The sequence below is a fragment of the Canis aureus genome, chromosome 11 (genome assembly GCF_053574225.1).
Source record: "Canis aureus isolate CA01 chromosome 11, VMU_Caureus_v.1.0, whole genome shotgun sequence".
NCBI lineage: Eukaryota > Metazoa > Chordata > Mammalia > Carnivora > Canidae > Canis > Canis aureus.
Genome location: NC_135621.1, coordinates 1,290,861 through 1,362,949, shown reverse-complemented (window position 1 = coordinate 1,362,949; position 72,089 = coordinate 1,290,861).

Here is a 72,089-nt window from a genome sequence, read left to right as displayed (position 1 = left end):
CTGTTTCTTCAAAATAATTAATAAAATGGATCAAGCCCTAGCCAGCCTTATCAATGAGAAAAGAGAAATGACATAAATAAATAAAATCACAAATGAGAGAAGAGAGATCACAATCAACACCAGAAAAATAAGACAATGATAAGGGATTACTATGAAATTATACACTAACAAACTGGGAGACCTGGAATAAATGGACAAATCGCTAGAAATGTGCAAACGAGCAAATCTGAAATAGGAAGAAATAGAAAATATGAACAGACCCATGAGTAGCAAAGAAATTGAATCAGCAAGACACCTGGGTGTCTCACTGGTTGAGCATCTGCTTTAGTTCAGGTCATGATCCCGGGGTCCTGGGGGATCAAGTCCCACATCAGGCTTCCCGCATGGAGCCTCATTTTCCCTCTGCCTATACCTCTGCCTCTCTGTGTCTCTCATGAATACATGAATAAAGGTGCAGCCACTGTGGAAAACAGTTTGGAGGGTTTTTAACTCGAGAAGTTAAAAATAGAGGATCCCTGGGTGGCGCAGTGGTTTGGCACCTGCCTTTGGCCCAGGGCATGATCCTTGAGACCCGGGATCTAATACCACGTCGGGATCCCGGTGCATGGAGCCTGCTTCTCCCTCTGCCTGTGTCTCTGCCTCTCTCTCTGTGACTATCATAAAAAAATTTTAAAAAAAGAAGTTAAAAATAGAGCTACCCTACGATTCCAAAATTGCAAAGCGAGGTCTTTACCCCGAGGATACAAAAGTAGTTTAGTAGATTCAAAGAGGAACACACAGCCCAGTGTTGGTAGCAGCATTATCAACAACAGCGATCCTGTGTATAGAGCCCGGATGTCCATCGACAGAAGAATGGGCAGAGACGATGTGGTAAATATACACACTGCAACATCACTGGGTCATCAGAAGGGATGAAATGAAGCCATTTACAATGACGTGGGAGAATTGGAAGGGACTTATGCTAAATGAACTCAGAGAAAGACAGACCAAATACCATACAATTGCATTCACATGTGAATTTTAAGAAACCAAAGAAACTGGCAAAGGGGCGAAGGGGGGGATGAGAGATGCAAACCAAGAACACACTCTTAACACAGAGAATAAACTAATAAATACCAGAGGAAGGTGGAGGGGATGGGGAATCAGGGGATGGGGATAGTGGAGGTCAACTCTGACCAGTAGCAGGCGTTGTATTCAAGGGTTGAATCACTATGTGGTAAACCAGAAACTATATCATACTGTGTTTACAAACAGGAATTCAAGTAAAACTTTAAAATAATAATTGGTAGTATAGAGGAAACATGTGCTCACAAGAGATAAAATCAGAAAGGCAACTGAAAATCCAAACAAAGAGTCTTTATAGCCACAAATCCGCTCCTTAGCTGAGCTCAGGAGAATCCTGCCATGCCTATTCTCACCCCAGAAAAGCCTGGATTTTGATTCTCTGGGGAGGCTACTGACTTGGTGGAGTCAGGCTATCTTCGAAACCAAAACCTAAATAGAGTGCATAAAACTAAACTGCCAAAGATGCTAGGAGTCCCAGTGCAGGCACATGCCAAGACACAAACTCCAACCATACACAGACATAACCCTAACCCTACACTTAAGCCTAATGTTAACCTAACCCTTAAACAAGAAATATCACTAATCAAAAACCAAACACAAACCCCAAGACCGAAACACATTCACTGAACCTTCCTGCCAACCCTCACCCTAACTCCTAAACCTATTCTAAACCATTAACCCTGACCCTTACCTTAAATCTAACCCTAACCTCTAACCATAACCTTAACTTAATGTACTCAAATCATATGCCTAACCTTAACCTGTACCCTAACCCTAACTCTAAAGCTAAAACCCACCTCTGGGTCCAAGTCCCTGCTCCACTGTGTCGGGCATACATGGACACAAGCTCGAGCTTGTAAATAAACCCTCGTGTGTTTGCATCAGTGTCATCTTCTCGGTGGTTTCTCAGATTCGCAATCTTGGGCACAACAGTCTGAGATAAAAAACAAAACCAAAAGAAGCTCGGACGCAGGTAGAGTGAACGCAGGGTTCTGAGAGAAGCGGCGGAGACCCGGGGGCTTGGGAGCTCTTCTGTGGAGGCCCCAGCAGACTGGGGGGCAGGATGCTCAGCCCCAGAGCCAGAGGACCCAGAGACCCCACCCACATCCCGCCCATCAGGGCCGGGTCTCAGGGAGCAGCACAGCGCCACCCGCTGGAGGCCAGACGCGCTGACGACCACCCAGCCTCTGACCCCCACAAGTGCAACTCCCAGGCAGATGTGCACCTGACAATCAGCGCCAAGGCCCATCCCCAGACCCCACACATATGATTCCCTGCCACCAAGTTGTCAAAACAGAGAGGCTGCAGAGCTTCAGCTCTGCCTCGAAAGTAGAGTCTAGATTCCTTTGTAGTTTGTGCTCTTTTTTCATTTATTTTCTTTGATTCTATTTTATTAATTGCCTTATTTTAACTTTTATGTATGTACCTTATATATTTCTTATTTTTACTTTCATGGTACTTTAATTGTGTTTCATATTTTGGGATTTAGAATCTTTTAATGAGCAGGCCAAAATAATCTGATTTTTTTTTGGGGGGGGGAACAGTTGTTATTGTTTTTCTTGGTTTTTCTTTTTCTTTCTTCTTTCTTTTCTGGAAAAAATAATGAGATGGAGAAGTTCAACTCCATAAAATAACAGAGGTAGTACTCACAGCCAGCAAGTTCATCAATACACATATATGATGTCTAACTACAGTTCAGAACAATGATTATAAAGATAGCAGCTGGGCTGGAAATAGAGCACAGAAGAAAACTAGAGAATCCCTTCCTGTAGAAATAAAACAACTAAAATCTAGTCAGGCCAACGTTAAAAATGCTATAACTCTGATGCAGTCCCAAGTGGAAGCCTTAAAAACAAGAAACGTTACGGAGCATAGAGGCAGACATAGGGAACTCAGCCACTTATTAAAACAATAACATTCATATCATAGGAGACTCAGATGATGAAGAGAGAGAAAAGGTGGGCCTTGCTCAGCCATTAGAAACGACAAATACCCACCATTTGCTTCAACGTGGATGGAACTGGAAGGTATTATACTGAGTGACGTAAGTCAATCAGAGAAGGACAAACATTGTATGTTCTCATTCATTTGGTTAATATAGATAATAGTAAAGGGAATATAAGGGAAGGGAGAAGAAATGAGTGGGAAATATCAGAAAGGGAGACAGAACATAAACTCCTAACTCTGGGAAAAGAACTAGGGGTGATTGAAGGGGAAGTGGCCGGTGGGTTGGGGTGAATGGGTGATGGGCACTGAGGGGGGCACTTGACGGGATGAACAATGGGTGTTATTCTGTATGCTGGCAAATAGAACACTAAGAAAAAGTAAATTTATTATTAAAAAAAAGAAAGAAACAAAGTGTGGCACCTGGGTTGCTCAGTCATTTAAGCTTCTGTCTTAGGCTGGGATCATGATCCAGGTCCCAAGGCAGGCTCCCTGTTCAGCTGGGAACCTGCTTCTCCCTCTCCCTCTGTCCCGCTCCCTCATGCTTTTTCTCTCCTCTCTTTCTCATATAAATAAATAACATCTTTGATAAAAAAACAATCAAACAAACCTAGAGGGAAGAGAAATCTCCCATGTAGAAGAATTTCAAACAATTTGTGCAAACATTCCACCGTGAAGTTCATGAGCATAGATACCCACTCTTATGTGTGCAATACACATAGTAACTTCCTTCTACAAAATATATTATGAAAAACTTAAAATAATAATGATAATATAATAATAATAATAATAATAATAATAATAATAATAATAATAATAAAGAATCAGTTTACTACGGAGAAAGCTGACAAACCCTACTTCAGCAAGATGACCAGAACGATGCCAAGACTGATAAATCATGTTGATAGTATCTATCCTTTATATGATATAATGAAAATGGCAGTATATCTCTGTATATAAGCCACAAACACAGTTCAATCATGAGATAAACAACAGACATGTCCCAACTGAGGGAAATTTTACAAAATACTCTACTTCTCAAAGTGTTCCAGTTCAACAACAACAAGGAAAGGCTGAAAGACTGTCACAATCCAGAGGAGCCTAAGAAAACAGGAGGACAAATGGAATGTCATATGAGGGGTGGTGACTTAGCAAAAACTAAGGAAATCTGAATAAAGTATGGTCTTTGGTTATTGCGACTATTTTAATATTGATTCATTAGCTAATATTTGTACCGTACTGATATAAGATATCAATAATTGGAGAAATTGAGTGCAAGTGCATGAGAATTCTCTGTACTAGTTTCTCAATTTCCCTATAAATCTTTGTTTTTTTTCATAATAAATAAGATTTATTTTGAAAATTGACTAAAATGAATCAGGCTCCAAGTGTGAAGACATTTTAAGAATCGTTGAATTAACTTTTGCCTTATTCTTAAAAAGTTCCTTCGATGGGAACAAAGAATTTTATATCAGAAGGAAAGAAAAACATTTATGAACACGTATAATGCCTCCTCAACCTGAAAAGGAGGAACGCATAATAAATAGCAAAAATCAGATAAAAATAATTCTAGTATAATAGACACCATATTGCTAGTGCATTTAAAATTAGCAATGCATAACATTTATTTCCCTGACATTTGTCTTCCAAAGAGTTCACAGTGTTTCAGTGTCAGTTGAAACAGGGGAAGAATCTCAGGGAAGAATCCTTCACATAAAAATAGGACCATTGGTAATAATGTCTCTCAGTTCTTTCCAAATCCATAAATATGCATTTCCTGATGAGTGACTGAGCTGTGAAGAAAGAGAAGACATTCCCTCATCCCTCTGATTTACTTGTGTCAGAATATTTTAACCATAGTACTACGGATAGTAAATTATCCTTATTAACAGGAAATACATCTCAGATTGGAATCTGAGCAATCAGAAGTGCAGAGAAAAAACACTTTGACTCGCTCTTCATCATATAAAGAGAAAGGACAGCTTTTCTATGTACAAAGTCAGTTGTCAAGATAGCCTCAGGGAGTAAGAGTCTGCAGCATCGAATCCCGCTGCACAGCTGGGATGCCCAGGAGCCAGGTCCTCCTGATTCCAAATCCCTGGGCCTGTCCCCCAACACAGGCTGCCAGGCTGAGGTCATTTGCAATTGCTCTCTTAGGAGCTCCGGGGAAGGGTGAAGGAGCTAGATAGGATGGGAATGGATGCAAGGAGGCCGAGGAAATGAAGGCCTTTCCACTTTAAGTTCAGCATTCGAACACATCAAGCCATCCCAGGACCCTGTGAAGAAGAGCTGAAATTTACATTACTTCAGATACAGGAAAAAAACAAAAGTTTATAGCTTATTGCCCTGGAAAGCCCAACAATAGAATAAGAACTGAGCCCACGCCAAGGGCTGGAAGTGCCTATTAGAATGAGAACAGAGCTCAATGCCAATGAAAGCCCCATATCAAAATGTAAACAGAATTTGAGGAACTCTTCCAGCCCTTCTGGAGGTCCGTGAGACAAGCCCTTAAAACTAAGCTAAAACCCAACTCGGGGTCCAGGTCCCTGCTCTGCTGTGTTGGGTTCGGGTGTACTTGAACGCAAGCTCGAGTTTGGAAATCAACCCTCATGTGTTTGCATTGGTGTCAACTCCGTAGTGGTTTCTCAGATTCGCAATCTTGGGCACAACACCCCATGTCCCCTCCCACCTGGGCTGAACCCCTCTGCCGTCCCACCCAGGCTGACCCTCAGCCACCTCCCCGCCTACAACAGCTGGGGACAGGCCCTCACACAGTTCCACGGGCACGGTGGGCACTCCCACCATCCCCAGCCTCCCAGAGGAAGGAAGGAGGATTCTGCAGGACACACTCCCACGGTTGCTCTAGGGCTCCCTGCCCTGCACATCAGCTCGTGACAGGTCAGGGTCTGTATCCCTAATGCCTGCTCCTCCTCCCCGGTTTTCCCACAGGAAATGAAGGAGGAGGCCCTGGTTTCCTCCTAGGACAACACGCAGGTAGACCTGGACGTCAACAGGACATTCAACAGTCACATCATGTTTTGGTACTACTACAGGGTAGGGTGAGGCTGAGGGGCCAGGGTGGATCGGGCTCCGGGAGAGGACCAGGGGCTTCTGGGTCGGGAACACAAGGCTTCCGAGGCCGGGAAAAGAACAGCAGCCAGCAACACACAGCTGCACGGTAAGGTGCTGGGGATGAACCCCGTGCCCACTCCCCTGGGGGCTCAGGGATGAGGAGGCCACTAGGATGGGGCCTCCAGGGGTTGCCATGTGAGCTGAACCCCAAAGGTGTGAGGGACGGCCCTCTGAAAAGCAGGGAGCGGGGTTGCGGGCGGTGGGGGACAGTAAGGGGACCTGGGGGCTGGGTGTATGGCTGTGACTGGAGGAGGACACACATCGATCCGATGAGGGTCGGACGGGTCAGGGTGACACCTCCCCTCGGTGCTTTATATATTTCTAAATTCTATGCATTTCATTTGAGACAATTTGCAATTTGTAAACATACATAGTATGATGACCCGAGATATTGCCCCCAGTCCAGCCAGGGTCCTGCACTGACCACACGGGGCCCCAGGGGCAGGTGTCACAGCAAACCCCAGACTGGGGTCGCCTTAATTGGTAGACGTCTCCCAATGCATCTTAGAGAAAGGGTTTGCCGTGTGTCTGCCAGCCCCCCACCCCATCCCCCCATTTCCCAGAAACACATCATCCCCCTACATCATCATCCCCCATGGCATCGCCCCTACACCATCCCCCTCACACACACAAAGCCCCACACAATCCCCGCCCACACTATACCTCAACACTATCCCCCCTACACCGGCCCCCAACTCCACCACCATCATACCCATGCCTCACACCATCCACCCTCACACCATCAGCCCTGAGCAAGGACCCGGTGCAGCTGCCCCCTGTGGGACATGCTCAGCCTCCCCGGGGTTCTCTGGATACCCTGCTCCCATCAGAAGCCCGGGTGTCCCATAGAGTACCCAGGGGTTGCAGGGAGGAGGGAAGACAGGGATCCCCTGACAGGGTGTGCTCAGGTGAGTGGTGCAGAGGACCCACTGTGCCCTGCCTCCGCCCACTGTCCCTCCTGGAGTGCGGCACACCCTGCCCAGGACACCAGCCCCTAACCTAGAGGGACCTGGGCTGACTGGGCACCAGGCTCTGGGGAGCTGGGTTGATTTGAGCCCCAACCAGGCCCAACACAAAGACTAATGGGATCCAGCCCCCCATGGCCGTGGCCAGCCCTGGATTCTGGACCCGGACTGAGCGAGCCTTCTCACAGTTGAATGTGGCCTCCTGGGCACTGGACATGCCCCACAGATCCAGGTCGCTGACCTAAGGCAGACTGGGGGATCCTGGGACACCCCAGGGTGGGGAGAGCAGGGTTAGGCTGGTGGGCCCCACCCACACCCACACCAGGAGGCAGGCTCCTACAGGTGTTGGGGCCCCAGGGGTCCCGAAGCCGGGGTCCAGCTGTCCTACAGGGACCCAGCACAGGAGACCATGAGCTGCAGTTCCAGGTCAGCTCTGCTGTCCTCAGAACCGTCACTCAGGCTGAAACCTCAGGACACACGCCCCCAACCAGAGTCCACACATGCTCCCAGGTGGGGGACTCCAGCACTCGCCCCCCCACCCCGTGTGATTCTTGCTCTCCCCTAAAGACAAAAAGGTCTACTTCCCCAGGGGAAGGCACGCACCCTCTGCTCTGAGCCCATTTGCTGTACAAATTCAATAAAGTGTTGTGGTGGGAAAATGCACAGCCATCCCGTTTCTGTGTCTCCAGAACTCCGTGTATAGGGCGTGGAGAGACCCCCAGAGAGGATTAGGGGGCACCACCGAGGCCCCAACCAGCCCATGCAGGGGCGCCGCTAGGCACACACAGCTGACGTCCCCACGTGCCATCCAGTGGTGGCCGGACGCCAGGGTCAGGCCTCACAGACTTTACTGGGACTCAGCCTGTGCCTTGTCGGCCAGAATGGGCAGGACAGAGTGACAGCCAGGGAGCCTCAGGTCACCAGGGTCTGTGCAAAGTGACCTCAGAGGTCACCTCCCTCTGTCCAGGGGGCCGGGCCTGGCCGGGTTCCAGGGCACTTCCTCCCCTCCCCGCATCCCTGTGCCTGGGTGCCTTGGGCACAGAGGGCCTGCGGGGCGGTCAGCGTGGCCATGGAAGTGATATCAGGACAGCAGGCCCTTGTGTTGTGCCCAAGATTTCGAATCCGAGAAACCACCAAGGAGCCGACACCGATGAAACTCCCGAGGGTCTCTTTACAAGCTGGAGCTTGGGTCCAAGTGCACCAGACACATTGGAGCAGGGACTTGGACCCTGAGACTAAGGGACGAGGCAGCTTTATAGGGGCCAGTGGACCATGGGATATGCAGAAAGTTGCACAGTCATGTCGGTCCACATGTAGGTGGCCGATTGAATTACACCTTACCCTATAGTATCCACTTGAGCTGGTCTATTACTTTGGTCAGAATTGGTGCATGATTTTGGTGGGCACAAAGCAGGGTTACATTGTTATGAGCTGATTTCCAATTAGGGTGTGCCCAGCAGCCTGACTAGGGTGGGGCAGCGCCTTAAGCCATAAATAGGTCATTTGGGGGTCATAGGGGAGGTGGCGGGTGTAGCACAAAATGGAATGAGTCCTGCTCTGTTTGTCCAGGGGTAGGGGATTTTTATTAAATTTCCAGGGTCCCACACTTGCAGCTCATGCACCTGGGCCACCCTCACCAGGTGGACTCAGCGTGCACATCCTGTGGTACTGGATCTCTCACACCAACATGTGGAGGGCACCCTCCTTGCCCGAGTGAGTAGGGGGTGGGTGAGCATGGGGCTCGGCCTGAAGGCCAGTCAGGACAGGGGACCGACAACCCCAGCCCCATCCCCACCCTGACTCCTACATACAGGCAGCCCCATGGCTCCCCACCATGGGCAGCCGGCTCCTCAGGAGCTCCCCCCAAGGGTGGCCCGAATGTCTGGCTCCCTGCTGGAGAGGCATTGGGGAGAAGAGAAGCAGCCAGCGCTTGGCAGGACCCACTGCCAGACATGGGAATGTGGCCGAGCCAGATCTTCCTGCTCAGCTGACCCTCCAGCGGAAAGTCACTGCATGAGCAAGCACCAGGGTGCCCAGCTAGCCACCCAGCGTCAGCACTAGAAATGAGGTTTTGCCAACCATTTCGGGGTTTTGGGTTACCCAGGCATAGGATCCAATAGCTGCACGTGATAGCTGCATGTGATAGAGACACACACACCCCAAAACCAACAAGTCGTAATCCCCCCAGTGTTGTCAAAGAGCAGCCGGATGGTTACATACAAGACTCTGTGATCCCCAATAGGATACATGGAAGACGCTATAAACCATGACTGCAGACGTGCTGGAGGCACGGAGATGTGCTTGCTGGGTTCCAACAAGGAGCACAGATGGGAAGGAAGCATCCTACGGACAGGGGGGATCTCCTAGGAAAGGACACCAGGTCCCTGTGAAGGCTACAGAGGGTGAAATCTCTCCTCTTCTCTTTCTGCTTCTGGTTTTCCTCCTACATGCCATTTTCCTCAATCATATTAGAAAGAATTTATGTTTTTAAATTTATTTTTATTGGAGTCCAATTTGTATGAATTCTTTCTTCAGCAAGGGTGTCGTTCAGGAGAGAAGGAGAGAGAAAGATTTTCCTAGACAAGCAACATATAAAGGAGTTCATGACCACTTAACCAGTCCAGAAAGGAATTTTAAGAGGGACTCTGCTAGTGGGGGAAAAAAGAGACCAAAAGAAACAAAGACTAGAAAGAACCAGAGAACGTCACCAGAAACACCAACTCTTCTGGAAACACAAAGGCACAAAGTTCATATCTTTGAATAATCACTCTGAGTGCTGATAGACTAAATGCTCCAATCAAAAGATAGAGGGTATCATAGGGGCTTAAAAAACAGGATCCAGGATACCTGGGTAGCTCAGGGGTTGAGCCTCTGCCTTTGACTCAGGTTGTGATCCTGGAGTCTGGGATCGAGTCCCATATTCTGTTCCTGGTGGGGAGTCTGCTTCTCTCTCTGCCTAATTTTCTGCCTCTCTCTCTCTCTCTCTCTCTCTCATAAATAAAATCATTATTAAAAAAACAAGATCCATCTGTATGCTGCCTACAAGATGCTCACATTTATAGACACCAGGAGATTGAAAGTCAGGGGATGGAAAATCATCTATCACGCTAATGGATATCAAAAGAAATCCCTGTATGTATGGAGGACCCATACTTATATCAGACAAATGAGATTTGAAACCAAACCCTGGGGGACACCTGGTGGCTCAGTGGTTGAGCATCTGCCTTCGGCTCAGGGTTATCCTGGGATCCCAGGATCGAGTCCCTCATCGGCCTCCCTTTGAAGAGTCTGCCTTTCCCTCTGCCTATGTTTTGCCTCTGCTTCAATGTGTATCTCTCATGAATACATAAATAAAATATTTAAATTTCAAAAAAGAATAAATAGTATAAGAAGAGAAGGGCATTATTTCATAATTAAAAAGATTTTCTATCAAGATCAAACAACTAAATATTTATGCTGCCAACATGGGAGTACCTAAATATAGAAACCAATTAACAACAAACGTACAGGAACTCACTGATAATAATACAGTGACAGGGGATTTTAACATCTACTTATGGCAATGGACCAATCGTCTATACAGAAAATCAACAGAGGAACAATAGCCTTGACACACTGGACCACAGGGACTCAACAGATATAGTCTGAACATTTCAACCTAAAGCAGAATACACATTCCTTTCATTTTTTATTATTTATGATAGTCACAGAGAGAGAGTGAGAGAGGGGCAGAGACATTGGCAGAGGGAGAAGCAGGCTCCATTCACCAGGAGGCCAATGTGGGATTTGATCCCAGGTCTCCAGGATCGCGACATGGGCCAAAGGCAGGCACTAAACTGCTGCACTACCCAGGGATCCCTACACATTCCTTTCAAATGCACATGGGACATTCTACAGAACAGATCATATCATGGCCCACAAATCAGCCCTCAACAGGTACAACAGGTACAAGAAGGTTGATATCACACCCTGTACATTTTTGGACCACGATGTTATGAAACTTGAATTCGACATTAAGAAAAAAAAATTGGATAGACCAAAAATACGTGGAGATTATGAACATCCTACTAGAGAATGAATGGAGCAACCAAGAAATTAAATAGGAAATTTAAAACAAATGTAAATGAAAACATGTCTCTCAAAACCTCTGGGATGTAGCAAAGGCAGTCCTAAGAGGGAAGTACATAGCAATACAGGCCTACCTCAAGAAACAAGAAGTCTCCAATACACAACCTAACCCTATACCTAAAGGAGCTGGAAAAAGAATAGCAAACATAGCCTGAAGCCTACAGAAGAAGGGAAAAAAATAAAGATGAGAGCAGAAATAAACAATGCAGAAACACAAATCAGTAGAATGGAATAACGAAACTAAGAGCTGGTTCTTCAAAATAATTAATAAAATAGACAAAGCCCTAGCCAGCCTTATCAACGAGAAAAGAGAAAAGACCTATATAAATAAAGTCACAAATGAGAGAAGAGAGATCGCAATCAACACCAAAAAAATAAGACAATTTTAAGGGAATACCATGAAAGATTATACGCTAACAAACTGGGAGACCAGGAAGAATTGGAAAGATCCCTAGAAATGTGCAAACAATAAAAACTGAAATAGGAAGAAATAGAAATGTGAACAGACCCATAACTAGCAAAGGAATTGAATCAGCAAGGCACCTGGGTGCCGCAGTGGTTGAGCATCTGCTTTGGCTCAGGTCACGATCCCAGGATCCTGGGGCATCAAGTCCCACATCAGGCTCCCCACATGGAGCCTCATTTTCCCTCTGCCTATACCTCTGCCTCTCTGCGTCTTGCATGGATTGAATACATAAATAAAATCTTTAAAAAAGGAAAAGATATAAAGATGAGAAAGGACCCAAATAAAATCACAAATGAGGAAAGAGAAATAACAACCAACACTAGAAATACAAACGTTTAAAAGAGAACATTATGAAAAATTATATGCCAGCAACCCCGAACCTGGAAGAGATAGATCAATTCCTAAAAATATATAACATAGCAAAAATGAAAAAGGAAGAAATAAGGAACTTGAACACACAGATAACCAGCAGAGAAATTGAATCAGCAATCAAGAATCTCCCAACAGGAGACACTTATATCAATAGAATAGAATGGAAAGCCAAAACAAGATACAAACCTGTAACTCTATGGTCCATTAATCGACAACAAGGCAGGAAGGAATATCCAATGGCACAGAGACAGTCTCTTCAACAAACCCTAAACCTGACCCCAGGATAAGAACAAATGGTGTTGGGAAAACCAGGCAGCCACATGCAGAAGAATGAAACTGGACCACTTTCTTACACCATATATATAAAAAATAAATTCAAAATGGATGAAAGACCTAAATGTGAGACCTGAAACCATACAAAGAAGAAAAGATAGGCAGCAACGTCTTTGACATTGGCCATTGGATCTTCTTTCCAGATATGCATCTGAGGCGAGCAAAACAAAAGCAAAAATCCTATTGGGAGTTCATCAAATTGAAAAGCTTCTGCAAAGTGAAGGAAACAAGCAATGCTAAAATGCAAAATACAAAATGAGAGGAGATCTTTGTAAACAACACATCCAATAAAGAGTTAGTATGCAAAATACGTAAAGCAAATATAAATCTCAGCATCCTAAACACAAATTATCCAACTGCAGATGGGCAGAAGACATGAATGGACTTTGTCTCTGTCAAGACATCCAGATGGCCACCAGACACATGGACAGACACTCAGCGTCACGCATCATCAGCGAAATGCAAACCAAAACCACAATGAGATGTCACCTGACAGCCGACAGAATGGCTAAAATTAACACAAGAAACAACAGGTGTTGGTGAGGCTATGGAGAAGGGGGAGCCCCCTTACACTCCTCGTGGTCATGTGAACAGGTGCAGCTATTGTGGAAAACAGTGTGTTGTGTCCTCAAGAAGTTAAAAGTAGAAGTACCCTATGATTCCAAATTTGCACAGCTAGGTATTTATCTCGAGGATATAAAAGTAGTCTCTTAGATTCAAAGAGGGACACGTAGCCTAGTGTTTGTAGCCGCGTTATCAACAATAGCCAAACTGTGGTTACAGCCAAGATGTGCATCGACACATGAATGGGCAGAGACGATGTGGTAAATATACACACTGCGACATCACTCGGTCATCACAAGGGATGAAATGAAGCCATTTACAATGACGTGGGAGAATTGTAAAGGACTTATGCTCAAGGAACTCAGTCAGTCAGAGAAAGACAGATACCAAATACCACACAATTGCATTCACATGTGAATTTTAAGAAACCAAACAAACTGGCAAGGGGATCGATGGGGTGGGATGAGAGAAGCAAACCGAGAAACTCACTCTTAACCACAGAGAATAAACTAATAGATACCAGAGGAAGGTGGGGGGGATGGGGAATCAGGGGATGGGGATAGTGGAGGGCACCTGTGACCAGTACCAGGCGTTGCATCCAAGGGTTGAATCACTATGTGGTAAACCAGAAGCTATATCATACTGTGTTTACAAACAGGAATTCAATAAAAGTTTAAAATAATAATTGTTAGTATTGATGAAACATGTGTGCACAAGAGATAAAATCAGAAAGGCAACTGAAAATCCAAATAAAGAGTATTTAGAGCCACAAATCCCCTCCTTAGCTCAGCTCGGGAGAAGCCTGCCATGTCTTTTCTGACCCCAGCAGAAGCCTGGAGTTTCATTCTCTGGGGAGGCCACTGGCTGTTGGAACCAAGCTATCTTTGAACCCAAAACCTAAATAGAGTCCATAAAACTAAACTGCCCAAGATACTAGGAGTCCCAGTGCAGGCACAGGCCAAGACCCAAACTCTAACCATACACAGACATATCCCTAACCCTACATTTAAGCCTAATGTTAACCTAAACCTTAAACAAGACCTATCACTAATCAAAAACCAAACACAAACCCCAAGACCGAACACATTCACTGAACCTACCTGCCAAGCCTCACCCTAACTCCTAAACCTATTCTTAGGTTTCCTTAACCCTGACCCCAACCTTAAATCTAACCCTAACCCTAAACTCTAACCCTAACCTTAACTTAATGTATTCAAATCCTATTCTTAACCTTATCCTGTACCCTAACCCTAACCCTCTAATACTAATCCTATCTCATACCCCAAACTGTACCCTAACCCGTACCCTAAAACTAACCCCTAACCCACTGCCTAACCCTATCCCTTATCCTTTTCCAAAACCGTACACTGACCCTACCCTGACCCTGACCTGACCATTACCCCTAACCAAACACTAACCCTAATCCTAACCCCTAACCTAACCTTACCACTCACCCTAACTCTAAACTTAGCACTAACTTTAACCCTAACCCCAAACCCTAACAACTAACCCTAACTCACTCCCTAACCCCTAACCGCAAACCTAATCACAACCCTAACACTAACCATAACCCTAACCCCAAATCCTAACATCCTGCCCTAATCCCTAAGCCTAAACCCTAACCCTAACTCTAAATCCTGTCCCTAACACTAACCCTAACCCCTTTCCCTAATCCCTAACCCCCATCCAACTCCTAACCACTCACATTTACCCTTATCCCTCACGCTATCCTCTAATCCATAACCATAAGCATAATCACTAAACCCTAACATCTAATCTAACTTAACCACCAACTGCCTCCCCTCCCCTGACCCTACCATTCATTCTACACATTCACTTACCCTGTGGTTCTGAGTAGTCCTTTCTGATGTGGACGTGGCCCACAATGGCGCCTCCAGAGTCCTCCAGGGGGTCCTGCGGAAGCCAGGATCCTGTGAGTGTGGACATGGCCCCACGTGTTCCTGAGTCATAGTCAGCGGGTCCTGAGGACGCCGGGTCTCCTGGCACTGTGGACTATGCCTCACATCCTCTGGAAGTCTCACAGCGGGTCCTCAGGAGGCCGAGGGCTCCTGTAAGCCTGGACATGGCCCCATGGCCCCCAGAAAACTCACCGCGGGTCCTGAGGGGGCTGTGGGCTCCTGTAAACATTGACACAGCCCCATATATCCTGAAGCCAAAGGGCAGGTACTGAGGAGGCCGGAGACTCCTGTCAGTGTGGATTTGGCACCCACATCTTTCTTACGCCTCACCACAGGCCCTGACAAGCCTGGGGTCTCTGTCTGCATGGAAGCATCCCCATATTTCCCGAAGTCTACACCGGGGGTTCTGAGGACGTCAGCGTCCTGTTGTGTGGGTGTGGCCCCATGTCCTCCCATACCGTCACTGCCGGTTCTGAGGGGGCCAGGACTCCTGACACCGTGGATTCAGCCCCCACCTCCCAGAAGCCTCAACTTATGTCCTGAGCGGCCTGGGAGCTCCTGCCAGAGTGGACGCAGCACCACAGCTTCCTGAAGCCTCCCTGCAGGTCCTGAAGCGACCCAGGTATTCCTGTCAGGGTTGATGCGGGCCCACATCTTCCTGAAGCCTCACCGCAGGTCCTGAGGAGACCGGGGCTCATCAGTGTGGATGCATCCCCATGTCCTCCTCAGGCCTCCCCAGCACATGTGGGCTCCTGTTAGTGCAGGTGGGCGAGGCCTACTGAGCCTTCGCGGCCCTTTGGGCCAGGCCTGGTCTCAGGCGCCTCCTGCGGGACACTCAGGCACTGCAAGAGGCCATGCAGGAGGCAGCGCCCCTGTACACGGGGCCACACCTGCCTCCTTCCAGGCTCCAGCTGAGGCCTATGAGCTTTGGAAAAGACTCACTGAAACAGAGCCCAATACCTGGCTTCCCCAGAAAGACTTAAGGACAATGATTAGAGCCCACAGGACACAAAAAGAAATGTTTATCAGACTTTAACAACGCCCTGCAAAACTCACTCAACCCTCTTCCTCTGTGGGCGGGACCGCAGGCTGGTGCAGCCACCCTGGAAACAGTGTGGAGGCTCCTCAGGAAGTTACAAACGCCCTGGGACCAGCAGGTGCACAGCCTTAGCTCAGCCCGAAGATACAGATGCATGAGACTCGGGGACACCTGCACCCCAATGTCCACAGCAGCCAGGTCCATAGTAGCCACACTGTGGGAGGAACCTCGGTGCCCTCAGGCAGATGAGGGATAAAGAGGATGGAAGATAGATGATGGTCATAGATGATAGATAGTTAGATGATAGGAATGGTACTCAGCTATCAAAGAGAAGAAAATATTGCCATTTGCAATGACGTGGATAGAACTAGAGGGATCATGTTAAGTGAAATAAGTCAGTCAGGAAAGAAAATTACCGTATGGTTGCATTCATAGGTGAAATTAAAGAAGCAAAGCAGATGGGCATCTGTGAAGGGAAGGAAAAACAAATAAGATGAAAACAGAGATGGAGGGAAAAAAGACTCAATCACAGGAAACAAACTGAGGGTCGCTGGAGGGGAGGGGAGTGGAGGGACAGGGTAACTGGTAGAGGGGCATGAAGGAGGGCACGTGATGTCATGAGCCCTGGTGTTATCTCCAACTGGTGAATCCCTAAATTCTACCTCTGAAAGTATAATACACTATACTGTTAATTAATTGGGTTTAAATTAAATTAAGTTTAAAAAATCAGTTGACGGTATCGGAGTGCATTTTCTTCCAGGCTCTCTATTCTGCTCCTTCATCTAATGCCAGAACCACACCCCTGTGGGTTTGGTTTGTTTAAGTAGGCTCCATGCCTCGTCCACAGTTCAGCACAGGGCTAGAATTCATGACCCCGAGATAAAGACCAAGGGTGAAGTCAGGAGTCGGATGCTTAACCAATGGAGCCAGCCGGGACCCGAGAACCACACTGCTTTATCCTGTGTCTCTGTGACATTGTTTGAAATAGGAAAGTGGAGGGAGGGGCAAGATGGCGGAAGAGTAGGGTCCCCAAATCACCTGTCCCCACCAAATTACCTAGATAATCTTCATCATCCTGAAAAATCTATGAATTAGGCCTGAGATTTAAAGTAGACCAGCTGGAATGCTACAGTGAGAAGAGTTCACACTTCTATCAAGGTAGAAAGAGGGGGAAAAAGAAATAAAGAAACAAAAGGCATCCAAGGGGGAGGGGCCCCACGAGGTGCCGGGCTAAGGCCGGGACGAGTGCCCCCAGGACAGGAAAGCTCTGTCCCGGAGAAGCAGGAGCTTCACCAATCTTCCAGGGTGGAAAGGCACCCGCAGGGAGTTGGAGCAGGACGCCAGGATGGTGGGGATGCCCTCGGGCTCCCTGGAACACTAACAGACACCTGTGCACCCAGGAGACTGCACCATACCCCGCGGCTGAGCTCCCTAAAAGACTGCAGGGCCCGTGGCTGGACCCGGAGCAGCTCGGAGGGGCTCGGGCGGCGGCTCCGCATGGAGGGGGCTGCGAGGCCAGGAGCAGCTCGGAGGGGGCTCTGGCAGAGGAAGAGGATCCCTGCGGAGAGGGCTAAGGGGATCTGGGACCAGCTCAGAGGGGCTCGGGCGGCGGCACCGCAGAGGCGGCTGTGTGGCTGGGAGGGGGAATCCAACAGCGCAGGCACTGGAGCACAGGGCGCCAGGACACAGCCGAGGATCTGGCCTCCCCCTGGGACAGGCAGAGCCCGGGAAGACCCACAACAGCTAGGACGCTTCTGCCCATAACTGAGCAGATCAGCGTCCCCGCCTTGGCACCTCCAGGCCCTGCAGAGGGAGAGCTCCATAGTTACTGTGGGAGCTGAATCCAGGGCTCCAGAGCTGCCGGTGTCACTGGGATGGTTCCTCCTGGGGCCTCACGGGTTAAACAACCCCCACTGAGCCCTGCATCAGGCAGAGGGCAGAGCAGCTCCCCCAAGAGCTAACACCTGAAAATCAGCACAACAGGCCCCTCCGCCAGAAGACGAGCTAGACGGTCAAGTTCCAGGGGAAGTCAATGGACTTAAAGTATACAGAATCAGAAGATACTCCCCCATGGTTTTTTCTTTTCTTTTCTTTTTTCTTTTCTTTTCTCTTCTCTTCTCTTCTCTTCTCTTCTCTTCTCTTCTCTTCTTTTCTTTTCTTTTTTCATTTCTTCTTTCTTTTTGATTTGTTTGCATCCCCCACCCTTTATTCCTTTCGTTCTTTTTCTTTCTCTTTTTCTTCTCTTTTTTCTTTTTTTCTTCCTTTTCTCTTATTCTCTTTTCTTTCCTTCTTTCTCTCTCTTTTTCTCCTTTTCCTAATACATTTTTTTTGGCCACTCTGCACTGAGCAAAATGAATAGAAGGAAAACCTCACCTCAAAAGAAAGAAACAGTCCTCCTCCTAAGAGTTACAAAATCTGGATTACAATTCAATGTCAGAAGGCCAATTCAGAAGCACTTATACAGCTACTGGTGGCTCTAGAAAAAAGCATAAAGGACTCAAAAGACTTCATGACTTCAGAATTTAAATCCAATCAGGACGAAATTGAAAATAAATTGAATGAGATGCAATCCAAACTAGAAGTCCTAACGATGAGGGTTAATGAGGTGGAAGAACGAGTGAGTGACATAGAAGACAAGTTGATGGCAAAGAGGGAAACTGAGGAAAAAAGAGACAGACAATTAAAAGACCAGGAAGACAGATTAAGGGAAATAAACGACAGCCTGAGGAAGAAAAACCTACTTGTAATTGGTGTTCCTGAGGGCACCGAAAGGGACAGGGGGCCAGAATATGTATTTGAACAAATCCTAGCTGAAAACATTCCTAATCTGGGAAGGGAAACAGGCATTCAGATCCAGGAAATAGAGAGATCCCCCGCCCCTAAAATTAATAAAAACTGTCCAACACCTCGACATTTAATAGTAAAGCTTGCAAATTCCAAAGATAAAGAGAAGATCCTGATCCCCCGCCCCTAAAATTAATAAAAACTGTCCAACACCTCGACATTTAATAGTAAAGCTTGCAAGTTCCAAAGATAAAGAGAAGATCCTTAAAGCAGCAAGAGACAAGAAATCCCTGAACTTTATGGGGAGGAGCATTAGGGTAACAGAAGACCTCTCCACAGTGACCTGGCAACCCAGAAAGGGCTGGCAGGATATATTCAGGTCCTCAATGAGAAGAACATGCAACCGAGAATACTTTGCCCAGCAAGGCTCTCATTCAAAATGGAAGGAGAGATAAAGAGCTTCCAAGACAGGCAGGAACTGAAAGAATATGTGACCTCCAAACCTGCTCTGCAGGGAATTTTAAGGGGGACTCTTAAAATTCCCCTTTAAGAAGAAGTTCAGTGGAACAATCCACAAAAACAAGGACTGAATAGACATCATGATGACACTAAACTCATATCTGCGATTAGTAACTCTGAATGTGAACAGGCTTAATGACCGCATCAAGAGGCGCAGGGTTTCAGACTGGATAAAAAAGCAGGACCAATCTATTTGCTGTCTACAAAAGACTCATTTTAGACAGAAGGACACCTACAGCCTGAAAATAAAAGGTTGGAGAACCATTTACCATTCAAATGGTCCTCAAAAGAAAGCAGGGGTAGCCATCCTTATATCAGATAAACTAAAATTTACCCCGAAGACTGTAGTGAGAGATGAAGACTGACACTACATCATACTTAAAGGATCTATCAAACAAGAGGACATAAAAATCCTCTACATATATGCCCCGAATGTGGGAGCTCCCAAATATTTAAATCAATTAATAACCAAAGTGAAGAAATACTTAGATAATAATACACTTATACTTCGTGACTTCAGTCTAGCCTTTTCTATACTGGATAGGTCTTCTAAGCACAACATCTCCATAGAAATGAGAGCTTTAAATGATACACTGGACCCGATGGATTTCACAGAAATCTACAGAACTTTACATCCAAACTCAACTGAATACACATTCTTTTCAATTTCTTTTTTTTTTTTTTAATTTTTTTTTCTATTTTTATTTATGATAGTCACAGAGAGAGAGAGAGAGAGGCAGAGACATAGGCAGAGGGAGAAGTAGGCTCCATGCACCGGGAGCCTGACGTGGGATTCGATCCCGGGTCTCCAGGATCGCGCCCTGGGCCAAAGGCAGGCGCCAAACCGCTGCGCCACCCAGGGATCCCCATTCTTTTCAATTTCAAGTGCACATGGAACTTTCTCCAGAATAGACCACATACTTGGTCACAAATCGAGTCTGAACTGATACCAAAAGATTGGGATCGTCTCCTGCATATTCTCAGACCATAATGCCTTGAAATTAAAACTAAATCATAACAAGAAGTTTGGAAGGACCACAAACACGTGGAGGTGAAGGACCATCCTGCTAAAGATGAAAGGATCATAGGAAATTAAGGAAGGATTAAAAAGATTCATGGAAACTAATGAGCATGAAGATACAACTGTTCAAAATCTTTGGAATGTAGCAAAAGCATTCCTAAGAGGGAAATACATCACAATACAGGCATCCATTCAAAAACTGGAAAGAACTCAAATGCAAAAGCTAACCTTACACATAAAGAGGCTAGAGAAAAAAAAAGCAGATAGATCCTACACCCAACAAAAGAAGAGAGTTAATTAAAATTCGAGCAGAACTCAAGGAAATCGAGACCTGAAGAAATGTGGAACAGATAGACAGAACCAGGAGTTGGTTCTTTGAAAGAATTAATAAGATACCTAAACCATTAGCCAGCCTTATTAAAAAGAAGAGAGTGAAGACTCAAATTAATAAAATCATGAATGAGAAAGGAGAGATCACTACCAACACCAAGGAAATACAAACGATTTTAAAAACATATTATGAACAGCTATACGCCAATAAATTAGGCAATCTAGAAAAAATGAAGGGTTTCCTGGAAAGCCAGAAACTACCAAAACTGGAACAGGAAGAAATAGAAAACCTGAACAGACTAATAACCAGAGAGGAAATTGAAGCAGTCATCCAAAACCTCCCAAGACACAAAAGTCCAGGGCCAGATGGCTTCCCAGGGGAATTCTATCAAACTTTTAAAGAAGAAACCATACCTAACCTACTAAAGCTGTTTGGAAAGATAGAAATAGATGGAGTACTTCCAAATTCGTTCTATGAGGCCAGAATCACCTTAATTCCAAAACCAGACAAAGACCCCACCAAAAAGGAGAATACAGACCAATATCCCTGATGAACATGGATGCAAAAATTCTCAACAAGATACTATCCAATAGGATCCAACAATACATTAAGAAAATTATTCACCATGACAAAGTAGGATTTATCCCCGAGACACAAGGCTGGTTCAACACTCATAAAACAATCGATGTGATGCATCATATCAGCAAGAGAAAAACCAAGAACCATATGATCCTCTCATTAGATGCAGAGAAAGAATTTGACAAAATAGAGCATCCATTCCTGATCAAAACACTTCAGAGCGTAGGGATAGAGGGAACATTCCTCGAAATCTTAAAAGCCATCTACGAAAAGCCCACAGCAAATATCATTCTCAGTGGGGCAGCACTGGGAGCCTTTCCCCTAAGATCAGGAACAAGACAGGGATGTCCACTCTCACCACTGCTATTCAACATAGTACTGAAAGTCCTAGCCTCAGCAATCAGACAACAAAAAGACATTAAAGGCACTCAAATTGGCAAAGAAGGAGTCAAACTCTCCCTCTTCACCGATGACATGATACTCTACCTAGAAAACCCAAAACCCTCCCCCCACAAGATTGCTACATCTCATACAGCAATTTCGTAGCATGGCAGGATACAAAATCAATGCCCAGAAATCAATGGCATTTCTATACACTAACAATGAGACTGAAGAAAGAGAAATTGAGGAGGCAATCTCATTTACAATTGTACCCAAAAGCATAAGATAGCTAGGAAAAAACCTAACCAAGGAGGTAAAGGATTTCAAGCATAAACACTATAGAATGCTTCTGAAAGAAACTGAGGAAGACACAAAGAGATGGAAAAATATACCATGCTCATGGATTGGCAGAATTAATACTGTGAAAAAGTCAATGTTACCCAGGGCAATGTACACGTTTAATGCAATCCCTATCAAAATACCATGGACTTTCTTCAGAGAGTTAGAACAAACTATTTTAATATTTGTGTGGAATCAGGAAAGACCCCGATAGCCAGGGGAATTTTAAAAAAGAAAACCATATCTGGGGGGAACACAATGCCAGATTTCAGGTTGTACCACAAAGCTGTGGTCATCAAAACAGTGTGGTACTGGCACAAAAACAGACTCATAGATCAATGGAACAGAATAGAGAACCAGAAGTGGACCCTGAACTTCATGGTCAACTGATATTCGATAAAGGAGGAAAGACTATCCATTGGAAGAAAGACAGTCTCTACAATATATGGTGCAGGGAAAATGGACATCAACAGTCAGAAGAATGAAACTAGACCACTCTCTTTCACCATACACAAAGATAAACTCAAAATGGATGAAACATCTAAATGTGAGACAAGAGTCCATCAAAATCCTAGAGGAGAACACAGGCAACACCCTTTTTGAACTCAGCCACAGTAACTTCTTGCAAGATACATCCACGAAGGCAAAAGAAACAAAAGTAAAAATGAACTATTGGGACTTCATCAAGATAAGAAGCTTTTGCACAGCAAAGGATACAGTCAACAGAAGTAAAAGACAACCTAAAGAATGGAGAAGATATATGCAAAAGTCGTATCAGATAAAGGGCTAGTTTCCAAGATCTATAAAGAACGTTTTAAACTCAAACCCAAGGAAACAAACAACCCAGTCATGAAATGGGCAAAAGACATGAAGAGAAATCTCACAGAGGAAGACATTCACATGGCCAACATGCACACGAAAACATGCTCTGCATCACTTGCCATCAGGGAAATACAAATCAAAACCACAATGAGATACCACCTCACACCAGTGAGCATGGGGGAAATTAACAAAGCAGGAAACCACAAATGTTGGAGAGGATGTGGAGAAAAGGGAAGACTCTTACACTGTTGGTGGGAATGTGATCTGGTGCAGCCACTCTGGAAAACTGAGTGGAGGTTCCTCAAAGAGATAAAAATTGACTTGCCCGACGACCCAGCAATTGCACCTTTAGGGATTTACCCCAAAGACTCAGATGCAAGGAAACGACGGGACTCCGGCACCCCGATGTTTATAGCAGAATGTCCACAATAGCTAAACTGTGGAAGGAGCCTTGGTGTCCATTGAAAGATGAATGTGTAAAGAAGATGAGGTTTATGTATAAAGTGGAATATTATTTAGGCATTAGAAACGACAAATACCCACCATTTGCTCCAAAGTGGATGAAACTGGAGGGCATTATGCTGAGTAAAGTAAGTCAATCGGAGAAGTACAAACAGTGTATGTTCTCATTCATTTGGAGAATATAAATAATAGTGAAAGGGAATATAAGGGAATGGAGAAGAAACGTGTGGGAAATATCAGAAAGGGAGACAGAACATAAATACTCCTAACTCTGAGAAAGGAACTAGGGATGCTTTAAGGGGAGGAGAGTGGGGGTTGTGGGTGAATGGGTGAATGGCACTGAGGGGGGCCCTTGCCGGGATGAGCACTGGGTGTTATTCTGTTTGTTGGTAAATTGAACAGCATAAAAAATAAATTTATTTTAAAAAAAAGTTCAAACAACTAAAAATTTATGCTGTCAACATGGGAGTACCTAAATATAGAAACCAATTAACAACAAACGTACAGAAAGTCATTGATAATAATACAATGACAGGGGATTTTAACACCCACTTATGGCAATGGACCGAACGTCTATAAAGAAAATCAACAAGGGAAAAATAGCCTTGACACACTGGACCACAGGGACTCAAGAGATATAGTCTGAACATTTCAACCTAAAGCAAAATACACATTCCTTTCAGGTGTACATGTGACATTCTCCAGAACAGATCATATCATGGCCCACAATTCAGCCCTCAACAGGTACAACAGGTACAAGAAAGTTGATATCACACCCTGTACATTTTTGGACCACGACACTATGAAACTCGAAGTTGACAGTAAGAAAAAATTTGGACAGATCAAAAATACGTGGAGATTATGAACATCCTACTAGAGAATGAATGGAGCAACCAGGAAATTAAAGAGAAAATTTAAAACAAATGAAAATGAAAACATGTTTCTTCAAACCTCTGGGATGTAGCAAAGGCAGTCCTTAGAGGGAAGTACATAGCAATACAGGCCTACCTCAAGAAACAAGAAGTCTCCAATACACAGCCTAACCCTACACCTTAAGTAGCTGGAAAAGGAATAGCAAACAAAGCCTAAAGCCTATAGAAGAGGGGGAAAATAAAGATGAGAGGAGAAATAAATAATACAGAAACAACAAAGCAGTAGAATGGAATAATGAAACAAAGAGATGGTTCATTAAAATAATTAAGAAAATGGATCAAGCCTTAGCCAGCCTTATCAACGAGAAAAAAGACCTAAATAAATAAAATCCCAAATGAGAGAAGAGAGATCACAATCAACACCAGAAAAATAAGGCAATTATAAGGGAATACCATGAAAGATTATACGCTAACATACTGGGAGACCTGGAAGAAATGGACAAATCCCCAGAAATGTGCAAATGAGCAAAACTGAAATAGGAAGAAACAGAAAATGTGAACAGACCCATAACTAGCAAAGGAATTTAATCAGCAGGGCACCTGGGTGCCTCATGGTTGAGCATGTGCTTTGGCTCAGGTCATGATCCCGGGGTCCTGGGGAATCAAGTCCCACATCAGGCTCCCCACATGGAGCCTCATTTTCCCTCTGCCTATACCTCTGCCTCTCTGTCTCTCTCATGAATCCATAAATAAATCTTTAAAAAATGCAAAAATATAAAAAGATGAGAAAGGACTCAAATAAAATCACAAATGAGAAAAGAGATATAACAACACTAGAGAAATACAAACAATTATAAGAGAATATTATGAAAAATTATATGCCAGCAACCTCGAACCTGGGTGAAATAGATCAATTCCTAGAATTATATAACATGGCAAAAATGAAAATGTAAGAAATAAGAAATTTGAACACACAGATAACCAGCAAAGAAATTGAATCAGCAATCAAGGATCTCCCAACAGGAGACGCTTAGATCAATAGAACAGAATGGAAAGCTGAAACAAGATACAAACCTGTAACTCTATGATCCATTAATCGACAATGAGGCAGGAAGGAATATCCAAAGCACAAAGACAGTCTCTTCAAGAAACCCTAACCCTGACCCCAGGATAAGAAAAAATGGTGTTGGGAAAACCAGGCAGCCACATGCAGAAGAATGAAACTGGACCACTTTCTTACACCATCTATATAAAAAATGAATTCAAAATGGATGAAAGACCTAAATGTGAGACCTGAAACCATACAAAGAAGAAAAGATAGGCAGCAACGTCTTTGACATTTGTCACTGGATCTTCTTTCTAGATATGCCTCTGAGGTGAGGGAAACAAAAGCAAAAATACTATTGGGACTTCATCAAATTGAAAAGCTTCTGCAAAGTGAAGGAAACAACGAAACCTAAAAGGCAACATACAAAATGAGAGGAGATATTTGTAAACAACACATCCAATAAAGATTTAGTATCCAAAATACATAAAGGAAATATAAATCTCAGCATCCTAAACACAAATTATCCAACTGCAGATGGGCAGAAGACATGAATGGACTTTGTCTCTGAGAAGACATCCACATGGCCATGAGACACACGGAAAGACACTCAGCGTCACACATCAGCAGGGAAATGCAAACCAAAACCACAATGAGATGTCACCAGACAGCCATCAGAATGGCTAAAATTAAGAACAGAAGAAACAACAGGTGTCATTGAGGCTATGGAGAAGAGGGAGGCCCCTTACACTCCTGGTGGGCAGGCGAACAGGTGCAGCCACTGTGGAAAACACTGCAGAGGGTCCTCGAGAAGTTGAAAATAGGGGATCCCGGGGTGGCTCATCAGTTTGGCACCTGCCTTTGGCCCATGTCGCGATCCTGGAGACCCGGGATCGAATCCCACGTCGGACTAACAGTGCATGGAGCCTGCTTCTCCCTCTGCCTGTGTCTCTGCCTCTCTCTCTCTCTCTCTCTCTCTCTGTGACTATCATAAATAAATAAAAATTAAAAAAAAATAATATGAGGTAGTACTCACAGCCAGGAAGTCCATCAATACAAATATATGATGTCTAACTACAGTTTAAAACAATGATTATAAAGATAGCATCTGCGCTGGAAAAAGAGCACAGAAGAAAACTAGAGAATCCCTTACTATAGAAATAAAAGAAGTAAAATCTAGTCAGGCCAACGTTAAAAATGCTATAACTGGGGATCCCTGGGTGGCGCAGCGGTTTGGCGCCTGCCTTTGGCCCAGGGCACGATCCTGGAGACCCGGGATCGAATCCCACGTCGGGCTCCCGGTGCATGGAGCCTGCTTCTCCCTCTGCCTATGTCTCTGCCTCTCTCTCTCTCTCTCTCTCTCTCTCTGTGACTATCATAAATAAATAAAAATTAAAAAAAATGATTTAAAAATGCTATAACTGAGATGCAGTACCAAGTAGAAGCATTAAAAACAAGGAAGGTTATGGACCACAAAGGCAGATTTCGGAACTCAGCCACTTATTAAAACAATAACATTTATATCATGGGAGACTCCCAAGATGAAGACAGAGGAAAGGTGGGCTTGCTCAGCCATTAGAAATGACAAATAACCACCATTTCCTTCAACGTGGATGGAACTGGAAGGTGTTATGCTGAGTGAAGTAAGTCAATCAGAGAAAGACAAATATTGTATGTTCTCATTCACTTGGGGAATATAGAAAATAGTGAAAGGGAATATAAGGGAAGGGAGAAGAAATGTGTGGGAAATATCAGAAAGGGAGACAGAACGTAAAGACTCCTAACTCTGGGAAATGAACTAGGGGTGATTTAAGGGGAGGAGGGCTGGGGTGGGGGTGAATGATGCGATGGGCACTGGTTGTTATTCTGTATGTTGGCAAATAGAACACCAATAAAAAGTAAATTTATTATTAAGTAAAAGAAAGAAAGAAAGAAAGAAGAAAGAAAGAAAAAGAAAGAAAGAAAGAAAGAAAAGAAAGAAAGAAAGAAAGAAAAAAAGAAAGAAAGAAAGAAAGAAAGAAAGAGTAGCAGCTGTGTGGCTCAGTTAGTTAAGCTTCTGCCTTAGGGTCAGATCATGATCCAGGTCCCAAGGAAGGCTCCCTGTTCAGCAGGGAACCTGCTTCTCCCTCGCCCTCTGCCCCTCTAGCACTCCTCTCTCTCTCAAATAAATAAATAGCATCTTTGAAAAAGACACAAACAAACCCAGAGGGAAGAGAAATCTCCCATGTAGAAGATTTTCCAACAATTTGTGCAGACATTCCACCCTCAAGTTCCTGAGCATAGCTTCCCAATCTTATGTGTGGAATACACATAGTAACTTCCTTCTACAAAATATATTATGAAAAACTTAAAATAATAATAATAATAATATAATAATAATAATAATAATAATAATAATAATAATAAAAGGATCACTTTACTACGGAGAAACCAACAAACACTACCTCAGCAAGATGATCAGATCGATACCAAGACTGATAACTCATGTTGATAGTATCTAACCTTTATATGATATAATAAAAATGGCAGTATATCTCTGTATATAATCCACAAAAACAGCTCAATCATGAGAAAAACAACAGACATGTCTCAATTGAGGGAAATTTTACAAAATACTCTACTTCTCAAAGTGTTCCAGTTCAACAACAAGGAAAGGCTGAAAGACTGTCACAATCCAGAGGAGCCTAAGAAAACATGAGGACAAATGGAGTGTGGTATGAGGGATGGTGATTTAGCAAAAACTAAGGAAATCTGAATAAAGTATGCTCTTTGGTTATTGTGAAAATTTTAATATTGATTCATTAGCTAATATTTGTACCATACTGATATAAGATATCAATAATTGGAGAAATTGAGTGCAAGTACATGAGAATTCTCTGTACTATCTTCTCAATTTCCCTATAAATCTTTGTTTTCTTTCTAAGAAATAAGATTTAATTTGAAAATTGACTTAAATGAATCAGGCTCTAATGTGAAGAGATTTTAAGAATCGGTGAATTATCTTTTGCCTTATTCTTAAAAAGTTCCTTCGATGGGAACAAAGTAAGAATTTTATATCAGAAGGAAAGAAAAACACTTATGAACACGTATAATGCCTCCTCAACCTGAAAAGCAGTAAAGGATAATAAATAGCAAAAAAACAGATAAAAATACTTCTATTATAATAGATACCATATTGCAAGTGCATTTAAAATTAGCAATGTATAACATGTATTTCCTTGACATTTGACTTCCAAAGAGTTCACAGTGTTTCAGTGTCAGTAGAAACAGGGGAAGAATCTCAGGGAAGAATCCTTCACATAATAATAGGACCATTGGTACTAATGTCTCTCAATTATTTCCACATCCATAAAGATGCATTTCCTGATGAGTGACTGAGCTGTGAAGAAAGAGATGAGAAACACTCATCCCTTTGAATTACTTGTGTCTGAATATTTTAACCATAGTATTATGGATAGTAAATTATCCTTATTAACAGGAAATATGTCTCAGAGTGGAATCTGAGCAATCAGATGGGCAGATAAAAAATGCTTTAACTCGCTCCTGCACTTTTAAAGACAAAGGAGAGGTTTTCTATGTACAAAGTCAGTTGTCAAGATAGCCTTAGGGAATAAGAGTCTGCAGCATCGAATCCTGCTGCACAGCCAGGATGCCCGTGCCCCAGTTCTTCCTGATCTCAAATCCCTGGGCCTGTCCCACCACACAGGTAGCCACGCTGAGGTCATTTGCAATTTCTCTCTTAGGAGCTCCAGGGAGGGGGGCATGAGCTAGATAGGACGGGACGGGATGCATGGAGGCCGAGAACATTACAGCCATTCTACTTTAAGTTCAGTATTAGCACACATCCAGCAATCCCAGGCCCCTGTGAAGAAGAGCTGAAATTTGCATTATTTCAGTTACTGTAAAAAAACAAAGTTTACAGCTTGTCTTAGAAAGCCCCACAATAGAATAAAAACTGAGCCTAAGCAAAGGGCTGGAAACCCCAATTAGAATGAGAAGAGAGCTCAATGCCCTTGAAGCCCCCACATCAAAATGTAAACAGAACTTGAGGAATTGCTCCAGCCCTTCTGGAGGTCCCTGAGACCAGCCCTTAAAACTAAGCTAAAACCCTCCTGGGGGTCCAAGTCCCTGTTCCACTGTGTGGCATATACTTGAACCCATGCTCGAGTTTGTAAAACAACCCTCGTGTTTTTGCATCAGTGTCGGCTCCTTAGTGGTTTCTTGGATTTGCCATCTTGGGCACAACACCCCCATGACCCCTCCCCACCTGGACTGACCTCCTGTCCCCTCCCACCCATGCTGACCCTCAGTCACCTCCCCGCCCACAACAGCTGGGCACAGGCCCTCACACAGTTCCACAGGCACGGTGGGCACTCCCGCCGTCCCCAGCCTCCCAGGGGAAGGAAGGAGGTTTCGGCAGGACATACTCCCATGGTGGCCCCAGGGCTCCCTGCCCAGGAGAGCACCTGGTGACAGGTCGGGGTCTGTGTCCCTGACGCCAGTTCCTTCTCCCCAGTTTTCCCGCAGGAAATGAAGGAGGAGGCCCTGGTCTCCTCCAGGGACATCACGCAGGTGGACCTGGACGTCAACAGGACGCTCAGCAGTCACATCATATTTTGGGACTACTAAGGGGTAGGGTGAGGTTGAGGGGCCAAGGGGGATCACGACCCAGTGGAGGACCGGGGGATTCTGGGTAGGAAAAACGGGGCTTCTGAGGCAGGGGGCAAAACAGCAGCCAACAACACACCGCTCCATGGTAGGGTGTTGGGGATGACCTCTATGCCCACACCCCCAGGGCCTCGGGGATGAGGAGGCAACTGGGATGGGGCCTCCAGGGCTTGCCATGGGAGCTGAACCTCAAAGGGGAGAGGGGCTGCCCCCTGAGAAGTAGGGGATGGGGTCGGGTACGTGAGGGGCATGAACTGGACCTGGGGGCCAGGCGGCATGACCGCAGCTGGAGCAGGACACACTTCGATCCCATGAGGGTCGGACGGGTCAGAGTGACACCCACTCTCAGTGATTTCTATATTTCTAAATTCTATGCATTTGATTTGAGACAATTAGAAATTTGAAAACACACATAGTATGATGAACTCCAGATAATGCCCCCGGTCCAGCCAGGGCCCTGCACTGTCCACACCCGGCCCCAGGGGCAGGGGTCACAGCAAACCCCAGACTGGAGTCGCCTTTAAGTGTAGACGTCTCCTTGTGCATCTTCGTGGAGGAGATGCCCTGTGTCCGCAGACCCTCCACGATATCTCCCTCATTCCCCACTCCCACTCCATCCCCCTACATCATCATCCCCAATGGCATCCCACCTACACCATCCCCCTCAAACCCACACAGCCCCACACAATCCCCACCCACATTGTACCCCAACACCATCTGCCCTACACCATCCACCACCATCATACCCCTGCCCCTACACCTTCAACCCCCACACTTTCGGCCCCCAGCAAGGACCCGGTACAGGTGCCCCCTGTGGGACATGCTCAGCCTCCCCGGGGTTCTCTGGATACCCTGCTCCCATCAGAAGCCCTGGTGTCCCATAGAGTACCCAGGGGTTGCAGGGAGGAGGGAAGACAGGGAGCCCCCGACAGGGTGTGTGCAGGTGAGTGGTGCAGAGGACGCACTGTGCCCTGTCTCCGCCCACTGTCCCTCCTGGAGGGCGGCTTACACTGCACAGGATGCCAGCCCCTAACCCAGGGGGATCTGGGCTGGCCTGGCCCCGGGCTCTGTGAGGGCGGGGGTGATTTGAGCCCCCGCCCCAGTCCCAACAAAAAGACTAATGGGATCCAGCCCCCCATGGCCCTGTCCAGTGCTGGATTCTGGCCCCATGCTGAGCGAGCCCTCTCATAGCTGGATGTGGCCTCCTGGGCCCTGGGCATGCCCCACGGATCCAGGTCGCTGACCTAGGGCAGCCCTGGGGATCCCGAGACACCCAAGGTTGGGGAGAGCAGAGGTGGGCCGGTGGGCCCCACCCGCACCCACACCAGGAGGCTGGCTCCTCCAGGTGCTGGGGCCACAGGGGGCCTGTGGCTGGGGTCCAGCTGCCCTGTGGGGACCCAACTAGGAACCCATGAGCTGCAGGTCAAGGTCAGCTCTGCTGTCCTCAGAGCCATCTCTCAGGCTGAAACCTTAGGACACACGCCCCCACCCGAGGTCCACACGTGCTCCCTGGTGGGAGACTCCAGGACTCGCACGCCACCCATGTGATTCTTGCCCTCCCCTAAAGGACAGACATTCCCTCCACAGGGGAAGGCGCACACCCTCCACTCTGAGCCCGTTTGCTGTAGAATGTCAATAAAGTGTTGTGGTGCGAAAATGCACAGCCAGACCATTTCTGTGTCTCCCAGAACTCTGTGCACGGGGCATGGAGAGACCCACAGAGACCCCACGTGGAAGAGGGGGCACCACCCAGTACCCAAACAGCCCCTGCAGGGGCACCGCAAGGCACACACAGCTGACATCCCCACGTGCCTTCCAGGGGCGGCCAGATGCCAGGGTCAGGACCCCACAAACTATACTGTGACTCAGCCTGTGCCCCAAAGGCCAGGAGGTCCTGGGACAGAGTGACAGCCACGGAGCCTCATGTCAGCAGGGTCTCTGTAAAGTGACCTGGGAGGTCTCTGCTCCCTCTGTCAAGGGGGCCGGGGCTGGCTGGTTTCTGGGGTACTTCCTCCCCTCCCCGCATCTCTGTGCCTGTGTGCCTGGGGAACAGCGGGCCTGTGGGGCTGACAGCGTGACCCTAGAAGGGATGTCAGGACAGCAGGCCCTTGTGTTGTGCCCAAGATTGCAAATCCAAGAAACCACCGATGAGCTGTCACCGATGCAAACTCCCGAGGATTTCTTTTTTTTAATAACTTTTTTTAAAATTTATTTATGATAGGCACACAGTGAGAGAGAGAGAGGCAGAGACACAGGCAGAGGGAGAAGCAGGCTCCATGCACCGGGAGCCCGATGTGGGATTCGATCCCGGGTCTCCAGGATCGCGCCCTGGGCCAAAGGCAGGCGCCAAACCGCTGCGCCACCCAGGGATCCCAACTCCCGAGGATTTCTTTACAAGCTGGAGCTTGAGTCCAAGTGCACCCAACACAGCGGAGCAGGGATTTGGATCCTGAGACTAAGAGGCGTAGCAGCTTTATACGGGCCAGTGGCCCATGGGATACACAGAAAGTTGCACAGTCGTGTTGGTCCACACACAGGTGGCCGATTGAATTACACCTTACCCTATAGTTCCACTTGACCTGGCCTATTACTTTGGTCAGAATCGGCGTGCAATTTTGGCGGGCACAAAGCAGGGTTACATTGTTATGAGCCGATTTCCGATTAGGGTGTGCCCAGCGGCTTGACTGGGTTGAGGCAGCACCTTAAGACATAAGCAGGTTATGTGGGGGTCATAGGGGAGGTGGCAGTTGTAGCACAAAATGGAATCAGTCCTGCTCTGCTTGTCCAGGTGTAGGGGATTTTTGTTAAATTTCCTGGGTCCCACACTTGCAGCTCATGCACCTGGGCCACCCTCACCAGGTGGACTCAGTGTGCACACCTTGTGGTGCTGGATCTCTCACACCAGCGTGTACAGGGCACCCTCTTCGCCCTAGTGAGTAGGGGCTGGGTGAGCATAGGGCTCGGCATGAAGGCCAGGCAGCACAGGGGACCGAGGAACCCCAGCCCGATCACCACCCCTACTCCCACACACAGGCTGCCCCATGGCTCCCTGTAATGGGCACCTGGCGCCTCTGGAGATCCCCCCAGGGCGGCCCCGAGGTCTGGCTCCCTGCTGGAGAGGCATCGGGGAGAAGAGAAGCAGCTGGCGCTCAGCGGGACCCACTGCCGGACATGGGAATGTGGCTGAGCCAGACCTTCCAGCTCAGCTGACCTTCCAGCGGAAAGTCACTGCACGAGCCAGCCCTGGGTCGGCCAGGAGAGTCCAGCTAGCTGCCCAGCACCAGCACCAGAAATGATGTTCTGCCAACCATTTCGGTGTTTGGGAGACCCAGCCAGAGGATCCGATAGCTGCACGTGATAGCTGCATGTGATAGACACACACACACACACCGAAACCAACAAAAGTCGGAATCCCCCAATGTTGTCAAACAGCAGTCGAATGGTTAGATACATGACGCTATGGTCCCCAGTAGGATACATGGAAGACGCTATAAATCACGACTGCAGAGGTGCTGGAGGCACGGAGATATGCCTGCTGGGTTCCAACAAGGAGAGCAGAGGGGCAGGAAGCATACTTCAATGGGGGGGCCCCTCTTAGGAAAGGACACCAGGTCCCTGTGAAGGCTACGGATTGAGAAATCTTTCCTCCTTTCAGCTTCTGGATTTCCTCCTCCTTTGTTCTTCCTAATTCTAGTTTACCCTCCACCCTGCATCCAAACCAATGACCAGAGAGGGTTCTTTATGATATCTGGTCCTAAAAGGAGGCTGAGCTCTGGCTACCGGGTTCAGAAACGATCATTTTCTAGGTGTATGCTGATCCCCCGAACTCGTGCCTTCATGGCTCTTCTCTCCCTGCATAACGAGGGGAACCACAGGTCTTACAATGAAAGATGCCCACTTCCACTTGGGCGGGACTGCCCTTGTGGAGGACATTATCTGGGCCAAGTAGTGCAAGTGGGGTGATCAAGAATAGGTCGCAGGTGAGACATAAGCAAGCACTTACCTTTGATATCATGCTTTATTTGTTCATCCATTTATTATTTGTTAATATTTTAATTTTATGTCCTGTCTATACCCAACACGGTGTTCAAACTCATAACCCTGAGTTCAAGATACCCAAACCAGGCCAGCCAGGCACCCCAGTGCCATGTTTCATAACTCCTTGCTTCCTTGCCTATCTCTGCATTGAACTGGAACATTGAGTCCTTGGCGGGGAGCTTTAGTAACCTCTGAATCCTAGAACGTTCTCACTGTATCCCAATCCTAGATTGACATTTACCATTGAATAGCACTTTAAATAAATAGTCAGTAAGATAACTACTACAGAAAAGGAAATTATCAAATTTTCACGTATGTGGTCCCTGCTCCTTGGGCTCCCAGGGAAGCTATGGTTTCTTTAACATTGATCAAGGTCCAAATGACTCCACCATACCTCAAAGCGTGGGCTCAGTTTCTGCCCTGACACATGCAACACCCCTGCTTCAATTAACATGTATCAATCAATCAAAGGGAGACTAACTGGCTCAGTGTGGTTCGTAAGAACATGGGACTCTTGTTCTTGGGGTAGCATGTTCAAGCCCAATGTTGGCTGTAGAGATTACAGAAAAATAAAATCTTAAAAAAAATCAATCAGTTTATCTTGGGGAGACAGAGCCCCGGATCCCACAAGGGCAGGGAGCCAGCTGATGGTTCTACGCACAATATTATATGCAGCAGAGCACAAAATGTGAACTTTCAGAAGTCTCCTAGAGTGGGGTACACACCAGGCTTAAGGTGTTCAGGTGGAGAATTGGGGGGCAGTCCCTGGAGCGACAGGGTGGGCTCAGGATCCCAGGGGTCCCAAGGATGGTGGCGTCAACTGTTCCCAGGCACAGGAGCAGGAACCCGGCTGAGAGCAGCGGGGCTCGGGCCAGCTGTCTGCCCTGTGTGGCCATAAGCTGCAAACCCCTGTGCAGTCACAGGGCCCAGTTCCTGTGACAGGCCAGCAAAGGCCAGGAGTGCGAGGACACCCTCCCGGGCAGGAAGAGCACAGGTCTCCACCAGAGCAGCCCCTAAAATTTGGAGTTTTAAACTTCAGTAACTTGTCTGTGTGGAGGCTGATAAAATTGAGGCGGCTCCACTTTAAGTTCACTGTTAGCACAAGTACTGCCATCCCATGCCCCTGTGAATAAGAGCTAAAATTTACATTACTTCAGTTACAGGAAAAAAAGAAAAAAACACCTTACAGCTTAAGGTCCCAGAAGCCCCATATTAGAATGAGAACAGAGCTCAATGCCCTTGAAGGCCCCATATCAAAATGTAAACAGAACTTGAGGAATTGCCCCAGCCCTGTGGAGGTCCCCGAGACCAGCCCTTAAAACTAAGTTAAAACCCACTTCGGGGTCAAGTCCATGCTCCCTGTGTCGGGTGTACTTGGACGCAACCTCGAGTTTGGGAATCAACCATCGTGTGTTTGCATCGGTGTCGGCTCCTTAGTGGTTTCTCAGATTCGCAATCTTGGGCACAACAGTCTGAGATAAAAAACCAAAACCAAGAGAAGCTTGGACGCAGGTAGAGTGAACGTAGGGTTCTGAGAGAAGCGGCGGAGACCCGGCGGCTTGGGAGCTCTTCTGTGGACACAGGTGTCACGGTCACTTTCGCCATGCCTGGCCTCCCAGAGGAAGAAAAGAGGTTTCGGCCGGACACACTCCCATGGTGGCCCCAGGTCTCCCTGCCCAGCATGGCAGCTTGTGACAGGTCGGGGTCTGTATCCCTGACTCGGGCTCCTGCTTCCCGGTTTTCCCACAGGAAATGAAGGAGGAGGCCCTGGTCTCCTCCAGGGACATCACGCAGGTAGACCTGGACGTCAACAGGACGTTCGGCAGCCACACTATGTTTTGGGCCTGCTAGGGGGTCAGGTGAGGCTGCTGGGCCAGGGGCCTTAGGGGCCCCAGGGGAGGCCTGGGGGCTTCTGGGTAGGGAAAACGGGGCTTCTGAAGCCGGGGGGAGCAACAGCAGCCAACAACACACCGCTCCATGGTAGGGTGATGGGGATGACCCACATGCCCCCAACCCCGGGGCCTCTGGGATGAGGAGGCCAATTGGATGGGGCCTCCAGTGGTTGCCATGGGAGCTGAACCCCAAAGGGGGAGGGATGGCACCCTGAGAAGCAGGGGATGGGGTGGGGGACATGGGGGGCAGGAACCAGACCTGGGGGCCAGGCGGCATGGCCGCGGCTGGAGCAGGACACACATCAATCCCATGAGGGTCGGACGGGTCAGAGTGACACCCACTCTCGGTGCTTTATATATTTCTAAATTCTATGCATTTCATTTGAGACAATTTGAAAACATACATAGTATGATGACCCCCAGATAATGCCCCTGGTCCAGCCAGGGCCCTGCACTGACCACACGGTGCCACAGGGGCAGGTGTCACAGGAAACCCCAGACTGGGGTCTCCTTTAAGTGTAGACATCTCCTTGTGCATCTTAGAGGAAGGGGATGCCCTGTGTCCGCAGGCCCCCCCACGCCATCCTGCTCATTCCCCACCCTCACATCATCCCCCTACATCATCATCCCCAATGGCATTCCACATAACACCAACCCCCTCACAGCCACACAGCCCCACACGATCCTAACCCACACTACACCCCAACACCATCCCCATACACCATCCCCCACATTCCACCACCATCATGCCCCTGGTCCCACACCATCTACCCCACACCATCGGCCCCCACAGATGGGGCCTCAGCACAGGGGACTGAGGAACCCCATCCCCGTCCCCACCCCGACCTCCACACACAGGCAGCCTCAGGGCTCCCTGCCATGGCCACCCCGCTCCTCAGGAGCTCCCCCCAGGGCGGCCCCAAGGTCTGACACCCTTCTGGAGAGGCATCAGGGAGAAGAGAAGCAGCCGGCGCTCGGCAAGACCCACTGCCAGATGTGGGAATGTGGCCGAGCCAGACCTTCCAACTCAGCTGAACCTCAAGCTAAAATTCACTACAGGAGCGAACCCCGGGTCAGCCAGGAGAGCCCAGCTAGCCACCCAGCATCAGCACCAGAATCCCAGCAAGCCCGGTGCAGGTGTCCCTGTGGGACATGCTTAGCCTCCCTGGGGTTCTCTGGATACCCTGCTCCCATCAGAAGACCGGGTGTCCAATAGAGCACACAGGGGTTGCAGGGAGGAGGGAAGGCATGGAGTCCCCAACAGAGTGGGTGCAGGTGGGTGGTGCAAAGGACCCACTGTGCCCTGCCTCTGCCCACTCTCCCTCCTGGAAGGCGAAACACCCTGCACAGGACAACAGCCCCTAACCCAGTGGGACCTGGGCTGCCCTGGCACCAGGATCTGTGGGCCTGGGTTGATTTGGGCCCCCCCCAGGCCCAACACAAAGACTAATGGGTTCCAGCCCCCCATGGTCCTGGGCAGCCCTGGATTCTGGCCCCACGCTGAGCGAGCCCTCTCACAGCTGGATATGGCCTCCTGGGCCCTGGGCGTGACCCACAGATCCAGGTCGCTGACCTAGGGCAGCCCTGATGATCCCGGTACACCCCAGGGTGGGGAGAGCAAGGGTAAGCCGGTGGGCACCACCCGCACCCACACCAGGAGGCAAGCTCCTCCAGATACTGGGGCCCCAGGGGGCCCGAGGCCGGGCTCCAGCTGCCCTGCGGGAACCCAGCACAGGAGCCCATGAGCTACAGGTCCAGTTCAGCTCTGCTGTCCTCAGAACAGTCTCTCAGGCTGAAACCTCAGGACACACGCCCTCACCCGGAGTCCACACATGCTCCCAGGTGGGGGACTCCAGCACTCGACCCCCAACCCATGTGATTCTTGTCCTCCTGTAAAGGACAGAAAGGTCTCCCTCCCCAGGGGAAGGCACGCACCTACGGCTCTGAGCCCATTTACTGTAGAAAGTCAATAAAGTGTTGTGGTGTGAAAATGCACAGCCAGCCCTTTTCTGTGTCTCCCAGAACTCTGTGCACGGGGCGTGGAGAGACCCACAGAGAGGAGGAGGGGGCATCACCTAGGCCCCAAACAGCCCCTGCAGGGGGCACAGCAAGGCACACACAGCTGACGTCCCCACGTGCCTTCCAGGGGCGGCCAGACGCCAGGGTCAGGAACCCACAGACTATACTGAGACTCAGCCTGTGCCTCATGAGCCAGAATGGGCTAGGACAGAGTGACAGCCAGGGAACCTCAGGTCACCAGGGTCTGTGCAAAGCGTCCTGGGAGGTCTGTGCTCCCTCTGTCCAGGAGGCCGGGGCTGGCCCGGTTCTGGGGCACGTACTACCCTCCCTGCATCCCCATGCCAGTGTGCTGGGGCACAGAGGGCCTGTGGGGTACTCAGCGTGGCCCTGGAAGGGATGTCAGGACAGCAGGCCCTTGTGTTGTGCCCAAGACTGCGAATCTGAGAAACCACCAAAGAGCTGACACTGGTGGAAACTCCCGAGGGTTTCTCTACAAGCTGGAGCTTAGGTACAAGTACACCGGACACAGCGGAGCAGGAACTTGGACCCTGAGACTAAGAGGCATAGCAGATTTATAGGGTCAGTGGACCGTGGGATATGCAGAAATTTGCACAGTCATGTTGGTCTACACGCAGGTGGCTGATTGAATTACACCTTACCCTATAGTATCCACTTGAGCTGGCCTATTACTTTGGTCAGAATCGGTGCGCAGTTTTGGGGGACACAAAGTAGGGTTACATTGTTATGAGCTGATTTCCGATTAGGGTCTGCCCAGCAGCTTGACTTGGGTGGGGCAGCCCCTTAAGCCATAAGCTGGTCATGTGGGGGTCATAGGGGAGGTGGCAGGTGTAGCACAAAATGGAATCAGTCTTGCTCTGCTTGTCCAGGGGTAGGGGATTTTTGTTAAATTTCCTGTGTCCCAACTTGCAGCTCGCACACCTGGGCAAAGCTCACCAGGTGGACTCAGCGTGCACACCTTGAGGTGCTGGATCTATCACACCAGCGTGTGGAGGACACACTCCTCGCCCTAGTGAGTAGGGGCTGGGTGAGCATGGGGCTCAGCCTGAAAGCCAGGTAGCACAGAGGACTGAGGAACCCTAGCCCCATTATCACCCTGACTTCCACACACTGGCAGCCTCAGGGCTCCCCACCATGGCCACCCGGCTCCTCAGGAGATCCCCCCAGGGCGGCCCCGAGGTCTGACACCCTTCTGGAGAGACATCGGGGAGAAGAGAAACAGCTGGCGCTCGGCAAGACCCACTGCCTGACATGGGAATGTGGCCGAGCCAGACCTTCCAACTCAGCTGACCCTCCAGCTGAAATTCACTACAGGAGCGAGCCCTGGGTCAGCCAGGAGAGCCCAGCTAGCCACCCAGCATCAGCACCAGAAATGATGTTGTACCAACCATTTCAGCGTTTGGGTTACCCAGCCAGAGGTTTTGATAGCTGCACGTGATAGCTTCATGTGATAGACACACACACACCCCACAACCAACAAAAGTCAGAATCCCCCCAATGCTGTCAAACAGCAGCTGGATGGTTAAATACACGACACCGTGGTTCCCAATAGGATACCTGAAAGACGCTATAAACCATGACTGCAGAGGTGCTGGAGGCATGGAGATGTTCCTGCTGTGTTTCTAAAAGGAGCACAGAGGGGCAGGAAGCATCCTACGGAGGTGGGGGGGCTCCTAGGAAAGGACACCAGGTCCCTGTGAAGGCTATGGATGGTGAAATCTTTCCTCCTCTCTTTCATCTTCTGCTTTTCCTCCTAAATGCCATTTTCCTCAATCATAATAACAAAATTTATTTTATGTTTTTAAATTTCTTTTTATAGGAGTCCAATTTGTATGAATTCTTTCTTCAGCAAGGCTGTCATTCAGGATAGAGAGATTTTCCCAGAAAGGCAAAGTATAAAGGAGTTCATGACCGCTAAACAATTCCAGTAAGGTATTTTAAGAGGGAGTATTCTAGTGGGGGAAAAAAGAGACCAAAAGCAACAAAGACTAGAAAGGACCAGAGAACGTCACCAGAAACACCAACTGTACCGGTAACACAAAGGCACAAAGTTCATATCTTTGAATAAGCACTCTGAATGCTGATACTAAATGCTCCAATCAAAAGATATAGGGTATCAGAGTGCCTTAAAAAACAGGATCCGGGATGCCTGGGTGGCTCAGGGGTTGAGCCTCTGCCTTTGACTCAGGGTGTGATCCCAGAGTCTGGGATCGAGTCCCATATTGGGCTGCTGGTGGGTAGCCTGCTTCACTCTTGGCCTAATTTTCTGCCTCTCTCTCTCTCTCTCTCTCTCTCATGCTCTCAAAAATAAAATTGTTATTAAAAAAACAAGGTCTGTCGGTATGCTGCCTACGAGATGCTCACCTTAGACCTATAGACAACAGCAGATTGAAAGTCAGGGGATGGAAAATCATCTATCACGCTAATGGTTATGAAAAGAAAGCTGGAGGACCAATACTTATATTAGACAAACTAGATTTGAAACCAAACCCTGGGGTTCCCCTGGAGGCTCAGTGGTTGAGCATCTGCCTTTGGTTCAAGGTGTGTTCCTAGGATCCCAGGATTGAGTCCCACATCGGCATCCTTTTGGGGAGCCTCTCTCCCTCAGCCTAAGTTTCTGTCTCTGCTTCTCTGTGTATCTCTCATGCATAAATAAATAAAATATTTAATCTCAAAAAAGAAAGAACAAATACTGTAAAAAGTGATGAAGAAGGGCATTATTTCATAGTTAAAAAGACTCTCTATCAGGATCAAACAACTAAACATTTATGCTGCCAACATGGGAGTACCTAAATATGGAAACCAATTACCAATAAACGTACAGGAACTCACTGATAATAATACACTGACAGGGCATTTTAACACCTACCGACTTATGGCAATGGACCGATCGTCTATGCAGAAAATCAACAGGGGAACAATAGCCTTGACACACTGGACCACAGGGACTCAACAGATATAGTCTGAACATTTCTTCCTAAAGCAAAATACACATTCCTTTCAAGTGCACATGGGACATTCTCCAGAACAGGTCATATCATGGGCCACAAATTAGTCCTCAAGAGGTACAACAGGTACAAGAAGGTTGATATCACCCCTTGTACATTTTTGGACCAGGACGCTATGAAACTCGTGGTCGACAGTAAGAAAAAAAATTGGACAGACCAATAATACATGGAGATTATTCACATCCTACTAGAGAATGAATGGAGCAACCAGGAAATTAAAGAGGAAATTTAAAACAAATGAAAATGAAAACATGTTTCTCCAAACCTCTGGGATGTAGCAAAGGCAGCCCAAAGATTGGAGTACATAGCAATACAGGCCTATCTCAGGACACAAGAATTGTCTAATACACAACCTAACCTTACACCTTAATGAGCTGGAAAAGGAATTGGAAACAAAGCCTAAAGCCTACAGAAGAAAGGGAAAAATAAAGATGAGAGCAGAAATAAACAATACAGAAATTTAAAAAAAAAAAACAGTACAATGGAATAACGAAACTAAGAGCTGGTTCTTCAAAATAATTAATAGAATGGATCAAGCCCTAGCCAGCCTTATGAATGAGAAAAGAGAAAAGACCTAAATAAATAAAATCACAAATGAGAGAAAAGTGTTCACAATCAACACCAGAAAAATAAGAAAATTATAAGGGCATACTATGAAAGACTATATGCTAACAAACTGGGAGACCTGGAAGAAATGGACAAATCCCTAGAAATGTGCAAACAAGCAAAACTGATACAGGAAAAAATAGAAAATGTGAACAGACCCATAACTAGCAAAGGAATTGAATCAGAAAGGCACCTGGGTGCCTCAGTGGTTGAACATGTGCTTTGGCTCAGGTCATGATCCCGGGGTCCTGGGGAATCAAGTCCCACATAAGGATCCCCGCATGGAGCCTCATTTTCCCTATGCCTATACCTCTGCCTCTCTGTGTCTCTCATGAATACATAAATAAAATCTTTAAAAAAGAAAAAAGATAAAAAGAGAAAGGACCCAAATAAAATCACAAATGAGAAAAGAGAAATAACAACCAACACTAGAGAAATACAAACAATTATAAGAGAATATGATGAAAAATTATATGCCAGCAACCTAGAACCTGGAAGAAATAGATCAATTCCTAGAAATATATAACATAGCAAAAATGAAAAATGAAGAAATAAGAAATTTGAACAGACAGTTAACCAGCAAAGAAATTGAATCAGCAATCAGGGTTCTCCCAGCAGGAGACACTTAGATCAATAGAACAGAATAGAAAGCCAAAACAAGATACAAACATGTATCTATGACCCATAATGGACAAAAAAGCAGGAAGGAATATCCAATGGCACAAAGACAGTCTCTTCAACAAACCCTAACCCTGACCCCAGGATAAGAACAAATGATGTTGGGAAAACCAGGCAGCCAAATGCAGAATGAAACTGGACCACTTTCTTACACCATATATATAAAAAATAAATTCAAAATGAATGAAAGACCTAAATGTGAGACCTGAAAGTATAAAAAGAAGAAAAGATAGGCAGCAACGTCTTTGACATTGGCTATTGGATCTTCTTTGTAGATATGCCTCTGAGGTGAGGGAAACAAAAGCAAAAATCCTATTGGGACTTCATCAAATTGAAAAGTTTCTGCAAAGTGAATGAAATTACCAAAGCTAAAAGGCAACATAGAGGAGGAGGGGCAAGATGGCGGAAGAGTAGGGTCCCCAAATCACCTGTCCCCACCAAATTACCTAGAAAACCGTCACATCATCCTGAAAATCTAGGAATTCAGCCTGAGATTTAAACAGAGAACAGATCGAATGCTACAGTGAGAAAAGTTCAGGCTTCTATCAAGGTAGGAAGACGGGGAAAAAGAAATAAAGAAACAAAAGGCATCCAAGGGGGAAGGGCCCCACGAGGAGCCAGGCTAAGGCCAGGCCAAGTGCCCCCCGGTCAGGTGAGCTCTGTCCCAGAGAAGCAAGTTCTGCACCAATCTTCCTGGGTGGAATGGCGGTTGCAGGGATTCAGAGCAGGACCCCAGGAGGGTGGCAATACCCACGGGCTCCCTGGTACACTAACAGACACCTGCAGTCCCAGGAGAGTGCACCAAGCTCCCTAAGGGCTGCAGGGCACATGCACTGACTTGGGAGCAGCTCAGAGGGTCTCAGGCAGGGCTCTGCGTGGAGGGGGTTTCATGCCCCAGGAGCAGCTTGGCAGCGGTGCCTCTGGCAGAGGAAGGGGCTCCGTGCAGAGGGGGCTGCTCAGCTCTGGGAGCAACTGGGAGGTGCTCAGGCGGCGGCTCCCTGAGGGGGCTGCGCGACCAGGAGCAGCTCAGAGGCGCTGGGTGGCAGCTGTGGGGAGAGAAGGCTGCACAGCCAGGAGTGCGAATCCAACAGCGCAGGCTCCAGAGCACAGGGCGCCAGGACACAGCCCAGGATTTGGCCTCCCCCAGGATAGGCAGAGGCCCAGGGGGCCCAGGACAACAAGGATGTCCCTGCCCAGAGCTGAGCAGATCAGCGGCCCCACCACAGAGCCTCCAGGCCCTGGAGATGGACTGCTCTGGAGTTACTGTGGGTACTGAATACAGGTTTCCAGAGCTGGCCGCTGCCATTGGGGTTGTTCCTCCTAGTGCCTCACAGGGTATACTACCCTCACTAAGCCCTGCACCAGGCAGGGGACAGAGCAGCTCCCCCAAGTGCTAACACCTGAAAATCAGTACAACAGGCCCCTCCCCTAGAAGACCAGCTAGACGGACAAGTTCCAGAGGAAGTCAAGGGACTTTAAGTATACAAAATCAGAAGATACTCCCCCATGTTTTTTTTATTTCTGATTGCTTCCCCCACCCATTTTCCCCCCTTTCTTTCTATTTCTTTCTCTTTTTATTCCCTTTTTTTTCTTTCTTCCTTTATTCTTTTTTCTTTTTCTCTTTTCTTTCCTTCTTTCTCTCCTCTCTTTTTCTCCTTTTCCCAATACAATTTGATTTTGGCCACTGCACTGAGCAAATGACTAGAAGGAAAACCTCACCTCAGAAGAAAGAATCAGAAACAGTCCTCTCTCCCACAGAGTTACAAAATCTGATTTAAAATCCAATGTCAGAAAGCCAATTCAGAAGCACGATTATACAGCTACTGGTGGCTGCAGAAAAAAAGCATAAAGTACTCAAAAGACTTCATGACTGCAGAATTTAGATCCAATCAGGCCGAAATTAAAAATCAATTGAATGAGATGCAATCCAAACTAGCAGTCCTAAGGATGAGGGTTAACGAGGTGGAAGAACAAGTGAGTGATGTAGAAGACAAGTTGATGGCAAAGAGAGAAACTGAGGTAAAAAGAGACAGACAACTAAAAGACCAGGAAGACAGATTAAGGGAAATAAACGACAGCCTGAGGAAGAAAAAGCAATGTGTAATTAGGGTTCCCGAGGGCACCAAAATGGACAGAGGGCCAGAATATGTATTTGAACAAATCATACCTGAAAACTTTCCTAATATAGGAAGGGAAACAGGCATTCAGATCCAGGAAATAGAGAGATTCCCCGCTAAACTGAATAAAAACCGTCCAACACCTGACATTTAATAGTAAAGCTTGCAAATTCCAAAGATAAAGAGAAGATCCTTAAAGCAGCAAGAGACAAGAAATCCCTGACCTTTATTGGGAGGAGAATTAGGATAACAGAAGACGTCTCCACAGCGACCTGGCAGCCCAGAAATGGCTGGCAGGATATATTCAGGATCCTAAATGAGAAGAACATGCAACCAAGAATACTTTATCCAGCAAGGCTCTCATTCAAAATGGAAGGAGAGATAAAGAGCTTCCAAGACAGGCAGGAACTGAAAGAATATGTGACCTCCAAACCAACTCTGCAAGAAATTTTAAGGGGGACTCTTAAAATTCCCCTTTAAGAAGTTCAGTGGAACAATCCACAAAAACAAGGAATGAATAGACATCATGATGACACTAAACTCATATCTGTCCATAGTAACTCTGAACGTGAATGGGCTTAATGACCACATCAAAAGGGGCAGGGTTTCAGACTGGATAAAAAACAGGACCCATCTATTTGCTGTCTACAAGAGACTCATTTTAGACAGAAGGACACCTACAATCTGAAAATTAAATGTTGGAGAACCATTTACCATTCAAATGGTCCTCAAAAGAAAGCAGGGGTAGCCATCCTTATATCAGAAAAACTAAAATTTACCCCAAAGACTGTAGTCAGAGATGAAGAGGGACACTGAATTGTACTTAAGGGATCTATCCAACAAGAGGACTTAACAATCCTCAATATATTGCCCCATATGTGAGAGCTGCCAAATATTTAAAAAAACAATTAATAACCAAAGTGAAGAAATACTTAGATAATAATACACTTATACTTGGTGACTTCAATCTAGTTCTTTCTACCCTCGATAGGTCTTCTAAGCACAACATCTCCAAAGAAACGAGAGCTTTAAATGATACACTGGACCAGATGGATTTCACAGATATCTACAGAACTTTACATCCAAACTCAACTGAATGCACATTCTTCTCAAGTGCACATGGAACTTTCTTCAGAATAGACCACATACTGGGTCACAAATAGGGTCTGAACCAATACCAAACGACTGGGATCGTCCCCTGCATATTCTCAGACCATAATGCCTTGGAATTAGAACTAAATCACAACAAGAAGTTTGGAAGGAGCTCAAACACGTGGAAGTGAAGGATCATCCTGCTAAAAGACGAAAGGGTCAACCAGGAAATTAAGGAAGTATTAAAAGATTCATGGAAACTAATGAGAATGAACATACAACCATTCAAAAACTTTGGGATGCAGCAAAAGCAGTCCTAAAGGGGAAATACATCACAATACAAGCATCTATTCAAAAACGGGAAACTACTCAAATACAAAAGCTAAACTTACACATAAAGAGGCTAGAGGAAAAAAAAGCAGATAGATCCTACACCCAACAGAAGAATAGAGTTAATTAAAATTCGAGCAGAACTCAAGGAAATCGAGACCAGAAGAACTCTGGAACAGATCAACAGAACCAGGAGTTGGTTCTTTGAACGAATTAATAAGATAGATAAACCATTAGCCAACCTTATTAAAAAGAAGAGAGAGAATATTCAAATTAATCAAATCATGAATGAGAAAGGAGAGATCACTACCAACACCAAGGAAATACAAACGATTTTAAAAACATATTATGAACAGCCATACACCAATAAATTAGGCAATCTAGAAGAAATGGATGCATTCCTGGAAAGCCAGAAACTACCGAAACTGGGACAGGAAGAAATATACAACCTTAACAGGCCAATAACCAGTGGGAAATTGAAGCAGTCATCCAAAACCTCCCAAGACACAAAAGTCCAGGGCCAGATGGCTTCCCAGGGGAAATTTATCAAACGTTTAAAGAAGAAACCATACCTATCCTACTAAAGCTGTTTGGAAAGATAGAAAGAGATGGAGTACTTCCAAATTCGTTCTATGAGGCCAGCATCACCTTAATTCCAAAACCAGACAAAGACCCCACCAAAAAGGAGAATTACAGACCAGTAGCCCTGATGAACATGGATGCAAAAATTCTCAACAAGATACTAGACAATAGGATCCAAAAGTACATTAAGAAAATTATTCACCATGACCAAGTAGGATTTATCCTCGGAACACAGGTTGGTTCAACACACGTCAAACAATCAATGTGATTCATCATATCAGCAAGAGACAAACCAAGAACCATATGACCCTCTCATTAGATGCAGAGAAAGCATTTGACAAAATAGAGCATCCATTCCTGATCAAAACACTTCAGAGCATAGGGAGAGACGGAATATTTCTCGTCATCTTAAAAGCAATCTAGGAAAAGCCCACAGCAAGTATCATTCTCAGTGGGGCAGCACTGGAGGCCTTTCCCCTAAGATCAGGAACAAGACAGGGATGTCCACTCTCACCACTGCTATTCAACATAGTCTGGAAGTCCCAGCCTTAGCAGTCAGACAGCAAAAAGACATTAAAGGCATTCAAATTGGCAAAGAAGTAGTCAAACACTCCCTCTTTGCTGATGACATGATACTCTACCTAGAAAACCCAAAAGCCTCCACCCCAAGATTGCTAGAACTTATACAGCAATTTGGTAGCGTTTCAAGAAAGAAACTCAATGCCCAGAAATCAATGACATATCTATACACTGACAATGAGACTGAGGAAAGAGAAATTAAGGAGTCAATTTCATTTACAATGGCACCAAAAAGTTTAAGATACCTAGGAATAAACCTAACCAAGGAGGTAAAGGATATACCCTAAAAACTATAGAACACTTCTGAAAGAAATTGATGAAGACACAAAGAGATGGAAAAATATTCCGTGCTCGTGGATTGGCAGAATTAATATTATGAAAATGTCAATGTTACCAAGGACAATGTACACGTTTAATGCAATCCCTATCAAAATACCATGGACTTTCTTCAGAGAGTTAGAACAAATTATTTTTTTTAGATTTGTGTGAAATCAGGAAAGATCCCAAATAGCCAGGGGAATTTTAAAAAGAAAACGATATCTAGAGGCATCACAATGCCAGATTTCGGGCTGTACTACAAAGCTGTGGTCATCAAGACAGTGTGGTACAGGCACAAAAACAGACACATAGATCAATGGAACAGAATAGAGACCTAGAACTTTACGTTCAACTAATATTCGATAAAGGGGGAAAGACTATCCATTGGAAGAAAGACAGTCTCTTCAATAGTTGTTGGTAGGAAAATGGGACATCCACCTTCAGAAGAATGAAACTAGACCACTCTCTTTCACCATAAACAAAGAGAAACTCAAAATGGATGAAAGATCTAAATGTGAGACAAGAGTCCATCAAAATCCTAGAGTAGAACACAGGCAACACCTTTTTTGAACTCGGCCACAGTAAATTCTTGCAAGATTCATCCACGAAGGCAAAGAAACAAAAGCAAAAATGAACTATTGTCACTTCATCAAGATAAGAAACTTTTGCATAGCAAAGAATACAGTCAACAAAACTAAAAGACAACCTACAGAATGGGAGAAGATATTTGCAAAAGACGTATCAGATAAAGGGCTAGTTTACAAGATCTATAAAGAACTTCTTAAACTCAACACCAAAGAAACAAACAATCCAATCATGAAATGGGCAAAATACATGAACAGAAATCTCACAGATGAAGACATAGACATGGCCAACATGCACATGAGAAAATGCTCTGCATCACGTGCCTCAGGGATATAAAAAATCAAAAATACAATGAGATATCACCTCACACTGGTGAGGATGGGGAAAATTAACAAGGCAGGAAACCACAAATGTTGGAGAGGATACGGAGAAAATGGAACACTCTTACACTGTTGGTGGGAATATGAACTGGTACAGCCCCTCGGAAAACTGTGTGGAGGCTCCTCAAAGAGTTAAAAATAGACCTGCCCTACGACCCAGCAATTGCACTGTTGGGGATTTACCACAAAGATTCAGATGCAATGAAATGCTGGGACACCTGCACCCCGATGATTTTAGCAGGAATGTCCACAATAGCGAAACTGCGGATGGAGCCATGGTGTCCATCGAAAGATGAATGGATAAAGAAGATGTGGTTTATGTATACAACGGAATATTACTCAGTCGTTAGAAATGACAAATACCCACCATTTGCTTCAACGTGGATGGAACTGGAGGGTATCATGCTGAGTGAAGTAAGTCAATCGGAGAAAGACAAACGTGTGTTCTCATTCAATTGGTTAATATAAATAATAGTGAAAGGGAATATAAGGGAATGGAGAAGAAATGTGTGGGAAATATCAGAAAGGGAGACAGAATATAAAGACCCCTAACTCTGAGAAAGGAACGAGGGAGCTGGAAGGGGAAGAGGGCAGGGGGTGCGGGTGAATGGGTGACGGGCACTGAGGGGGCACGTGCTGGGATGAGCACTGGGTGTTATTCTGTTTGTTGGTAAATTGAACACCGATAAAAAATAAATTTATTTTAAAAAAAGTTCAAATAACTAAATATTTAGGCTGCCAACATGAGAGTACCTAAATATAGAAACCAATTAACAGCAAACGTACAGGAACTCACTGATAATAATATAATGACAGGGGATTTTATCACCCACTCATGGCAATGGACCAATCGTCTATGCAGAAAATCAACAGGGGAACAATAGCCTTGACACACTGGACCACAGGGACTCAACAGATATAGTCTGAACATTTCAACCTAAAGCAGAATACACATTCCTTTCAAGTGCACATGGGACATTCTCCAGAACAGATCATATCATGTGCCACAAATCAGCCCTCAACAGGTACAACAGGTACAAGAAGGTTGATATCACACCCTGTACATTTTTGGACCACGACGCTATGAAACTCGAAGCCGACAGTAAGAAAAAAAATTGGATGGGATCCCTGGGTGGCGCAGCGATTTGGCGCCTGCCTTTGGCCCAGGGCGTGATCCTGGAGACCCGGGATCGAATCCCACATCGGGCTCCCAGTGCATGGAGCCTGCTTCTCCCTCTGCCTGTGTCTCTGCCTCTCTCTCTCTCTCTGTGACTATCATGAATAAATAAATAAAATCTTTAAAAAAAAAGAAAAAAAAATGGACAGACCAAAAATACGTGGAGATTATGAACATCCTACTAGAGAATGAATGGAGCAACCAGGAAATAAACGAGGAAATTTAAAACAAATGAAAATGAAAACATGTTTCTCCAAACCTCTGGGATGTAGCAAAGGCAATCCTAAGAGGGAAGTACATAGCAATACAGGCCTACGTCAAGAAAGAAGAAGTCTCCAATACACAACCTAACCCTACACCTAAAGGAGCTGGAAAAGGAATAGCAAACAAAGCCTATAGCCTACAGAAGAAGGGAAAAAATAAAGATGAGAGCAGAAATAAAGAATGCAGAAAAAACAAAGAGTAGAATGGAATAATGAAACTAAGAGCTTGTTCTTCATAATAATTAATAAAATGGATCAAGCCCTAGCCAGCCTTATCAACGAGAAAAGAGAAAACCTAAATAAATAAAATCACAAATGAGAGAAGAGAGATCACAATCAACACCAGGAAAATAAGACAATTATAAGGGAATTCTATGAAAGATTATACGCTAACAAACTGGGAGACCTGGAATAAATGGACAAATCCCTAGAAATGTGCAAATGAGCAAAACTGAAATAGGAAGAAATAGAAAATATGAACAGACCCATAACTAGCAAAGAAATTGAATCAGCAAGGCACCTGTGTGCCTCAGTGGTTGAGCATCTGCTTTGGCTAAGGTCATGATCTCGGGGTCATGGGGGATCACTTCCCACATCAGGCTCCCCGCATGGAGCCTCATTTTCCCTCTGATATAAATCTGCCTCTAGGTGTCTCTCATGAATACATAAATAAAGGTGCAGCCACTGTGCAAAACAGTCTGGAGGGTCCTCGAAGTTAAAAATAGGGGATCCCTGGGTGGCGCAGTGGTTTCGCTCCTGCCTTTGGCCCAGGGCGTGTTCCTGGAGACCCGGGATCGAATCCCACGTCGGGATCCCCGTGCATGTAGCCTGCTTCTCCCTCTGCCTCTGTCTCTACCTCTCTCTCTGTGACTATCATAAAAAAATTAAAAGTTAAAAATAGAGCTACCCTACAATTCCAAAATTGCATAGCTAGGTATTTACCCCGAGGATACAAAAGTAGTTTAGTAGATTCGAAGAGGAACACGCAGCCCAGTGTTGGTAGCAGCTTTATCAACAACAGCGAAACTGTATATAGCCCAGATGTCCATCGACAGATGAACGGGCAGAGACAATGTGGTAAATATACACACTGTGACATCACTCGGTCATCAAAGGGATGAAATGAAGGCATTTACAATGACGTGGGAGAAGTGAAAGGGACTTATGCTAAATGAACTCAGTCAGAGAAAGACAGATACAAAATACCATACAATTGCATTCACATGTGAATTTTAAGAAACCAAAGAAACTGGCAAAGGGGTGAAGGCGGGGATGAGAGATGCAAACCAAGAAACACACTCTTAACCACAGAGAATAAACTAATAAATACCAGAGGAAGGTGGAGGGGATGGGGAATCCGGGGATGGGGAATCAGGGGATGGGGATAGTGGAGGTCAACTCTGACCAGTACCAGGCGTTGTATTCAAGGGTTGAATCACTATGTGGTAAACCTGAAACTATATCATACTGTGTTTACAAACAGGAATTCAAGTAAAACTTTAAAATAATAATTGGTAGTATATAGGAAACATGTGCGCAGAAGAGATAAAATCAGAAATGCAACTGAAAATCCAAACAGAGAGCCTTTAGAGCCACAAATGCCCTCCTTTACTCACCTCAGGAGAAGCCTGCCATGTCTATTCTGACCCCAGCAGAAGACTGGATATGGATTCTCTGGGGAGGCCACTGACTTGCTGGAGTCAAGTTATCTTTGAGCCCAAAACCTAAATAGAGTGCATCAAACTAAACTGCCCAAGATGCTAGGAGTCCCAGTGCAGGCACATGCCAAGACACAAACTCTAACCATACACAGACATAACCCTTACCCTACACTTAAGCCTTATGTTAACCTAACCCTTAAACAAGAACTATCACTAATCAAAAACCAAACACAAACCCCACGACCAAAACACCTTCACTGAACGTTCCTGCCAACCTTCACCCTAACTCTTAAACCTATTCTAAACCCTTAACCCTGACCCTTACCTTAAATCTAACCCTAACCCTAACCTCTAACAATAACTTTAACTTAATGTACTCAAATCCTATTCCTAACCCCAAATCTGTACCCTAACCCTGACCCTCTAATACTAATCCTATCTCATACCCCATAATCCTATCTCATACCCTAACCCGTACCCTAAAACTAATCCCTAACCCACTGCCTAACCCTCTCTTACCCTTTTCCAAAACCGTACCCTGACCCTGACCTGACCCTAACCCTAACCCCTACCCAAACACTAAACCTAACCCTCGCCCTAACCCTCAACCTAGCCCTAACTCACACTCTAACCCCTAACCGTAACCCTAACTCACACTCTAACCCCTAACCCTAACTGCAAACCTAAGCCCAACACTAACTCTAACCATAATCCAAACTCCAACTCCTAACCTCCTGCCCTAATCCCTAAAGTCTAAACCCTAACCCTAACTCTAACTCCTGTCCCTAACCCAAACCCCCATCCTAACTCCTAACCACTGACCCTTACCCTTATCCCTCACCCTAACCTCTAATCCGTAACCATAAACATAATCACTAACCCCTAACATCTAACCTAAGCCTAACCACCAAATGCCTCCCCTCAACTAACCCTACCATTCATTCTACCCATTCCATTATTCTATGGTTCTGAGGAGTCCCTTTGATATGGACGTGGCCCCCAAAGGCGCGTCCAGATTCCTCCAGGGAGTCCTGAGGAAGCCGGGCTCCTGTGAGTGCGCACGTGGCCCCACGTGTTCTAGAGTCATAGTCAGCAGGTCCTGAGTACGCCAGGTCTCCTGTCACTGTGGAGTATGCCTCACATCCTCTGGAAGCCTCACAGCAGGTTCTCAGGAGGCCGGGGGCTCCTGGCAGCCTGGACATGGCCCCACCTCCCCTGAAAACTCACTGCACTTCCTGAGGAGGCTGTGGGTTCCTGTCAGCCTAGACGCAGCCCCATGTTTCCGGAAGCCAAAGTGCAGGTCCTGAGGAGGACGGGGGTCCTCTCAGTCTTGACGTGGCCCCACATTTTCCTCAGCCTCACCATAAGACCTGAGAAGGCTTGGGGCTCCTGTCAGCATGGACGTGGCCCCAAATCATTCCAATCCTTCACAGTGCATCCTGAGGAGGCCGGAGACTCCTGTCAGTGTGGATTCGGCATCCACATCTTTCTTAGGCCTCACCACAGGCTCTGACAAGGCTGGGGTCTTCTGTCCACATGGACACATCCACATATTTCCCAATGTCTACACCGGGGGTCCTGAGGAAGTCATCGTCCTGTTGTGTCCCTGTGGCCCCAAGTCCTCCCGAAGCATCACCGAGGGTTCTGAGGCGGCCGGGGCTCCTGTAACCATGAATGCCGCCCCCAGCTTCCAGAAGCCTCAACTTATGTCCTGAGAGGCCCGGGAGCTCCTGCCAGAATGGACACGGTGCCACATCTTCCTGAAGCCTCCTCCCAGGTCCTGAGGCGGCTCAGGGGCTCCTGTCAGCGTGGATGAGGACCCATATCTTCCTGAAGCCTTCCCGCAGGTCCTGAGGCTGCTCAGGGGCTCCTGTCAGGGTGGATGCGGGCCCACATCTTCCTAAAGCCTCACCGCGGGTCCTGAGGAGACCGGGGTTCCTGTCAGCATGAACGCGGCCCAATTTCCCCCCAAAAGACTCCCGCGCGTCCTGAGGAGGCTGCAGCTCATCAGCGTAGATGCGTCCCCACGTCCTCCTCAGGCCTCCCCAGCAGAGGCTGGCTCCTGTTAGTACAGGCAGAGGAGGCCTACTGCACATGCACACCCCATGGGAGGGGCCTGGTCTCGGGAAGCCCCTGCTGGAAGCTCAGGCACTGCAGGAGGCTTTGCAGGAGGCAGCGGGTGCTCCATGGACCCCACCTGCCTCCTTTCAGGCTCCAAATGGGGCATGTTAGCTTTAGAAACCTCTCACTGAAAAGGAGCCCAGGGCAGCCCCGGTGGTGCAGCGGTTTAGCGCCGCCTGCAGCCCAGGGTGTGATCCTGGAGACCCTGGATCGAGTCCCACGTCAGGCTTTCTGCATGGAGCCTGCTTCTCCCTCTGCCGGTGTCTCTGGCTCTCATTCTCTCTCTGTGTCTCTATGAATAAATAAATAAAATCTTTAAAAAAAAGAAAAGAAAAGGAGCCCAACAACTGGCTTCCCCAGAAATACTTAAGGACAAGGAATTGCAGCCCACAGGACATGAAATGAAATGTGGACCAGACTTTTACCACGTCCTGGAAATGTCACATACCCTCATCCACTGTGGGCGGGACCGCGGGCTGGTGCAGCAGCCCTGGAAACAGTGTGGAGGTCCCTGAGGAAGTTACAAATAAAGCTGCCCTGCGACCAGCAGTTGAAAGGCCTGGAGCTCACTCAGAAGATACAGATGCAGTGAGACTTGGGACACCTGCACCTTAATGTCCACAGCAGCCGTGTCCACATTAGTCACACTGTGGGAGGAGCCTCGGTGTACTCGGGCTGATGATGGATAAAGAGGATGAGAAATAGATGATGGTCATAAAGAGAGGAATGGTACTCAGCTATCAAAGGAAGGAAATCTTGCCATTTGCAATGATGTGGATAGAACTAAAGGGATCATGTTAAGTGAAATAAGTCAGTCTGGAAAGAGAATGACCGTGTGGTGTCATTCATAGGTGAAATTAAAGAAGCAAAGCAGATGAACTACTGTGAAGGGAAGGAAAAACAAGATGAAAACAGATGTAGGACATACAGACTCTTAACGATAGTAAACAAACTGAGGGTCGCTGGAGGTGGGGGGATAACAGGGGACCAGCATGAAGGAGGGCACGTGATGTCTCGGGCACTGCTGTTATCTCCAACTGGTGAATCCCTGATCTTCCTCTGAAAGTATAATACAATATATGTTAATTAATTGGGTTTAAATTAAATTAAGTTAAAAAATCAGTTGTATCAGAGCCCATTTCCTTCTGGACTCTCTGTTTTGCTCATTCAGCTTATGCCGGGACCACCCCACGTGGGTCTGGATTATCTAAGTAGGCTCCACGCCTCGTCCATGGCCCAGCCCACGGAGAGAACTCACGACCTTGAGATCAGGACCAGAGGTGAGGTCAGGAGTCGGATGCTTAACCGATGGAGCCAGCCGGGGGCTTGAGAACCACACTACTTTATCCTGTGTCTCTGTGATATCGTTTGAAATCAGAAAGTGATGCGTCCCACTCTGTCGTTCTTCTCAAATACTCATTTGCTGTTCGGGGTCATTTGTTGGGGGGAATGGATGTTATGGTTTTTTTTTTTCTTATTTCTAAGATCTGCCACCATGATTTGATAGGAATGACATTGAAACTGAGGGTTGCTTCAGGAACTGTGGACATTTTCACAAGATGAGGCTCCCACCCTACAAGCCCAGGACAGCCTCCCAGAGCCTGGTATGGCTCAGTGCACATGTCTTGTGCTCCTTTGGTTCAGTCTCATTATTTATTCACCTTGATGCTCCTGAGAAGGGCGTCACGTCATTCCTTTCCTTCCTGAGTGCTCATTGTCGGGACACAGCAAGGCTACTCTGCTCTGTAGGGTCAGTTTGTGTCCCGTGACTTTACTGAACTCAATCCTTATTTCTAACAGGTTTTGGTGGAGGCTCTCGGGTTTCCTGTTTCTAGTACCGCGTCTTCAGCATATACGGACAGTGTGACATCTCCCTTCCAGGTGTGGAACCTTTGTTGTTTACAGCTTAATGTCCTAGAAAGCCCCACAATTGATCAAAACTGAGCCCAGGCCAAGAACAGGAAGCCCCTATTAGAATGTGAACAGAGCTCAATGCCCTTGAAGTCCCCATATCAAAATGTAAACAGAACTTGAGGAATTGCTCCAGCCGTTCTGGAGGTCCCCGAGACCAGCCCTTAAAACTAAGCTAAACCCCTCCTCGGGGTCCAATTCCCTGCTCCGCTGTGTCCGATATACTTGGAGAGAAGATTGAGCTTGTAAATAATCTCTCGTGTGTTTGCATCGTAATCGGCTTCTCGGTGGTTTCTCAGATTCGCAATCTTGGGCACAACAGTCTGAGATAAAAAAACAAAACCAAAAGAAGCTCGGACGCGGGTAGAGTGAAAGCAGGGTTCTGAGAGAAGCGGCGGAGACCCGGGGGCTTGGGGGCTCTTCTGTGGAGGGCCTGCAGACAGGGGGAGGAATGCTTAGCCCCAGAGCCAGAGGATCCAGCGTCCCCACCCGCATCCTGCCCATCTGCGCCGAGTCTCAGGGAGCAGCACAGCACTGCCCGATGGAGGCCAGAATGGCTGACGACCACCCCGCCTCTGACCTCACAGGTGAATCTCCCAGGCAGATGTACACCAGGGCCCATCCCCAGTCCTGGCACAGACCACTCGCTGCCACCAAGTTTTTGGACCACAGAGGCTGCAGAGCTTCAGCTCAGCCTGGAATATAGGGTCTAGCTTTCTTTGTACTTTTTGCTTTATTTTCGTTTATTTTCTTTGATGCTATTTTATTAATTGCCTTATTTTAATTTTTATGTATATACCTTATTTATTTCTCATTTTTACTTTCATGGTTCTTTAATTGTGATTCATATCTTGGGATTTAGAATCTTTTAACAAGCAGGCCAAAATAATCAGGTGTTTTTTTTGGAGGGCAGTTGTTATTGATTTTCTTGGTTTTTCTGTTTCTTCCCTCTTTCTTTTCTGGAAAAAGTAATGAGATGGAGAAATTCACCTCCATAAAATAACATGAGGTAGTACTCACAGTCAGGAAGTCCATCAATACACATATAGGATGTCTAACTACAGTTTAAAACAATGATTATAAAGATAGCAGCTGGGCTGGAGAAAAAGCACAGAAGAAAACTAGAGAATCCCTTACTGTAGAAATAAAAGAACTAAAAACTAGTCAGGCCAATGTTTAAAATGCTATAACTGAGGTGCAGTCCCAAGGGGAAGCCTTAAAAACAAGGAAATTTATGGACCACAGAGGCAGACTTAGGGAACTCAGCCACTTATTAAAACAATAACATTCATATCATAGGAGACTCAGAAGATGAAGAGAGAGAAAAGGTGGGTCTTGCTCAGGCATTAGAAATGACATATACCCACCATTTGCTTCAACGTGGATGGAAGTGGAAGGTATTATGCTGAGTGACGTAAGTCAATCAGAGAAGGACAAACATTGTATGTTCTCATTCACTTGGGGAATATAAATAATAGTGAAAGGGAATATAAGGGATGGGAGAAGAAATGTGTGGGAAATAACAGAAAAGGAAGACAGAACATAAAGACACCAAACTCTGGGAAAAGAACTAGGGCTGAGGGAAGTGGAGGAAGGCCGCGTTGGGTGTGAATGGGTGAGTGGCACTGAGGGGGACACTTGACGTGATGAGCACTGGGTGTTATTCTGTATGTTGGCAAATTGAGCACCAATAAAATGTAAATTTATTATTAAAAAAAAAGAAAGAAAGAAAGAGTGGCACCTGCGTGGCTCAGTCAGTTAAGCCTCTGCCTTAGGCTCAGATCATGATCCAGGTCCCAAGGCAGGCTCCCTGTTCAGCAGGGAACCTGCTGCTCCCTCTCCCTCTGCCCCTCTTGCTCATGCTTTTTCTCTCCTCTCTCTCTCAAATAAATAAATAACATCTTTGAAAAACAAACAAACAAACCCACAAGGAAGAGAAATCTCCCTTGTAGGAGAATTTCAAATATTTGTGCAGATATTCCACCCTCAAGTTCATGAGCATAGCTTACCAATCTTATGTGTGGAATACACATAGTAACTTCCTTCTACAAAATATATTATGAAAAACTTAAAATGATAATGATAATATAATAACTCATAATAATAATAATAATAATCACATTACTACGAAGAAAGATGACAAACACTACCTCAGCAAGATGATCACATCGATGCCAAGACTGATAAATCCTGTTGATAGTATCTATCCTTTATATGATATAATGAAAATGGCAGTATATCTCTGTATATAATCCACAAAAACAGTTCAGTCATGAGATAAACCACAGACATGTACCAACTGAGGGAAATTTTACAAAATACTCTACTTCTCAAAGTGTTCCAGTTCAACAACAACAAGCAAAGGCTGAAAGACTGTCACAATGCAGAGGAGCCTAAGAAAACAGGAGGAAAAATGGAGTGTGATATTATGGATGGTAAAGTAGCAAAAACTAAGGAAATATGAATAATGTATGGTCTTTGGTTACTGCGAATATTTTAATTTGATTCATTAGCTATTATTTGTACCGTATTAATATATCAATAATTGGAGAAATTGAGTGCAAAGGCATGTGAATGCACTGTACTATCTTCTCAATTTCCCTATAAATCTTTTTTTCCTAATAAATAAGATTTATTTTGAAAATTGACTTAAATGATTCAGTCTCCAAGTGTGAAGACATTTTAAGAATCGTTGAATTAACTTTTGCCTTATTCTTAAAGAGTTCCTTTGATGGGAACAAAGTAATTTTATATCAGAAGGAAAGAAAAACACTTATGAACACGTATAATGTCTCCTCAACCTGAAAAGCAGGAAAGGATAATAAATAGCAAAAATCAGATAAGAATACTTGTATTATAATAGACACCATATTGCAAGTGCATTTAAAATTAGCAATGCATAACATTTATTTCCTTGACATTTGTCTTCCAGAGAGTTCAAACTGTTTCAGTGTCAGTTGAAATAGCAGAAGAATCTCAGGGAAGTAACCGTTGCATAATAATAGGACCATTGGTATTAATGCCTCTAAGTTGTTTCCAGATCCTTAAAGATGCATTTCCTGAGGAGTGACTGAGCTGTGAAGAAAGAGATGAGAAACCCTCATCCCTCTGAAATACTTCTGTCAGAATATTTTAAGCATAGTACTACGGATAGTAAATTATCCTTATTAACAGAAAATACATCTCAGATTGGAATCTGAGCAATCAGTGGAGCAGAGAAAAAAGGCTTTGACTCGTTCTTCATCTTTTATTTATTTTTTTAATTTTATTTATTTATGGTAGGCACACAGTGAGAGAGAGAGAGAGGAAGAGACACAGGAAGAGGGAGAAGCAGGCTCCATGCACTGGGAGCCTGACGCGGGACTTGATCCCGGGTCTCCAGGATCCCGCCCTGGGCCAAAGGCAGGCTCTAAATGGCTAAGCCACCCAGGGATCCCCATGCTCTTCATCTTTTAAAGAGAAAGGACAGATTTTCTACCTACAAAGTCAGTTGTCAAGATAGCTTTAGGGAATAAGAGTCTGCAGCATCGAATCCAGCTGCACAGCCGGGATGCCCACACCCCAGTTCTTCCTGATCCAAAATCTCTAGGCCTGATCCCCAACAAACACTGCCATGCTGAGGTCATTTGCAATTGCTCTCTCAGGAGCTCCAGGGAAGGTGAAGGAGCTAGATAGGAGGGAAGGGGATGCAATGAGGCTGAGAAAATGAAGGTCTTTCCACTTTAAGTTCAGCGTTCGAACAAGTCCATCCATCACAGGCCCCAGTGAAGAAGAGCTGAAATTTACATTACTTCAGTTACAGTAAAAAAAAAAAAAAAAACAAAAGTTTACAGCTTAATGTCCTAGAAAGCCCCACAATCGAATAAGAACTGAACCCATGCCAAGGGATGGAGGTGTCTATTAGAATGAGAACAGAGGTCAATGCCTTGAAGGCCCCATATCAAAATATAAACAGAACTTGAGGAATTACTCCAGCCTTTCTGGAGGTCCCCGAGACAAGCCCTTAAAACTAAGCAAAAACCCACCTCGGGTTCCATGTTCCTGCTCTGCTGTGCCGGGTGTACTTGGACGCAAACTCGAGTTTGGAAATCAACCCTTGTGTGTTTGCATCAGTGTCAGCTCCGTAGTGGTTTCTCGGATTCGCAATCTTGGTCACAACACCCCCATGTCACGTCCCACCTGGCTGAACCCCTATCCCCTTCCACCCAGGGTGATACTCAGTCACATCCCCGCCCACAACAGCTGGGCACAGGCCCTCACACAGGTCCCACGGGTATAGTGGGCACTCCTGCCATGCCCGGCCTCCCAGAGGAAGGAAGGAGGTTTCAGCAGGACACACTCCCATGGTGGCCACAGGGCTCCCTGCCCAGCATGGCAGCTCGTGACAGGTCGGGGTCTGTGTCCCTGACGCCTGCTCCTCCTCCCCGGTTTTCCCAAAGGAAATGAAGGAGGAGGCCCTGGTCTCCTCCAGGGACATCACGCAGGTAGACTTGGACGTCAGAAGGACGTTCAGCAGCCACACCATATTTTGGGATGGCTAGGGAGTCAGGTGAGGCTGCTGGGCCAGGGGGCTTTGGGGCCCTGAGGGAGGCCTGGGGCCTTCTGGGTAGGGAAAACTGAGCTTCTGAGGCCGGGGGGAGCAATAGAAGCCAAAAACACACTGCTCCATGGTAGGATGTTGGGGATGACTCCCGTGCCCACACTCCTGGTGCCTCAGGGATGAGGAGGCCACTAGGATGGGGCCTCCAGGGGTTGCCATGGGAGCTGAACGCCAAAGGAGAAAGGGACGGCCCCATGAGAAGCAGGTGATGGGGTGGGGGTCTTGGGGGGAGGAACCAGACCTGGGGGCCAGGAGGCATGGCTACGGCTGGAGCAGGACACACATCATCCCATGAGTGTTGGACCGGTCAAAGTAACACCCACTCTCGGTGCTTTATATTATTCTAAATTCTATGCATTTAACTTGAGACAATTTGCAATTTGAAAACATACATATTTTGATGACCCCCAGATGATGCCCCCGGTCCAGCCAGGGCACTGCACTAACAACACGGTGCCCCAGGGGCAGGTGTCACTGCAAACCCCAGACTAGTCGCCTTTAATTGAAGACATCTCCTTGTGCATCTTAGAGGAAGGAGATGCCCTGTGTCCGCAGGCCCCCCACAACATCCCCCTCATTCCCCACTCCCACACCATCCCCCTACATCATCATTCCCAATGGCATCCCACATACACCATCCCCCTAACACCCACACAGCCCCACACAATCCCCACTCACACTATACCCCAACACCATCACCCCTACACCATCCCCCACACTCCACCACTTTCATACCCATGCCCCCACAACATCCACCACCACACCATCGGCCCCCAGCAAGGACCTGGTGCAGGTACCCCTGTGGGACATGCTCAGACTCCCCGGGATTCTCTGGATACCCTGCTCCCATCAGAAGCCCGGGTGTCCCATAGAGTACCCAGAGGTTGCACAGAGGAGGGAAGACAGGGAGCCCTCAACAGGGTGGGTGCAGGTGAGTGGGGCAGAGGACCCACTGTGCCCTGCCTCCACCCACTGTCCCTCATTTAGGGTGGCACACCCTGCACAGGACACCAGCCCCTAACCCATGGAGATCTGGGCTGGCCTGGCTCTGGGCTCTGTGAGGGCTGGGGTGATTTGAGCCCCCGCCCTAGGCCCAACACAAAGACCAATGGGATCCAGCCCACATGGCCCTGGCCAGCCCTGGATTCTGGTCCCGGGCTGAGCGAGCCCTCTCACAGCTAGATGTGACCTGCTGGGCCCTGGGCGTGTCCCACTGATCCAGGTCGCTGACCTAGGGCAGCCCTGGGGATCCCAAGACACCACAGTGTGGGTTGTGGAGGGGTAAGCCGGTGGGCCCCACCTGCACCCACACCAGGATGCGGGCTCCTCTATGTGCTGGGGCCCCAGAGGGCCCGAGGCCGTTGTCCAGCTGCCCTGCGGGGACCCAGCACAGGTGCCCATGAGGTGCAAGTCCAGGTCAGCTCTGCTGTCCTCAGAACCATCACTCAGGCTGAAACCTCAAGACACATGCCCCCAACCGGATTCCACACAGGCTCCCAGGTGGGGGACTCCAGCACCCTCCCCCCACCCTGTGTGATCTTGCCCCCTCTTAAAGGACAGAGAGGTCTCCCTCCCTAGGGGAAGTCACGCACCCACAGCTCTGAGCCCGTTTGCTGTAGAAAGTCAATAAAGTGTTGTGGTGCGAAAATGCACAGCCAGCCCGTTTCTGTGTTTCCCAAAACTCTGTGCACGGGGCGTGGAGAGACCCCCAGAGAGGAGGAGAGGGCACAACCTAGGCCCCAACTAGCCCCTGCAGGGGCGCCGCCAGGCACACACAGCTGACGAACCCACGTGCCTTCCAGGGCGGCCAGACCCACTGCTGGACATGAGAATGTGGCAGAGCCGGAACATCCAGCTCAGCTGACCCTCCAGCTGAAAGTAACTGCACGAGCGAGCCCCGGGTCTGCCAGGATAGCCCAGCTAACCGACCAGCGCAAGCACCAGAAATGATGTTGTGCCAACCATTTTGGTGATTTTTGGTGACCCAGCCAATGGATCTGATAGCTGCATGTGATAGCTGCATGTGATAGACACACACACACCACAAAACCAACAAAAGTCGGAATCCCCCCAATGTTGTCAAACAGCAGCCAGATGCTTACATACACAAAACTGTGGTCTCCAATAGGATACATGGATAACGCTATAAGCCAGGACTGCAGAGGTGCTGGAGGCATGGAGATATGCCTGCTGTGTTCCAACAAGGAGGGCAGAGGGGCAGGAAGCATCCTCCGGAAGGGGGGACCCCTCCTTGGAAAGGACACCAGGTCCCTGTGAAGGCTATGGAGGGTGAAATCTGTCCTCCTCTCTTTCTGCTTCTGGTTTTCCTCCTAAATGCCATTTTCCTCAATCATATTAGAAGAATTTATTTTATGTTTTTAAATTTATTTTTATTGCAGTCCAATTTGTATGAATACTTACTTCAGCAAGGGTGTCATACAGGACAGAAGGAGAGATAAAGATTTTCCCAGACAGGCTACATATAAAGGAGTTCATGACCACTTAACCAGTCCAGTAAGGAATTTTAAGAGGGACTCTTCTAGTGGGGGAAAAAAAGAGACCAAAAGCAATAAAGACTAGAAAGGCCCAGAGAACGTCACCAGAAACACCAACTCTACGGGTAACACAAAGGCACAAAGTTCATATCTTTGAATAGTCACTCTGAATGCTGATAGACTAAATGCTCCAATCAAAAGACATAGGGTATCAGAGTAGCTTAAAAAGTGGATCCGGGATGCCTGGGTGGCTCAGGGGTTGAGCCTCTGCCTTTGACTCAGGGTGTGATCCTGGAGTCTGGGATCGAGTCCCGTATTGGGCTCCTGGTGGAGAGACTGCTTCTCTCTCTGCATAATTGTCTGCCTCTCTCTCTTTCTCTCTCTCTGTCTCTCTGATAAATAAAATTATTATTAAAAAAACAACATCCATCTGTACGCTGCCTACAAGATGCTCACCTTAGACCTATAGACACCAACGGATTGAAAGTCAGGGGATGGAAAATCATCTATCACGCTAATGGATATCAAAAGAAAGCTGGAGGACTCATACTTATACCAGACAAACGAGATTTGAAACGAAACCCTGGGGGACACCTGGTGGCTCAGTGGTTGAGCATCTGCCTTCGGCTCAGGGTGTGATCCTGGAATCCCAGGATCGAGTCCCACATCAGCCTCCCTTTGGAGAGCCTGCCTCTCACTCTGCTATGTTTCTTCCTCTGCTCCTCTGTGTATCTCTCATGAATAAATAAATAAAATATTTAAATTTCAAACAAGAAAGAACAAATACTGTAAGAAGAGATGAAGAAGGGCATTATTTCATAATTAAAAAGACTCTCTATCAAGGTCAAACAACAAAATATTTATGCTGCCAACATGGCAGTATCTAAATATAGAAACAAATTAACAACAAACGTACAGGAACACACTGATAATAATGCAATGACAGGGGATTTTAACACTTATGGCAATGGACCAATCGTCTATGCAGAAAATCAAGAGGGAACAATAGCCTTGACACACCGGACCACAGGGACTCAACAGATATATTCTGAACATTTCATCCTAAAGCAGAATACACATTCCTTTCAAGTGCACATGGGACATTCTCCAGAACAGATCATATCATGGCCCACAAATCAGCCCTCAACAGGTACAACAGGTACAAGAAGGTTGATATCACACCCTGTACATTTTTGGAACACGACGCTATGAAACTTGAAGTCGACAGTAAAAAAAAAATTGGACAGACCAAAAATATGTGGAGATTATTCACATCCTACTAGAGAATGAATGGAGCAACCAGGAAATTAAAGAGGAAATTTAAAACAAATGAAAATGAAAACATGTTTCTCCAAACCTCTGGGTTGTAGCAAAGGCAGTCCAGAGGGAAGTACATAGCAATAGAGACCTACCTCAAGAAACAAGAAGTCTCTAATACACACCCTAACCCTACACCTAAAGGAGCTGGAAAAGGAATAGGAAACAAAGCCTAAAGCCTACAGAAGGGAAAGAATAAAGATGAGAGCAGAAATAAACAATACAGAAACAACAAAACAGTAGAATGGAATAAGGAAACTAAGAGCTGGTTCTTCAAAATAATTAATAAAATGGATCAAGCCCTAGCCAGCCTTATCAATGAGAAAAGAGAAAAGACCGAGCAGCCCTGGTGGTGTGGTGGTTTAGTGCCGCCTGCAGCTCAGGGCGTGATCTGGAGACCCTGGATCGAGTCCCATGTCGGGCTCTCTGCATGGAACCTGCTTCTCCCTCTGCCTCTGTCTCTGCCTCTTTCTCTCTCTCTGCATCTCTTTGAATAAATAAATAAAATCTTAAAACTAAAGAGAGAAAAGAGAAAAGACCTAAAGAAATAAAATCACAAATGAGAGAAGAGAGATCACAATCAACACCAGAAAAATTAGACAATTAAAAGGGAATACTATGAAATTATATGCTAACAAACTGGGAGATCTGGAAGAAATGGACAAAATACTAGAAATGTGCATACAAGCAAAACTGAAATAGGAAGAAATAGAAAATGTGAAGAGACCCATAACTAGCAAAGGAATTGAATCAGCAAGGTACTTGGTTGCCTCAGTGATTGAGAATCTGATTTGGCTCAGGTCATGATCCCGGGGACATGGGGGATAAAGTCCCACATCAGGCTCCCCGCATGGAGCCTCATTTTCCCTCTGCCTATAACTCTGCCTCTCTGTGTCTCGCATGAATACATAAATAAAATCTTTAAAAAAGAAAAAATAAAAAATGAGAAAGGACCCAAATAAAATCACAAATGAGAAAAGAGATATTACAACCAACACTAGAGAAATACAAACGATTATAAGAGAACATTATGAAAAATTATATGCCAGCAATCAAGAACCTGGAAGAAATAGATCAATTCCAGGAAATATATAACATAGCAAAAATGAAGAAGGAAGAAATAAGAAACTTGAAGCGACATATAACCAGCAGAGAAATTGAATCAGCAATCAAGGATCTCCCAACAGGAGACGCTTGTCAATAGAACAGAATGGAAAGCCGAAACAAGATACAAACCTGTAACTCTATGGTCCATTAATCGACAACGAGGCAGGAAGGAATATCCAAAGCACAAAGACAGTCTCTTCAACAAACCCTAACCCTTACCCCAGGATAAGAACAAATGGTGTTGGGAAAACCAGGCAGCCACATGCAGAAGAATGAAACTGGACCACTTTCTTACACCATATATATAAAAAATAAATTCAAAATGGATGAAAGACCTAAATGTGAGACCTGAAACCATACAAAGAAGAAAAGATAGGCAGCAACATCTTTGACATTGGCCATTGGATGTTCTTTCTAGATATGCCTCTGAGGTGAGGGAAACAAAAGCAAAAATACTATTGGGACTTCATCAAATTGAAAAGCTTCTGCAAAGTGAAGGAAACAACCAAATCTAAAAGACAACATAGAGGAGGAGGGGCAAGATTGCGGAAGTGTAGTGTCCCCAAATCACCTGTCCCCACGAAATTACCTAGATAACCTTCAAATCATCCTGAAAATCTAGGAATTCGGCCTGAGATTTAAACAGAAACGAGATCGAATGCTACAGTGAGAAAAGTTCGTGATTCTATCAAGGTAGGAAGATTTGAAAAATAAATAAAGAACAAAAGACATCCAAGGGTGAGGGGCCCTGCAAGGAGCCGGGCTAAGGCCGGGGCGAGTGCCCACAGGAGAGAAGAGCTCTGTCCTGGGAGAAGGAGGAGCTGCACTAATCTTCCAGGGTGGAATGGCGCCTTCAAGGAGTCAGAGAAGGACCCCAGGAAAGCGGAGATGTCCTCGGGCTCCCTGGGACACTAACGGACACAGCACTCCCAGAAGAGTGCACCGAGCTCCCTAAGGGCTGCAGGGCACATGCATTGACCCCGGACCAGCTCTGAGGGGCTTGGGCGGTGGCTTTGTGCGGAGCGGTTTGCATGGCCCCAGGAGCAGCTTGGTGACGGCGCCTCCTGCAGAGGAAGAGGCTCCGTGTGGAGGGGGCTGCGGGGCTCCAGGAGCAACTCGGAGGGGCTTGGGCGGTGGCTCCGCAGTGAGGCGGCTATGCGGCCGGGAGTGAGAATCCAACAGGGCAGGCCCTGGAGCACAGGGCGCCGGACACAGTCCAGGATTCAGCCTCCCCCGAGACAGGAAGAGGCCTGGAGGGCCCAGGACAGCAAGGACGCTCCTGCCCAGAGCTGAGCAGATCAGCGGCCCCACCCCAGAGCCTCCAGGCCCTGCAGATGGACTGCTCCCAAGTTACTGAGGGGGCTGAATACAGGTTTCCAGAGCTGGCCGCTGACACTGGGGTTGTTCCTCCTGGGGCCTCATGGGTTAAACTATCCGCACTGAGACCTGCACCAGGCAGGGGACAGAGCAGCGCCCCCAAGTGCTAACACCTGAAAATCAGCACAACAGGCCCCTCTCCCAGAAGACCAGCTAGATGGATAATTTCCAGGGGAAGTCAAGGGACTTAAAGTATATAGAATCAGAAGATACTCCCCCATGTTTTTTTTTTCATTTCTGTTTGCTTCCCCACCCTTTTCCCCCCTTTCTTTCTTTTTCTTTCTTTTTGTTCTCTTTTCTCCTTCTTTCTTCCTTTATTCTTTGTCGTTTTTCTCTTTTCTTTCCTTCTTTCTCTCCTCTATTTTTCTCCTTTTCCCAATACAACTGGTTTTTGGCCACTCTGCACTCAGCAAAATGACTAGAAGGAAAACCTTACCTCAAAGAAAGAATCAGAAACAGGCCTCTCTCCCACAGAGTTACAAAATCTGGATTACAATTCAATGTCAGAAAGCCAATTCAGAAGCACTATTATACAGCTACTGGTGGCTGTAGAAAAAAGCATAAAGGACTCAAGAGACTTCATGACTGCAGAATTTAGATCCAATCAGGCCAAAATTAAAAATCAATTGAATGAGATGCAATATAAACTAGAAGTCCTAACAATGAGGGTTAAGGAGGTGGAAGAACAAGGGAGTGACATAGAAGACAAGTTGGTGGAAAGAGGGAAACTGAGGAAAAAAGAGACAGACAACTAAAAGACCAGGAAGACAGATTAAGGGAAATAAACGACAGCCTGAGGAAGAAAAAGCAATGTGTAATTTGGGTTCCCGAGGGCGCCAAAAGGGGCAGAGGGCCAGAATAAGTATTTGAACAAATCATAGCTGAAAAATTTCCTAATCTGGGAAGGGAAACAGGCATTCAGATCCAGGAAATAGATCGCCCCCCTAAAATCAATAAAAACCGTCCAACACCTCGACATTTAATAGTGAAGCTTGCAAATTCCAAACATATAGAGAAGATGCGTAAAGCAGTAAGAGAAAAGAAATCCCTGACCTTTATGGGGAGGAGCATTAGGGTAACAGAAGACCTCTCCACAGCGACCTGGCAGCCCAGAAATGGCTGGCAGGATATATTCAGGGTCCTCCATGAGAAGAACAAGCAACCAAGAATACTTTATCCAGCAAGGCTCTCATTCAAAATGGAAGGAGAGATAAAGAGCTTCCAAGACAGGCAGGAACTGAAAGAATATGTGACCTCCAACAAGCTCTGGAAGAAATTTTAAGGGAGACTCTTAAAATTCCCCTTTAAGAAGTTCAGTGGAACAATCGACAAAAACAAGGACTGAAGAGATATCATGATGAAACTAAACTCATATCTGTCGATAGTAACTCTGAACGTGAACAGGCTTAATGACCCCATCAAAAGGTGCAGGGTTTCAGACTGGATAAGAAAGCAGGACCCACCTATTTGCTGTCTACAAGAGACTCATTTTAGACAGAAGGACACCTACAATCTGAATATAAAATGTTGGAGAACCATTTACCATTTAAATGGTGCTCAAAAGAAAGCAGGGGTAGCCATCCTTATATCAGATAAACTAAAATTTAACCCAAAGAGTGTAGTGAGAGTTGAAGAGGGACACTAAGTCATACTTAAGGGATCTATCCCACAAGAGGACTTAACAATCCTCAATATATCCCTGAATGTGGGAGCTGCCAAATATTTAAACCAATTAATAACCAAAGTGAAGAAATACTTAGATAATAATTATCTTATACTTGGTGACTTCAATCTAGCTCTTTCTACCCTCGATAGGTCTTCTAAGCACAACATCTCCAAAGAAACGAGAGCTTTAAATGATACACTGGACCGGATGGATTTCACAGATATCTACAGAACTTTACATCCAAACTCAACTGAATACACATTCTTCTCAAGTGCACATGGAACTTTCTCCAGAATAGACCACATACTGGGTCACAAATAGGGTCTGAACCGATAACAAATGATTGGGATGATCCCCTGCATATTCTCAGACCATAATGCCTTGAAATTAGAACTAAATAACAACAAGAAGTTTGGAAGGACCTCGAACACGTCGAGGTGAAGGATCATCCTGCTAAAAGACGAAAGCGTCAACCAGAAAATTAAGGAAGAATTAAAAAGATTCATGGAAACTAATGAGAATGAACATACAAGCATTCAAAATCTTTGGGATCAGCAAAAGCAGCCTTAAGGTGGAAATACATCACAATACAAGCATCCATTCAAAAACGGGAAACTACTCAAATACAAAAGCTAAAGTTACACATAAAGGAGCTAGAGAAAATACAGCAGATAGATCCTACACCCAACAGAAGAATAGAGTTAATTAACATTCGAGCAGAACACCAGGAAATCAAGACCAGAGGAACTGTGGAACAGATCAACGGAACGAAGAGTTGGGTCTTTGAACGAATTAATAAGATAGATAGACCATTAGCCAACCTTATTAAAAAGAAGAGAGAGAATATTCAATTTAATAAAATCATGAATCAGAAAGGAGTGGTCACTACCAATACCAAGGAAATAAAACGATTTTTAAAATATAGGGGGATCCCTGGGTGGCGCAGCGGTTTAGCGCCTGCCTTTGGCCCAGGGCGCGATCCTGGAGACCCAGGATCGAATCCCACGTCGGGCTCCCGGTGCATGGAGCCTGCTTCTCCCTCTGCCTGTGTCTCTGCCTCTCTCTTTCTCTCTGTGTGACTATCATAAATAAATAAAAAATTAAAAAAAAATAAAATATACTATTGGCTATAATATTATTATATTATTGGCTATAATTATTATTATATTATTGGGTATACACCAATAAATTAGGCATTCTAGAAGAAATGGACACATTCCTGGAAAGCCAGAAACTACCAAAAAATGGAACAGGAAGAAAGAGAAAAAATGAACAGGCCAAAAACCAGGGAGGAAATTGAAGCAGTCATCCAAAACCTCCCAAGACACAAGAGTCCAGGGCCAGAAGGCTTCCCAGGGGAATTCTATCAACTGTTTAAAGAATTCATACCTATTCTACTAAAGCTGTTTGGAAAGATAGAAAGAGATGGAGTACTACCAAATTCGTTCCATGAAGCCAGCATCACCTTCATTCCAAAACCAGACAAAGACCCTGCCAAAAAGGAGAATTACAGACCAATATCACTGATGAATATGGATGCAAAAATTCTCAACAAGATCCTAGCCAATAGGATCCAACAGTACATTAATAAAATTATTCACCATGACCAAGTAGGACTTATCCCCAGGACACAAGGCTGGTTCAACACTCATAAAACAATCAATGTGATTCATCATATTGGCAAGAGAAAAACCAAGAACGATATGATCCTCTCATTAGATGCAGAGAAAGCATTTGACAAAATAGAGCATCCATTCCTGATCAAAACACTTCAGAGTGTAGGGATGGAGGGAACATTCCTCGACATCTTACAAGCCATCTACGAAAAGCCCACAGCAAATATCATGCTCAATGGGGAAGCACGGGAAGCCTTTCCCCTAAGATGAGGAACAAGACAGGGATGTCCACTCTCACCACTGCTATTCAACATAGTACTGGAATTCCTAGCCTCAGCAATCAGACAACAAAAAGACATTCAGGGCATTCAAATTGGCAAAGAAGAACTCAAACTCACCCTCTTCGCTGATGACATGATACTGTACCTAGAAAACCCAAAAGCCTCCACCTCAAGATTGCTACAACTCATACAGAATTTGGTAGCGTTGCAGGATACAAAATCAATAGCCATAAATCAACGGCATTTCTATACACTAACAATGAGACTGAAGAAAGAGAAATGAAGGAGTCAATCACATTTAAAATTGCACCCAAAAGCATAAGATACCTAGGAATAACCCTAAGGAGGTAAATGATCTATACCCTAAAAACTATAGAACACTTCTGAAAGAAATTGAGGAAGACACAAAGAGATGGAAAAATATTCCATGCTCATGGAATGGCAGAATTAACATTGTGAAAATGTCAATGTTACCAAGGCAATGTACAGGTTTAATGCAAACCCTATCAAAATACCATGGACTTTCTTCAGAGATTTAGAACAAATTATTTTAAGATTTGTGTGGAATCGGGATCCCTGGGTGGTGCATCGGTTTGGCGCCTGCCTTTGGCCCAGGGCATGATCCTGGAGACCTGGGTTCGAATCCCATGTCAGGTTCCCAGTACATGGAGCCTGCTTCTCGCTTTGCTTGTGTCCCTGCCTCTCTCTCTCTCTCTCTCTCTCTCTGTGTGACTATCATAAAAAAAAAGACTTGTGTGGAATCAGAAAAGACCCTGAATAGCCAGGGGAATTTTAAAAAAGACAACCATATCTGGGGGCATCACAATGCCAGATTTCAGGGTGTACTACAAAGCTGTGGTTCAAGACAGTGTGGTACTGGCACAAAAACAGACAAATAGATGAGTGGAACAGAAAAGAGACCCCAGGATTGGACCCTGAACTTTATGGTCAACTAATATTCGATAAAGGGGTAAAGACTATCCATTGGAAGAAAGACAGTCTCTTCAATAAATGGTGCTGGCATAATGGACATCCACATGCAGAAGAATGAAACTAGACCACTCTCTTTCACCATAAACAAAGATAAACTCAAAATGGATGAAAGATCTAAATGTGAGACAAGAGTCCATCAAAATCCTAGAGGAGATCAGAGGCAACATCCTTTTTGAACTTGGCCACAGTAACTTCTTGCAAGATACATCCACGAAGGCAAAAGAAACAAAAGCAAAAATGAACTATTGTGATTTCATCAAGATAAGAAGCTTTTGCACAACAAAGGATAGAGTCAACCAAACTAAAAGACAACCTACAGAATGGAGAAGATATTTGCAAATGACGTATCAGATAAAGGGCTAGTTTCAAAGATCTATAAAGAACATCTTAAAATCAACACCAAGAGACAAACAATCCAATCATGAAATGGGCAAAAGACATGAAGAGAAATCTCACAGAGGAAGACATTGACATGGCCAACATGAACATGGAAAAATGCTCTGCATTACTTGCCATCAGGGAAATACAAATCAAAACCACAATGAGAACCACCTCACACCATTGAATGGAGATAATTAACAAGGCGAGAAACAACAAATGTTGGAGAGGATGCGCAGAAAAGGGAAGACTCTTACACTGTTGGTGGGAATGTGAACTGGTGCAGCCACTGTGGAAAACTGTGTGGAGGTTCCTCAAAGAGTTAAAAATAGACCTGCCCTACGACCCAGCAATTGCACTGTTGGGGATTTACCTCAAAGATTCAGATGCAATAAAACGCTGGGACACCTGCACCCTGATGTGTATAGCAGCAATGTCCACAATAGCGAAACTGTGGATGGAGCCATGGTGTCCATCGAAAGATGAATGGATAAAGAAGATGTGGTTTATGTATACAATGGAATATTACTCAGCCATTAGAAACGACAAATACCCACCATTTGCTTCAATGTGGATGGAACTGGAGGGTATTATGCTGAGTGAAGTAAGTCAATCAGAGAAGGACAAACGTATGTTGTCATTCAATGCGTTAATATAAATAATAGTAAAAAGGAATATAAGGGAATGGAGAAGAAATATGTGGGAAATATCAGAAATGGAGACAGAACATAAAGACTCCTAACTCTGAGAAAGTAACGAGGGATGCTGGGAGGGGAGGAGGACAGGGAATGCGGGTGAAGGGGTGACGGGCACTGAGAGGGGCACTTGACGGGATGAGCACTGGGAGTTATTCTGTATGTTGGCGACATGAACACCAATAAAAAATAAAATTATTATTAAAAGAAGAAAGAAGGAAAGAAAGAAAGAAAGAAAGAAAGAAAGAAAGAAAGGGAAAGGAAGGAAGGAAGGAAGGAAGGAAGGAAGGAAGGAAGGAAGGAAGGAAGGAAAGAAGAGTGGCACCTGTGTGGCTCAGTTAGTTAAGCCTTAGGCTCAGATCATGATCCAGGTCCCAAGGCAAGCTATCTGTTCAGCAGGAAACCTGTTTCTCCCTCTCCCTCTGCCCCTCTCGCTCAT